Source organism: Hevea brasiliensis, chromosome 3 (genome assembly GCF_030052815.1).
Source record: "Hevea brasiliensis isolate MT/VB/25A 57/8 chromosome 3, ASM3005281v1, whole genome shotgun sequence".
Taxonomy (NCBI): domain Eukaryota; kingdom Viridiplantae; phylum Streptophyta; class Magnoliopsida; order Malpighiales; family Euphorbiaceae; genus Hevea; species Hevea brasiliensis.
This window is the reverse complement of record NC_079495.1, coordinates 49,597,633-49,669,721: the sequence shown is the minus strand read 5'-3', so window position 1 is coordinate 49,669,721 and position 72,089 is coordinate 49,597,633. Positions and strand designations below refer to the sequence as shown.

Below are 72,089 nucleotides of genomic sequence, written 5' to 3'. Positions count from 1 at the left end.
CATCTAAATTTGGCTAAATACGGTATTTTTTGTGGGGAAAATAATCACCACAATTGTTAATTGCACATTAGTGGCACACCATATTCACCACATTAAATAATTTGTAAAAGATTTTAGAAAAATTTTATAGACAAATTTCTCTAGAAAAACCACTTATTGTGCCCATAATGCATTTGGGGCGAAATATTTCCCCACTAAAATATATAGCTTTGTGGGGACATTTTTTCCCCACTGAAGTATAAAACATTATAACAAAATTACCAATATTGAATTAAGAAAAGATGTCTGTGAGAAAGATGCCTGCTCATATATACTATAACAGTTAACATTTATTAATACTCATTTTATAAAATAAAATTAATAACAAAAATATGAGAAATAATATGTGATTTCCATTATAATAAAAGTGGTATAGTACAATAAAATCCTAACAAAATAGACAAATGGATACGTATTTACAATAACAAAAGATTTACAACACATTAATCAAAGATCATAGTTTAAGCAAAAGGCATTTATTATACTGCAAGGCCACAATTCAATAAAGAACTCAAATAAGCCATCATATGCAAGCAAAAATATTAAGCATGATTTACTGTCTTCTTCCTCATCTTCAAGGAATTCTTTATCATCATTCGAGCTTTGGATGTCTTTTCTATTTTTCCTAATACAATTTAAATCCACTATTTCTGGCTTCATGTCATCTCTTACTAAGGGCATTGTTATATCATCTTCCTCAACAACAATGTAATCTAAACTTTTACCACTAAGCTGTGTAGTATCCAAATATAGTTCCAAGTCATCATCATTCTCATGCCTAAGGGGAATATCATAAAAATTTCGAGGCAATGTTTTCACCACTAATCACCAATTTGAGTTCAGTTGGTCAACAACATGATATACCTACTCAACTTGGCTTGCTAAGACAAATGGCTTATCAGTTTTTAAAAATTAGGTGATATTTAAAGTGATAACCCCATTTTAGTCCTTCTTTATACCTCTTTGATCATCATAGACATCATACCAATCACAACGAAATAGCACTATTATACAATGGCTATTATATTCTAATTCAATTATTTCCATTAGCAAGCCAAAGTACTCTTTCTCTCCACTATGTGCATCCCCTCTAACAAACACTCCACTATTTTGTGTTTTTTGTTTTGAGCCATGTTTCTTTGTGTGAAACCTAAACCTATTAACAACATAGCCATTACAAGAAGTAACTCTTTTAATGGGGCCTTGTGCTAAAATTTTGAAGACTGCAACTTTTTTGCCAGCAAATTTCCTCCCCAAATCATCACATATGAAGAAAAACACACCATTATAGTATTGCAATAAACAAAATAAAATTTTGGATAAGTCCAAGTAATGACTTAATTTTATGACTCAAAAGTATTAAAATAAAGTACTTAATGATTACTTAAAATCTTGTTGGAATTAGCCTTATTATCTACAATCCTAAAGCATTATAAAGTTACAAATTGCAAAAAAAAAAAAAGGATCAATTATGCAGTGATAGAACAATATTGTTTTGACATAATCTTAGTTAATGCATAGCACATTTGATTAATAGTTTTTTTTTGCATAATCTTAATTTGAGTTTTTTTTCTGCATTTTTTTAGTTAGTACACTTCTTAATTTAAATAATTTAATATATTTTAAGCTACATTTTTACACCCCACCTGGTCAATGAACTAATAAAAATGGAGGGTTAAGGGTTTAAGATTTAACCGGGGTTGAAATGGAGTTCAATCGATATATTATTAAATAAATATTATATAATTAATAATAGGATTTTATTATAATTAATAATATTATATATGTAACACCCCTCACTCGTCTACAGTGCAGCCGAGTAAGGCGTGCCACACGGCAGTGCTGGAGCACCTAGTCTGTGATTATCTTATTTTCTAAATACTCAATTTGATTTAGGAAATCGCTGTGTGAAATTTATATCATGATTGTTTATTATTTTATGTTTTGATAAAACTGAGTGTTGCAAAATTTTTAACAAAAATCTGGCAAAGTGCCATCTGTAAATTGGACAAACAGTCCTTCTTCACCTGTTAAAAACAGTCTCAATATAGTATTCTCAAAATCACAATTTCATTCACTGTCTTAATTTCTCAGTAAAGTCAATAGACTTTCACAGTCATTAAACAGTTCTATAATATAGTCCATAATAATTCAAATATATCCAGAAAATGTCCATGTTATTTAATATGTATAAAATATTACAAACTTTAGAGCTTTCCTAATCTTACAAAATACAGGGCCGAATTTCAAAATACAACAGAAGTACAAAATGCAATATATCTTAAGTCTACCATGTATGCAATGCAATGCAGATGACTCTGGACTCCTGTGCAGATCTGATGTCTCACCTGGTCGTAGGTCTGCTGGGCTCCCCAGCTGTGTCTCCAATACCTTCGCGTTACAAAAGCAACGCACTAAGCAATTTTGCTTAGTGGTGCCAATTATAAAGAGAAATAAACTAAAATAAAATAAATTAATTGTTTATGATTTTCGATGCCTATAGTCTTTGCAGACTAATTCTTCAGAATCTTTAATAAGATTGTTCATCTAAAGCTTTTCATGTTTTATTGAGCATATTTTATTTATACTTAATTTAGTTGTACTGCATGTCAATACACTTAGTTTAACGGTCTGAATTTAATAACACTTAAATTAACTGCCCGTGTAGCCTATACACTGACCAGACTAGATAAACGGATATACTAGCACTGGGTACCTAGTACCTCGGGCCATCACACCATCGGTCACAAAGTATCTCCCGGTGTGCAAATAGTGTGGCTAAAAAGTCATATAATCAATCAGGCATTAAGTCGAGTATAATAACACAATCCGTATAGCCATAGGCTATTAAAATCATAGTATGGCATAATAAGCCAGAAAATACAGTACGGCGTGAAGCCATTTACAGAATAGCTATCAGAATCCTATTAGCATGCCAACCTATCCAAACTAGTAAACTAGGTAAACTAGGGTATATTACAAATTGATTGTTTAATTCTTTATTTTTAAGGTTTACTAGTTATTATGCAATTCACAAGTCAATGCAAATGTTGACCTTTTTAGACATCATGGATAAGTTGATTCTAGTATCAATATGTCACAATTTACATTTCAATATGCTACCAATATAGTACAATTTAGAATTCTCACAAGTTGGCATTTATTGCTAAATTACTTCAAGCTTCATTGTATGTAAATGTCAAATTTTCAGTTTTAGTGTGCTAGATTATTCTAGCTTAATGTCCAATTTCTCTTGGTTTTTAGCTTCTGGTCAAAGAAGCAAAATTGTAGCTCTTTGTCTTATTGAACTTTTGGCACAAATTTCAGGTCATTCTGAGTTGTATAGACCAAGATATGGTCAATTTACTAAAACTAGACAGATTACATCTTTAGTGCAAAATTTGGTCAATTTTAGGTCAAATTCAGTTCTGGCAGTTTTGATACCCTAACTTGGGCAAGCAATTTGACTTAGTTCTGGCCATTTCTAGGCTTTGATGTCTTCATAAGAATTGTAGTTCTATGTCTAAGCTTTCCATGGTAAAAATTTCAGGTCAGTTGGACCTGTTTTGAGTGAGTTATAGTCATCTTAGTGACTACTGTTCATATGGTCAAAAATCTGGGCTTGCACATTACCAATTCCGGATTAGGTCATTTTTAAGGTCAGTTTTTAGGCAGAATTTTGGCAACATTCTACATAAAAGTTGGCCTATTTTGTGTCTAGTTTTACCTCCCATTGGCCTCATACCAATTGGGATCATAAATTTTCACTTATGGTTCAACACACACAATCTACACATACAAGAACACTTCCAAATGACACTTCTCCTCCTCCCAAAACTACAAATATACATTTATAACACTTCTATACTATTCATCATATCTCAGTCATGTCCATTTGGGCAAAATATACAAGTGCTCCATATACATTATACAACCCTAATTTGCAAAGTTAATTTCAACATAATATATACATGAAAACACTTGATTATTACATATACCTCGTAACTATTACTTCACATACACTACCCACAATTCATCTTTACCATAATTCATCAAGAAAATTCATGAAACCAAACACTAATTCATGAATTTAAAGGCTGTCAAAAGTGGCAGTTTGCTAAGGTATACAAATTACTTTCCAAACCCTTAAATTCAATTACTCAATGTACATATACATAGAAATTAAATTACTACAACTTTAAAATGACTAAATTAACATTATTTCCATCCATTAGAGGTAAGAAAAACTCAACCAACATAGGTTCTCATGGCTGCCAAAATTGAACAATTCCATAACTCAATAAATTCTTCCATTCTCTTCACCATTCAACTCACCTCAACCTAAACATGAAGTTTACTAAAGCAAGGGAGGGGATTTGGACACTTACCTCTTTTGGAGCTTGCTAAAAACTCGCTAAATCCCTTTCTTCTTGCTGCCAATGACTTCCTCAAGTTGAATGTATAAGTTTTAATGAAGACACTGGTGAGAAAGGATGACTAGAACATGATTGCATGGAGGTGGAGCAAGGTACGGCAATAGAGTTCTTCCATGGTGGAATTCGGCTGGTTTGTGGAAGGTTGAAGATGAAGTGGTTTCTGCTATCCCAAGGCTTATATTGGTGTCCCAAGATTCAAGTTAGTGGAGCACTAAGTTCCATTTTAATGTTTGATTATTTAAAGTTTCATAAATTAGATTTTATGCCCCATTTCTTTCACTATTCATATAATGTACTACAATTAAAATTTTTATGACATTTTCAAAGTGTAATATCATTTATTTTTAATGGGCATTGAGGCTAAAAGGCAACTCTAGGTGTCAAATGACCAAAATACCCTTCTTTGGATTGTATTCCAGATTTTTCGGTAATACCGATTTTTGTCTTTTTCTCAATTTTTCGTTTTTCTTTATACTAATTTATTAATTTTTCTTTGATATTTCTAGTGTCAATTACATTTCAATAAACCTTTAATTATGTCTTGAAATTTAATTCTGAGGGTTCCCCGCGGTCCTAGAGTCGGCAATGGCCTTCCCAGTGCGTTCACCCATCGCTACGGTACCAGCTCGTTTAACTTAGTTTCATTTTTTCTCTTTTATTTTTCTTTAATTTTTCTTGTATTTTCTTTTTATTTATTTTATCATTTTATGTATATTCACTATCACCGAAGTGTAGTTCTAAACATCCTGACTTTTCTGGACAGACATTAAGATACCGAAGCAACAGAATGTACAGACTACGTACAGGGAGGATGTTACAATATATTTTACAAATAATTATTAAAATAAATTTAATTAAATTTAATATGTAATTTAAAATTTAAAATAATAATTAAAAATATTTATTACGATAATAAAATTATTCATACCAAAATAAATGTTGATAAGAGAAAATTTTATATATACTTTGTGTGTATATATATTGTTGTAAGTTAGATGAATGACTGAGTTGAAGTTGAAGTGGTTAATGGCATTCAATGGCTAAAGATTGTACCAGAGACTTATAGCCACCATTTCAATTTTTTTTCCCCTTATTGTAAGAACAATGGATTTAAGTTTTTAGGGAAAAAAGTAAATCCTATTATAAATATTTAATAATTTACTGTTCATAAATTTAAATAATGACGTTGTTGTTGTTATTATTATTATTATTATTATTATTATTGTGCGATTATAATATTTGACCATATATTATATGGATATATAAATAAAAAAATTGATCTTAAAATATGTAAAAAATTATTAGTGACAAAACTTAGCTTTGTGACACTTACCCCCCTATAGCTCTAAAGTTTATATATGATTAAGTTATAATTCTGTGCATTGACTATTAGTTTCATAGGAATGGGAAATTCATGTAGCTGGAACTATTGTAAAATATCTTGAACAGAACCCAAATCTTCTCTACTATTGCCATTCTATTTTATTTCATTCTCTTGTGGTATGTGTATCATCATTTGAAGTAGAGCTACCCTTGCTTTATTGGTTTTAATGCTAGCTTATTACTACCTACAGTAAGAGCCACTTGTTATATATAAAAAATATTTAAAAGAAAATGTCAACTAAGCATCCAGAAACATAAATACCAAATGACAAAGAACCCCGTAATTCTGGGTCCTGCAATAAGCATTTACACTACTAACAATTTTTATAACATTTGCACACCTCACCCTAAGTCACAAATCATTACATTTTTATATTATTGATTAGGCATATGAAATAGTTTATTTATCTCCTATTGTAATATTGAAAACATAGACACTCCACCCATAAATTGTTCATGAAGGGTTGATTCTTCTCATTATGAAATAATAGAACATATTCAAATTTTTTAAATATTTCTTACCATGGAAAAAAATTATCAAGCTATTAAAGAACAAAGGACTAAGGAAAAAATAGGACTTGATCCAAATTCCACTTATTGTCCATAATAGAGATAATGGAAAACCTAATCTTGATCAAGAACTCCCACAGCCTAATATTAAAGAAAATGAAAATGATGTCCCAATATTGGGTCACTCCTCTCCATCCCAAAAAACAAAAGACAAATCATTATTACCAATCCCTAGTCTCATAACAAGATAAAGGTGGAGAATTCCATAGAAAAATTATATATTTCACATCAAAAACACTGCACCAACTCATATACTACTAATAAAACCAATATGACACATTAATTATTCTCTTGTAAAGTTAAATTTGCACAGCATATTCACATCAATATTAGATTTTACCAAGTCCATTAGACAAGAATATGCAAAACAGAGAGAGCAGCATAGGGAATCAAATTTTATTCTGCTCATATAGATTAAGATTTCCTGAATTTAAATTTGTTAGCAATATAAATTTGGCTATCTCCATCTCATGAAAACAACACCATTTTGGGTGAAGACTTTAACAGAACATTCTACTCATGACCATTGTATCATCAACTCAACCAAGACTAGGAAGATTGTCAATTATAAGACCTTAGAATTTGCTTCTTTTAACCTGATGTATCAAGCTGGGTAAAAAAAAAAATGGAGGAAAAGGCTTCTATGAAGGCTGAAATAACTTGAAGACTACCACATAAATGTGAAACACAACTTTAATGTAACAAAACACTTATTTGTTCTTACATCATGCCACAAGGATTAAAATTTTGGAAATAAAAAGTTGATACTTTAACCTTGCAATTTCTAATCATATAAGCACGTCATAAGTATTAAGATTTTGGAAATAAAAAGTTGATACCTCAATCTTGCAATTTCTAATCATATAAGCAAAACACTGCACTATCACCACAAACTCACCCTCACTCTTTCTCTGAAAATGCCTAATGAATAATTTAAAGGCCAGTCCATCAATAAACCTAGACTCTTCCTATTTAAGTTTTTTCAACTATATCACTATAATTTTCAGAATCAAAAAATATAAATTCTGCCAAAAATCCAAGCATAGACCCAATTAAAGATCATCAATTAACATGTAAATTAGCCTAATCAACATCAAATTGAAAGATCTAAAACTAAATTAATAATAAAATGGATCTAAACTGAATAAAATGAAACTATATCCACTAATAATACAAATCAATGATCAAAATCCATCAAAACATGACTTAAGAATATTAAATTGGAGTAAAGGAAAAAATAGAGACTGACCATGGTTATAGGAATTGAGGAGCTATGAGATAAAAAAAAGGAGAAAGAATTTGAAGTTTGGGGATATATTTGGAGAGAGATATATATGGATGTCTATATATATGTATTTAAGTCTTTTCATTTAACAGGTACTTGTACAATAGAGAAGCAAGAGGCTACATCATCTTTTTTTATTTATTTATTTTTTCTAGTGATATGAAATTTTAGTAGAATTTGTGGATTAGAGCCAATTAGCAAAATAAAAATTCAATAATAACATGCAATTTCCCTCTCCATGGTTTTGAAAGAATGAACCCACCATGAATAAAATCTTAAACTGAAATAAAATCTACAGGAATTGATGGAATTCTCACCTCCTGCCATCCTTTTTTTTATTTATTTTTTCTGCTGATATGAAATTTTAGTAGAAATTGTAGATTAGAGCTAATTGACAAAATAAAAATTCAACAATAACATGCAATTTCCCTCTCCATGGTTTTGAAATAATGAACCCATCATGAATAAAATATTAACTGAAATAAAATCTGAAGGAATTGATGGAATACTCACGTGCTACAATGAAAATCTGCTCACTGAAGACAAATGAGCAAGCAAAACCACAACCAGATTCTTGCTAGCTTCTTTGGTCGATGAAATCTTTTACAAAATTTGCCTCCCCAACATATCACTTTTTGACAAACCTAACGAATTTCACAGCCCATTTTAGATTGAAGCTAATTTTATTACGTTTTGTTAAAGGAAATCAATGTATCGGGTTAGGGACGAGAGCTAAGGTAAGGGATGAAGGTTAAGGTAGGGATGAGAGATGAGGTACAGGATGAAGGTTAGGGTAAAAAAAGGAACGACAAAGAGAGAGTTTGCTGATTAAAAATTAAAAAATAAAAAACTTTTTATCTCTTTTATTTTTCTTTATAATATGCCTTTTCTTTTTCTTTTGCTTAAATTTTATTGGCGGGCATGGGTGGCACCTTTTTATTTACCCATTTGTGGCAAACTTGCTAATTTCCCCATAAATACAATGAATTAAAGGCGCTTTTTGCATTTGCCATTGAATAAAACTTTTAACAAAATTTTAGTGGCGATTCTATTTTCCCTACTAAAAAATTGCCACAAAAGTCTTTATTTTGTTGTAGTGATAGGTTGATTCTAGTATCAACATGTCACAATTTGCATTTCAATATGTTGCTAATATAGTATATTTTACAATTCTCACAAGTTGACATTTATTGCCAATTTTATTTCTAAGACTTATTGCATGATAATGTAAAGTTTTTAGTTTTAGTATGCTAGATAGATCCAGCTAGATGTCCTATTTCCCTTGGTTTTTAGATTCTGGTCAAAGAAGCAATTTTATAGGTCTATGTCTTACTGAGCTTTTGCCACAGGTTTCATGTCATTCTGAGTTGTATAGACCAAGATATGGTTAATTTACTAAAGCTGGATAGATTGCATTTTCAATGCAAAGTTAGGTCAATTTTTGGTCAAATTCAATTATCGCAGATTTGGTACCCTAACTTGGGCAAGCAAATTGACTTGATTTTGGTCATTTCTGGGTTTTGGTGTCTTCATAAGAGTTGTAGCTCTATGTCTAAGCTTTCCATTGATATAAATTTCAGGTCATTTGAACTTGTTTACAGTGCGTTATGGCCAAATGAGTGACTACCGCTCATATGGTCAAATTTTGGGTTGCAATGGTTCTAGATAGTTTTGATACCTTAATTTGTGCAAGCAATTTGACTTAGTAAATGGCATTTTTGGATTTTGTGATCTTCACCAAAGTTGTAGCCCTATGTCTAAGCTTTCCATCGGTATAAAATTCAGGTCATTTAGACCTGTCTACAGGGAGTTATGGCTAATTACGTGATTACTATTCATATGATCAGATTTTAGGTTTGCAAGGTTGCAATTCCGGATTAGGTCAATTTTTTGGTCACTTTCCAGACAGAATTTTGGTAAATTTTCAACATGAAAGTTGGCACATTTTATGCCTAGTTTCACCTCCAATTAGCCTCATACCAATTGGGATCACACATTTATGGTTATAGGCTCCAATGTATAATGCCCTTAACACATTTCTCAAACACCAATCAAGTACACATTCAACTTGCTCTACTTTAGTTTCCCATACCTAATTTTGAATTTGTACCATACCATATTCATTCATCACTTAACATTATAGTTAATTTGGGCAGAATACAAACATCCTTAATGTACAATTACAATCCTAATTCACAAAGTCCCAAAATCAACATAAAATACATAAATATACCTATCAATTACATGGAATTTCATTTAAAATTTTACCATACACTTCCATCAATCACCAATATCATAATTTACCAATTTAATTCATGAAATCACACACTCTTCTTAGTTCATAAAGGCTGCCAAAGATCACCACTTCCCTTCAAACCCCAAATCACATGCTCAATCACCACTTATACATGAAATTAGTTCACTAACATAACAAATTACTTTAATTAACACTAATTCTCATTAAATACCATCAAATTCATGTAAGAACAATTCACTTACCTTCCCTTTCCATAGCTGCCAAATTTGCTCACATCCAATACTCAATTAATTCCTCAAATTCCTTAACCCAATTACTTACCATAACATCAATTCCAACTTTACCTTAGCAAAAGGAAGAAATTGAACACTTGCACATGAAATCAATTTACGAAACCATTTAATTATCACATTCAATGTCATTACCCATCCATTACATATCAAAATAAATTAAAACCCCTTAATTTCCATGGCTGCCAAATTCATGCTCCATCAAATACTCATCTTTTTCTTCAAATTTCTCAACAATTACACTCATCACAACATTAAATCAAAGATTAATTAAGGAAGGAAAGGAAATTAGCACTAACCTTTGTTTGGAGCTTGCTAAACCTCACCAATCTTGCTTCTTTTTGCTGCCTATATGTTGCCCATAGTATGTAGACTAAGTTTAATGAAGAAACTTAGAAGAAATTGTGGCTTGAAAGTGATGAAATGGGAGATTGCATGGGCGGCTTCCATGGAAGAACAAAGAAAGCTTCAATTCGGCCATTGTTGATGAAATGAAGAAATAAGGTTGTGAGTGGATAAAATCTGCTCCTTAGGTGTCCTTATATACCTCCACTAACCTCCACTAACTCAAGGTTAATTATTTAATTAATCAACTTTTAATTATTCTAATTCATACCCCTTAATTTATCTTAATTTCATTACATATTTAATTTTCTTTTTCATGGAGTTTCCAAAATTTAATACTACTTATTTCTAATGGACATTTAGGTCAAAAATTAACTCTAGGTGTCAATTGACCAAAATGCCCTCTTCGGGTTGTATTTCGGATTTTTCGGTGTTACCGATAGATCCTTGACCCACCGATTTTTTTAATTTTCATTTTTGTCTGTACTGATTTACTAAATTTTCTTTGACATTTCTAATTTCAATTACACCTCAGTAGACCTTTAATTTGGTCTCAAAAATATTTCTCGGAGTTCTCCGGGGTCCAGGGCTAGTCAATGGTCCCCACCGTAACTTCCCGGTGCGGTCACCCAGCGCTACAGTTCTGGCTCGTTTAACCTAGTTGCACTTTGTCTTTTTTATTTTCTCTTAATTTTTTTTTTGTATTTTCTAACCTTGCATCCCATCATTTTATGTCTCTTCACTATCACCAAAATATAGTTCCAGGCATTCTGACAGTCTGTATTTTAACTGTCTGCCAAGATAACCTCAGTCATCAGAATAGTATAACGTACAAACTCCGTAAGTGATAATGTTACAGTAGTATTTTTTTATAAATATTTTGAGAAATTAATACAAATCTTTTAAAAATAATTAATAAAAATATTGAAATTTATATATATTAAAATATTTAGAGTTCGGGGCCAAGGCCACCCCTTAGCCCCCGTTGGCTTGTCTCTGGCCATGTGATAGCGCCATGGGAATACCTTCCTGCTTATATATATACATTTCATTTATTTTAACATAAAAAAATTATATATATATATATATATATATATATATACATTATTTTTTTATATTAAAAATGTTTTTTTTTCATTTTATAAATTTTTTAATATTAAAATGTCATATGATTTTGTCTTTAAAATTATATTTAGAATATGATTTTGATTAATAAATTTCAAATGGAGCTACTTTTTAGTTTTTATTTAAAGATTAGAAAGTGAAGAATTAAAATGTTATTTCATTATGTTTGGAAAGAGGTTTTATAAATTAATGGAAATTTTTGTAAAGCTTTAAAAGCATGTATTTGTATTCGGAGAATTTCATGATTTTTTAAGATAAGGGGTTCTTTTTCAAAGATTTTTAAAATTTAAAATTTTTATTTTTCAATCTATCAAATTAATTGATAAATTAATAAGTTTTTCTAAATAATTTTAAAATTTTTACTTCCTCTTAAACAACAAAAACTTATAAAAGCACAAAACATGAACATTTTACTTAAAAAAATATTATTTTACTCTGCTTTCTCTAAATTGATTGTTAATTATGAATATTTAAAATTTTTTTATTTTTTAATATTGGGAAGAGATTGTCATTATCGTAAATTATCAGAAGCTTTTTTACATATGGCAAAATTTATATTTGGGTCCTTATTTTTCTAAAGAAGAATTAGATGATCCTTAACTTTTTTTTTTTAATTTTTTACACTTTAATTCTGATATTTTTTTTTTACTCGTAAGATTTTATTTAATTTTTTAAAATTTTTAACACTTTGATTCTATGTATATAATTAAAAAGTCATTTAATTCATTTTTTAAAAAAGAAAAGACGCAAGTATATATTTTGTTAAATGTTAAGAATATTTTTATAATTTATTCTATTTAATTACTGAATTTAACTTATATATATCATTTAAATTTTTTTTCAGCTAAATAAAACAATCGAATAATAAATAAGAATTTTAAGAGAAAAATTTAATTATAATGTTAAACGTTTTAAATGTAATTTATTATTACTCATAAAATATTGTACTTAAGGAGTTATTTTGTTAAACAGTTTCATTTTTGTACTTTCGTGAGGAAATTAAAAAAAAAGCTGATTCGAAAAATTTTAAAATAAATTAAAATTCTTAAATAGTTGAGAATAGAATTTTACTGTACAGTCAGACTATGTTATATGATAGTGAGAATATTAGGGAAAAGGTTGAGGATAAGTTGAGAGAAGGGAGATTGAGGTGGTTTGGTCCTGTGAAGCGTAGACATACAAAGGCTCCAGTTATAAATTGACTTAGAGGAAAGTAGTATAATATGACCTAGAAGAATTACACATTTAATCCAAAATCATTTAGAGTGGAGAAAGCGAATTCATATATCAAACCCCAAATTTTTTGGATAAATGTTTAGTTGAGTTAATATGAATTTTATGTTAAATATATAAATAAATATTATGCTTTTGACATTGTTATTAAATCTGTTCTCAAGATAAATCATTTTTTTTAAATAAATTGGTTGGAAAATATCAAAATTAATTTAAAAATAAAATTAATATATTTTAGGAATAAAAATGCTAAAATAATAAATTAAAATTTTAAATTATTTTATAATTACATGTAAAAAAATATTTTTTAAAGATACTTTTCAAAATTAATTTTTTCACAATTATACACAATTTTTATGTTTCTTAAAATTATAAATTTTTTAATTTAAAAATTAAAATTTTTCATTTCAAATATAAAAATTAATAAAAAATAATTAAATTAAATTATTATAAATTATTGGAAATAAATTATTTGCGCAAAAAAATTTAAATGAATTCTTACTCAATTTTATTTATTTCTTTTTGTTTAAAAATAAAATTTTTAATTAAAAAATTAAAAATTTTTTATTTTAAATATAAAATAAAAAAATAAATTCAATTAAATTATAGTAAAAATTTTAAATTAAAAAAAATAAATTTCTAAAAAGAATAAAAAACACAACCCAAAATTTGAGGGCCAATTTGGAGTCTATCAATTAAATACTCATTAAATATAATTTGTCGAAGGAGGCCACAGCCAAGAAGGGAATACAAGTAAAACAAAAGAAGGGGCAATTCCGTAAATAAAGTGAGAAGAAAGGTTTGTTTGGATAGAGGAGGAATTGCAAAGGCCCAGTGAGCAGTGACTGGAAGAACCCAAAGGGGTGGGACCTATAATAAGAAGAAAGTGGGGCCAGCACATGAAAAGATAAGGCTATTTCTTTTTTCACTATTTGACCAGACACGCTCCTCTTTTTACAGAAATTACAATCATGGAGATGGTTGGCACCATAACCATAGCCATAACCAAAAACCCAAAAAGCATTCAACTTGTTGAGAGAGAGGAGACACCTTCACACCCCACACACAAGAAAAAAAGAAGTTGGTACCAGCAGAGGCTTTTTCTTCTTCTTCTCTCTCACTCTGTGTCTTGACTCTTGCTTTTTTAAAAGCATAACCCCCCAAAAACTATCCCTTAGATTCTTCTACTTCTTCTTCTTATTCTTCTCAATTCACATTCTCTCTCTTTCTGTGTCCAAGTAATCTTTGCTTGGAGAATCTTTTGCTACTTGTGCTGGTGCTAGCTTATATATATATTTTTTGTGTGCGCGCGCGCTTTGGTGCACATTCAGTTGTAACATTTGAGTGTTTGTTTCTACTTCCTTTTTGTTTTTTTAGCTGCATTTTGCTGTTTCTTCATCTCGGTTTCTATTGCATTTCAATTTATTAATATTTTTTTCTTCAAGTTTATTTCTTTTACAGTCATTGACATTGTAAGATGTGGGTTCTTTTTTGCCTTTGCTTTTGATATTTTCAATTTGTACAAACACTTTGTGAATTGCTGCATGAATCGGTTGATGTGGAATTTCAATGTGTGTTCATATTTTATAGATTAATTTTTCAAGGAAGGTCTGATGTTTGAAATTGGCTTTTTTATTTGGGTTATGGTGAACAGTGAATCTAATCTGAAAGAATGACGAAGATTAGTCCTGAAATAGAGGAAAAGATGCAACCAGACGTAATTCTTCCAGTTTCAGCTGATGTAAGCTTTGCTTCTAATCGGTTTCCAAAATATAAATTAGGACCTGATCATCAGATTTTGGAAGAGCCAAAAGAGGACAATAAAGGTCCATCCTTGAAGGAGGTTATTGAACAAGAAACTATGCAGCTATCAGATCAGCACAAGCGCCTCTCAGTTCGTGACCTTGCTAGTAAATTTGACAAGAACTTGACTGCTGCTGCTAAGTTGGCTGAGGAGGTTCTCATTCTCTTCATAGATTGTATAATTTGTTTATTTATTTTTTCCTTTATACATCAACAAACATGTCATTCCAATGCTGAACATGATTTTCTCCCTGCCACTTACTGTCAGGGGACAATTTCCCTTTTGCCATTGAATTATCTTCCCTTAGCTTAATAAATGGCTCTTATCCTAATTTATTTTTGTCTGTTAAGAATGTTATTTCCTTGTTGTTAAAAGTTTATGATCTTCTAACATGGATGGATGACTAAATGAATGGTACTCATGGATTCAGGCAAAGCTTAGAGAGGTGGCTTCTTTGGAAGGGCATGTTCTTCTGAAAAAGCTTAGAGATGCATTGGAATCTTTAAGAGGACGTATGGCAGGACGAAACAAGGAGGATGTAGAGAAAGCTATCTCTATGGTTAGTGGTTCTTTCCCCGTTCCCATATCTGTTATCTTTTCCTTATCACTATGTTTTTGAAGTTAAGATGCCTATGATAAATAGTTGCATTTTAGTTTCTAAAAAAGTTTCATCAAACACCATTAATGGATATCTTCTTGCTTATCAATGCTGTACTACAGTGTACTGATCTTGCCAACATTGCCAATTGCTGTAACATGGAGGATAAGCTTTATTCTGTTTTTTTCTCCTTGTGATTTATGCAAATCATAAATATCAGCTGGCGTGTTGCACTAATAATGTTGCTCTTATATTGTGGAAAGGAAGTTTATTTCTTTGGTCATTATTGACTTCTTATTAACGTGCCTAATGTTAAATATATAAAAATTTTCCTTTACCCTCATCTACAATTTTGAACTTTTAGGTTAGATTATTCTTTGACATATTATTAGAGACTTACCAAAACAGTCTAGACTACAGTGTTCGAATCCTGGTCATTCCCATATTGATAATTAAATTTCAACACAAGATAAAAATAGGCCCATGCTAGTACACACTAGAAGTTGAATGGGCTTCCATATGAGAATTTAGATGTGTAGAATCTATTTTTGGATTTGAACCTATAAATTTGAGCCTTTCTATTAAGCAGTTTTTTAACACTTGCATACTGTGTTTGCATTCATGTTGTTTCATGCATAGAAATCCTTTCTCTAAGGTGAATGGCCTTTGCAATGTAAAATTTAGGTGGTTATGTCATGAACAAAGGGTGAATCTGGCTGGTTTGTTAAATTTTGTTTCTGGTCATCTATCACTGAATCTAAAAACAGTAGGATGCGGCTGCAGTACCCTAGCCTTAAGCAAAGCGTCCATGTAAAATAGAGTATTTGATGGGCATTTCACTGATTTTTAAGTTTATGCTACTTTTTCGAGGGTTAAAGAAGAATCTCAGAAATATTCAAATGAGTTGCTTGTTGCTTTATAAACGTGTCTTCTGCACCATTCATATTCATGTCTGAAGTTTGTATTTATGGGGAGCTCAAGGCTAGTGATGTTTTCAGGTTGTAGCCCTAGTGCCCATTTTGTTTTGAAGCAATAGGAATTAGAGAATGCTTGAGGCTTATGCCTTCGAGTTGGCAGACTTAAGCAGACATATGTGTGGTCTCTATTTCTGTAGAGGATGTGTTTGTACAATTTTCTTGGAATGCCAATCTAGAATTTGAAATTTATTGATAGCCATTCTTCTGTGGAGTCAATTTAGATGCTTTGTGCAGCATATATAGGAGCTTGCCCCTTGTTTGATTTGGTTGATGGATACAGAATGACATATCTTGTAGGATGCAAATAGAAGTAGTTGAATATGGGGATGGTTTTCATGGATGCAAATGCTATTGTTATAATACATGGTTGATTTTTTCAACATGCATTTGGCACTTGTATATTAGTTAGGTCTAGCATTTGGCAAATATATATATATATATATTTGGTGCTATTAATCAGCTGCACTTGGTTATTGTGTGTGCATATACTCATATAGGCATGCACAATGAAGCACATATTTGAACTATAATAATGGTTGTCAACTATAATATTTTACGCAGGTGGAGGCACTAGCTGTTAAATTAACTCAGAAAGAAGGAGAATTGATTCAAGAGAAGTTCGAAGTGAAAAAGCTTGCTAACTTTCTTAAGCAGGTCAATTGATGATGCTCTAAATTTTCTTTATCAGCAGAAAAAGAAAGGAAGAAAGAAAGATTGTTGCCAATTACATTCTTCAATCAAATGCTCCTTCACTGTTAGATGTATTATTAGTTTGTTCATAATTTTAGTTTAATTTCTTATAATGTTATGGAATTACACATTGGTTATGTTTTGTCTCATATCAGATTTTATAACGCATAGGTGGTCATTATAATAGACAAATCTTTTGCGTTATTATTTTTTTTTTTTTGCAAAAGTATTGTCACTACTGTGTTTCATTTGTAAGTTTAAATAATTTTTTTCTTTTTACCCAAATAATTATTGCTTTTTTTTTTCACTGCTGAATAATGCTTATGCAATTGCTTTCTTAATTACTGCCGTTTGATTGGCTAAGTTGCTTTAATTTGTGCTCATGAAGAATGTCTTCATTTTTGCATCTCATAGAGACTTTCTTGTCCATCTGTTATTTCCTTTGCAAAATTGAGTGTTTAATTTTTTACCTACAGGCTTCTGAAGATGCTAAAAAGTTGGTCAATCAAGAAAATTCATTTGCTTGTGCTGAAATTGAAAGTGCCAGGACAGTTGTACAGAGGTTTGGGGAGGCTTTGGAGGAAGAAGAAAGGAATGCTCAGAATTCCAAGGACCATGCTCCTGTGAGTTCTTTTATTATTGACTTTTTATTAAATCTTTCCATTATATTGATTAGATTTAGTACGCTTCACACTTTTCTCGTCTTATTGCAAAAAGAGAATAGTGTTCACATGTCTATCGGTACATGTTTTTTTCTATGTGATTTACCTCACCCCATTCACTGCAATGCTTATGAATATGGCTTGGATAAGAGCGTCCATTGCCTACTAAATAAATTAAATGAATTTAACAATGAGGAAATGTAATTATTATCTATGTTGCTGTAAACTAGAAATTAGTAGATAAACACTGCTTAATCAAGAGTCAAGACAGAAAGTGATAACTTGATTTTGAGAAGGAGAAAAACATTTCAAACATTTGCAGATATATTTACTGAAAATTGAAGTTATCAAGTTTATGATCTTTAAATAGAGTGTCAAAACTTCTAGGTACATCAACAATTGCTTTGCTTGAATTTTTGCAAGAAAAAATTACATGTGATTTATGGACACTATTTTGTTTGCAAAATTCAATACATTAGTTTTAATAACGTAATTTCTTCATAGTTCATACTAATACTTGTAAAGATGCATCACATAGAAAAACACTGCAATAAAGATGCATAAATTGGAGGCATGCACTAAATGAAGGCTTAAAATATTTTAATCTTTTACCACAGAACAGAAGCTTCAACCTCTGGTTCTTTTTATTGCAATTTTTCACCATGTCATGTCTTACCAATATAGTATATGTGATGCCTATTAACCATGTGATGAGTTTATCTGTCAATAAACTTGATGCTATTGCAGGATGTGGAGGAACTAGTTGAGGAAGTTCAAGAAGCTAGAAGAATTAAATTGTTGCATCAGCCAAGCAAGGTACATTAACATTGGCTTCTCAGATTTGCAATTAGGTGGGCTATTGTGGTTCTGACTTATTATCCTGTAGAGCAGACACATTGGCATCCATATGACAGAGACTTGCAGTTTCACTGGTGACCAAAGTAGGATACCTTGCATAATTTCACTCATTTAGCTGATAAAGGGGCAGTAAAAAAAGTAGTAGGAAAAAATTTGTTCACTCATTTGAGTGAATTAAATCCTCATTAAGTTTTCATGTGATCGTCTCATGTGAAGTTTGATCTATTTGAATTTAAGTAAGAGGACTCCTTTTCTCCTTTTTACATTTCTCTTGCTTCTGTTCTTGGAAAAAATGTTGCTATTCCAGGCTAATTATCAAGCTTGTGCACAGGTTTTTTTGATGCTTTCCATTTGATTGCTATATTTCCTCTTTTTATTCTTTTTTTTTTTTTTTTTTGGTTTTTGGGTTTTTATTTTATTTGGAGGGTGATGTTAAGGGATGTTGTTTATCTTATTTTGCAAAGCAAAGTGCATACATCAAAGTTTGAGTTGGCCTGATATCATTTTTATTTTATTTATTTATTTATTTTTTTAAGTTTCTTTGGTTAATTGAAACTTTTAATGTTTATAGGTGATGGAAATGGAGCATGAGCTTCGTGCACTGAGAATTCAGATTAGGGAGAAATCTATATTTTCGGTTAAACTTCAAAATGAGGTTAGCTAAGCATTTTGTGTGTACTTATTCCTTCTCCTTTAATCAGATTTATTGCTTTAGGCAAACAACTTTTGTTTGACTGTTTCACCAGTTTGATAGGCATGATATGCCTTTTCTTTTAATAAACTTCTTTTTAGAAGGCTAGAATGAAGCTAATATTGTGCAATTGTTGTATTAATGCATGTTTCTTTTTAATTATCTTGGAACTAAATTTTGTCAATTTTCCTTTTTTCTTATATTTTCGTCAATTCCTACTGCATTGGTAAATATTTCTTTTGCATTATATTCTAGGATATGTGATAGATGGATACCAATGATAGGTTTTGGATCATGACGGGTTTGCACTTATTCAAGGCAATGTAGGGTAGAAGATGATATCAAGCTTAACATAAAAGTTTTACAGCTGTAATAACAGTTGCATCTACGCTTGGTGGCATGAAGTATCCAAAATGCTGACTGATTAAAAACTAAAAATCTCCTTTTTGTCAGTGTAGAATATCCTTTTTGCTGATAAGTTAATTTCCTTGAGAATTATAATAAATTGAATGACTTGAGACAAAAATGCATCTCAGTGAAGATTTGTTACTCTCATATACAGTACTTTGATTGTGGATAAACAACTTGTGTCATTTGTGGAATTAAACTGAATTTCATGAGATTGTACCTGAGATAGCCTACTGGTACATGAAACAATTGTGATTTTTCCATGTTTTTTTACAAGGAAAGATATAGATAGTGATTTTGTAATCCATCTGAGACTGAGTTTGGCTGTCCACCCTGGCCCTACCACATAGCCAAAGTCCCTCTTGAGGCAATTACACTGTAATATATAACTAATGCTTGGTCATTGAGCCAGCTAACCTTCCTAAAGTTGGGAGCACTTTTGAACTGAATATGTGGGCACTTGGTTCTTCCATTTCTTTTTATTTTATGTATTTCTCAGATTGTCACTGGTGAATATTGCTTGTCATTTGATGAGGGCTTCATTAGTAAACTATTACTTAGTGTTAGTAGCTGAAATGTTAGATTATGATAATTATCTTCCACTATTGATACCCTTATCCTTCCAGTTGGCAATGAGCAAGAGAGCTGAGGAGAATAAATCCTCTCCATATGTCATAGATGGTTCTGAAAACTTAGGTTCATGTCTGCAACTCCAGCCTAGATCAAATGCTTCACCACCACCACTTTCAAAGTGTTCAATTCAGTGGTGCCGTATATCACCTGATGGCAGCCAAAAAGAAGTTATTTCAGGTATTTTCTCAGTCTGAGATTTTCAACATGTTGCATGCTCAAAGCGGAGAAAGTCTTGGTTCATAAAATATATATCTCACTTAGCACATAAAGCACCTCTGATTAAACTCAAGTTAGCCTTGACTTCAAACTAGTGGTGGTCATTTATATAGTTCCTTATTCTCTATCTACTCAGTTTCAGTTCACATCATTAGAAAAAGAAATAATTGTTTATGTTTTTGTCTTCTTTATATTGATTAATGTTCAGCATACCCTTCCAGAAGCAGAGTTGGCATATCCTTAATTATAAAGTCAGTTGTTGTTGCTCTGAAATTCAGTATAGCATTAACTTTAGGCTATCAGATTTGCAGTTATAGATATTTCTGGTGATGAATATCAGTAATCATACAAGTATCAACATAAAGAGATGTGCCCAAAAATTTATGCTTTACTTGTATCTAAAGACTTTTGTAGTTCCCGAATGATTCATGCTCTTGTTAAGCTCAGTTGCCATCTTATAGAAACTTGTTTAACTATCATAAAATTGTCATATGAACTGGTTTGGTATGGAACATTGATAATAGAAATGCTCTAGATTATAATTGAAATAGATAACTTTTCACATCTAAAAAATTTAAGAGGAAATTTGACAGAACAAAAGTTCAAAACATAGAAGTTTTAAAAGGTTTCACGGTTTTGGTGCCGAGTCTATTACTGTCTTATGCAAAGGTGTCAGCTTGGTGTTGGTTTTTTGATACTAGATTTCCAAGTATATTTATTGGTAAAACTTGTGAACTCCTATAACATTGTAAATAAAGTTTATAAATGAACTTGACAAGGCCAAGTTGCAATAGAACGTTGAATGCTTTCATATGAAATTGGCATGCATTTGATCACAAGAATGCTGCTAATATTGCCTATAATCTGTTGCAATATCATGCAAAATGGGTTTAATGTCAAAAGGTTTCTAAATCTTTGTTTCGCTTTGCAATTATATTCAATTCTTTAAATTGGCAATAATTAGTTAACCTTTTATATTAGTGTCAATTGTAGCCAAACTAGGGAATATGCTAAAAATCTCAAATTGCTGACATAGTATATATTTATTAAAAATAATTTTCTTATTAGCATTTGATATTAAATACTGAAGTGTAGATTCTGCAAAAATTTATTAATCATATACTAAAATTATTAATTATAATTTAGGAATAGAAAGTAAGAAAGTAAAAAAGGTCTGAATCTTGTCAATGCACCTTCTCTCTTCACTCTTACCCTTAAATGTGCTTATGTGAAACTTTTATAAATAAAATGTGCCATATAAGCAATTTGTAGTTTTATTCCAAGTTTGGTTATAACTAACATTATTATGAAAGGTTGTTGTGTATATAATTGATAGAATTAGAAGAAATGGCTATAATTACAAATTTGACTACAGGCTTGGATTTTATTTATTTATTTATTTATTTTATTTTGGATAGTTAACCCTTGCAAAATTGATTACTCTATGCAAGGATTGCAAGGTCATTCCAGGAGAGGTTTTAACAAGTCAACATCGGTTAGTGGTCTTGGATGTTAAGTTTAGGAATAATTCAAGTAAGGTCAGAAGAAATAGTGTAGCTCGAACAAAGTGGTGGGAGTTCAAAGGAGTAAAAGCAATTGAAGTCCAAAAATGAGCTTCTCAAGTCCGAAGCATGGAAGCGGGATATGGAGGCCAATGATATGTGGATACAGATGGCATCAAAGATTAGAGAAGTAGCTAGAAAAGTACTTAGAGAGTCTAAAGGACATGGACTACCTTCAAAAGAGAGATGGCGGTGGAATGAGGAAGTACAAAAGGCAGTGAAGAGAAAAAGGGAATGGTATAAGAAATTACCTAAATGCGATAATAATGAGGCATATAAACAGTACAATTTAGTAAAGAAAGAAGCAAAAACGGCAGTTAGTCAAGCAAGAGCACAGGCCTTTGAAAAGTTATATGAGAAACTTGGAACTAAAGAAGGGGAGAAAGATATTTATAGATTAGCAAGGAGGAGAGAAAGGAAATGTCAAGATCTAAATCAAGTTAGGTGCATTAAGGATAAAGAAGGAAAAGTGTTGGTGAAAGATGAGGACATCAAAGAAAGATGGATAAATTATTTTAATGATCTCTTTAATAATAATCAAAATGGTAATAGCGTGAATATAGACTATAGAACAATAGAAAAGAATGTGAATTATACTAAAAGGATTAGATCTTTAGAAGTAAAGGAAGCACTTAAGAGAATAAAAGTGGGTAAAGCCTGTGGACCCGATGGAATACTAATTGAAGTGTGGAAGTGTTTGGGAGATATGGGAGTGGCATGGTTAACTAAATTATTTAATAAGATTCTAAACTCAAAGAAAATGCCTGATGAATGGAGGAGGAGTATTTTAGTACCTATTTTTAAAAATAAGGGAGACATACAGAGTTGCTCAAGCTATAGGGGAATTAAACTCATAAGCCATACTATGAAGTTGTGGGAGAGAGTTGTGGAGTATCGACTACGTCATGATACTTCTATCTCTCTTAATCAATTTGGCTTCATGCCCGGTCGTTCAACTATGGAAGCGATCTTTCTCATTAGAAGCTTGATGGAAAAATATAGAGATGTGAAGAAAGATCTATACATGGTTTTTATTGATTTGGAGAAGGCTTATGATAGTGTTCCAAGAGATGTCTTATGGAGTGTGTTTGAACAAAAGAGGGTATCTATTAGGTACATACAAGTGTTGAAAGATATGTATGAAGGAGCAAGTACTATTGTGCGCACAGTGGGAGGGGACATGAGAGATTTTCCAATCTCAATTGGATTACACCAAGGATCAGCTATAAGCCCTTATCTTTTTACATTAGTTTTAGATGAATTGACAAAACATATACAAGAGAGTATTCCTTGGTGCATGATGTTTGCGGATGATATTGTTCTGATAGATGAGACTTGAGGAGTCAATAGAAAGTTAGAGCTTTGGAGAAGTACTCTAGAGTCAAAGAGCTTTAAGTTAAGTAGAACGAAGACAGAATACATGCATTGCAAGTTCAATGAAGGCGAAACTGGTGATAGAGAAGGAGTTAGTTTGGATGGAGTGGTACTGTCCCAAAGTAATCACTTTAAATATCTCGGCTCAGTCCTTCAAGTAGATGGGGGATGTGAGGGGGATGTTAGTCATAGGATTAAAGCCGGATGGTTGAAGTGGAGACGTGCCACGAGAGTTTTATGTGATCGCAAGATTCCCAATAAGTTGAAAGGAAAATTTTATCGTACAGCCATACGACCGGCTATGTTATACGATAGTGAGTGTTGGGCACTGAAGGAGTCACATGCGTCTAAGATAAGAGTTGCAGAGATGAGAATGTTAAGGTGGATGAGTGGCCATACTAGACTAGATAAAGTTCGTAATGAGAGTATTAGAGAAAATGTATGAGTGATGTCAATTGAGGATAAGTTGAGAGAAGGGAGATTGAGGTGGTTTGGTCATGTGAAGCGTAGACATATGGAGGCTCCAGTTAGACAAGTAGAGCACATTAGGTTAGAGGATAGAAAGAAAAAAAGGGGTAGACCTAAATTGACTTGGAGGAGAGAAGTACAACCTAGAAGCATTACACATTTCTGAGGATTTAACCTAAAATCGTTTAGAGTGGAGAAAGCGAATCCATATAGCCGACTCCAAATTTTTGGGATAAAGGCTTAGTTGAGTTGAGTTGAGTTGAGTTGAGTAATAGCTGCCCACACCTACCCCAACACATGCACACATACAAAAGGAGGAAATGCATGCGTTGAAAAAAGGTTTAGAGATCATTGTAGTTTTGGGAAGTACTTTCAAGCACTTCTAGTTATTGCTAAAATTTATTTTCCATTTTTGGCACTGGTTTGTTTTTGTAAGCATAGATACTCAAGTAGGTTTATGAACTAGTTTTAAAGGCTGCTGTTCCTAATCTTATATCACACTCCAATGATTATATGTACAGCATAAATTCCTAAGTAGACAAGTGCCATTTATTATTCTATTATGAATTTCTTCATTTTGCATCTGATTGGATTTATTTTTCATCTTGTGTATTTGACTATGCTCTGTGATTCAATTTTTTTGATTCAACAGGTGCGAACAAATCAAGTTATGCCCCTGAACCAATTGATGTTGGACGAATTTTGCAAGCAGACATCATGTCAGATGGCCAAAAAATCTCAGTGACGACTGCTGGTCCTCTTGAAATTGGTTGGTGTTGATAATGGAATATGATTTGTGGTTGACCATTTCTTTATTTTCCTTGAATTTATTTTAATCTTTTTTTTTTTTTCAAGGAACTATGATTTTCTGATAGTATGGATGAGATTGCAAAATTTGGGCTCCATTACTACTGTGTTTTAACATTGGTTAAATGCATAAAGAACATGAGAAGAGCGCTTAATGAAATTGTTTTCAACAGCTGCAGGATTAGGAAGCTATGTAGAGGTGCTTATGCGGAAATCTAGCTCTGAATTTAACGTATGTAACCTTATCCTTCCTGTTACTTACACTATTAGAATTTGGCATTTCTTGTTGTGCCACAATAATGAGTAACATGCATATACATGCACACAAACACACAAAATATAATATCCAAATCATGATTGTCACAATCATATGACTTAACATTTAAAGTTTTGCACTTTCATGCTTAGATTATTGTAGGTGATCGAGTGGCAATATTCTGATCTATAATCATGATAGTCACACCTTTTATATTTGTTTTGGTACAAGAAGAGAGCACAATGACTTAAAACTGGAATGTTAACCTTCATTTGTTTTTGGCTAGTAATTATTTTTTTTTGGCAGTGACTGGGTAGTTGTCCATCTCTATTCATTATGAAGAATTTATTTCTTCTTAGAATTGGGTTGTTCACGTCTTCTTCTTCCCTCCCCACTTGTTTTCTTTCTCTTTCTTTCTTTCTTTCAACTTTTTAATGATCTGATCTTTTCTTTGGAGTCCAGCAGAAAAACTTGGCTAGTGCAATTTACACTGGAATGAGACTGATTTCTTTTTTGATGATTTTTTTTACCCCATGATGAAATTTGTTACAGATTGGGGTTGTACTAACAAAAGAACAGAGAAAAGAAAGGGAAGAGAATCATAGAGATGAATCAGAGAGAGAGAGAGAGAGAGAATTTTTGCCATTATCTCATTTGATGGTTTAAAACTGTGATGTACAAGTATTTATATCCAAAATGCACAACAGAATAACAGAGGTGTAACAATTTACAGTATAAGTTCCAGCTCATCCATAACTGTTTCTCAACTCCTGCCAATCAATCAACAGCCCAGCCAATCAGAATTCTCAGTTTGTTGCGGATTCAGTTACTTCTGCCTCTGCTTATTTCCTTCAACGCATCGTTTACCCTTACTCTGTAACAATACTCCCCTCCTAAAGATTCCTTGTCCCCAAGGAAAAATAAGGAAATCTCTGCTGAAAATCATCAGCAAACTCCCATGTAGCATCTGCTGGACATGATCCTTGGCAATGAACCAAAAATTGAGCTGCAGCTGCATTCTTCCACTTTACCATTTGATGATCAAGAATTGCTTGTGGAAGAACAGCAGATTGCCGAGCCATAGGAGGAAGCTCAGAAGAAGCGATAACTGAGGCATGAGCTGGCTTTAACGAGGAACATGCAAACTATTATGAACAAGCACATCAGATGGTAAACTCAACTTATATGCAGTTTTGCCCACTCATCAATTATCTGATACGGACCATAGTATTTAGCTTGGAGTTTAGGGGAGCCCTGCACCAACGATTGTTGTGCATACATAACTTCAAATAAACCATGTCAACCACCTGAAACTCACAGTCCATTATATGCTTATCAACCTGCTGGTGCATATGAGACATAGCTCGTTGAGGATGATGCTTTAGCAAGGCAATTGCTGACTCACATCCTCGCAATTGAAAGTCCACTGCCTCAACATTTGAATCGCTCAGCACATATGGAATATACAAAGGAGGCTGAACACCATATAAATCTTCAAATGGTGTCATATTGATGGTAGAATGATGGCTGGTATTGTACTAGAATTTGGCAAGAGGAAGCCAATCAGCCCATTGATTAGGAGAGTGCCCAATAGCACTTCAAAGACACATTTCAAGGCAACGATTAACAACCTCACTCTGCCTGTCCGTTTGTGGATGATAGGCAGTAGAATGCTGCAGACCCACCCCATGAATAGCAAATAATTCTCTCCAAAATCTACTAGGAAAAATCGGGTTTCTATCCGATGTAATAGTATGAGGCATACCATGAAGTTTAAACACTCCATCCATAAACACTTTGGCTACTGCTTGAGCTGTGTAAGGATGTGCTGATGCAAAGAAGTGGGCAAATTTAGTAAGGCAATCCACCACAACAAAAATTACAGATTTGCCATGAGAACGTGGTAATCCATCAGCAAAATCCATTGTAAGATCAATGAAGATGCCCGTAGGTAATACCAATGGCAAAAGAGTGAAACAGGTGCAACAATTTATCTTGAAGGCCAACATCATTTCCCACCAACAACTTCCCATTACAGTGCAATTGATTCAAGTGATATGTGTAATGAGGATGAGACAAAGGGTAATCCTGAATTTCTTTGATCAATTGTTATATTGTTGAATCAACAACCTAAGAATTCCGAATGGCTTCAATCAATTCAGTAGGAATCACCATTGTTTGGAAAGCCTTTAATTCACCAATAGGCGCCCGAGAGAGTGCATCTGCCACAATATTACCTTTGCCTTTTTTTATACCTTAGCTCATAATCAAATTGCAAAAGCTTAGCTAGCCAAGCTTGCTGAGTTAGTGTAGTTAACCGTGGTGCCAACAAGTATTTCAAAGGCTAGTGATCAGTCTGAATAACGATATGGTTTGAAAGAAGATATGCCTCCCACTTCTTGATGGCAAATAGAATAGCCAACATCTCACGATCATATATGGATGTAGAAAGAGATGATTCTCCTTAATTTCAATTAATCTATATATGGGTATATATATACAATTGATTCCTATAATTGTGTTCTACTAATTAGTAAGAAATACTAAATAGGAAATCATAAATAGGAATACAGAATATACAGAGAAATAATATAGTGATTGACTTTCCATAACACTCTCCCTCAAGTTGGAGCATAGATGTTAATCATGCCCAACTTGTTACAAATGTAGTCAATCCTAGCTCCATTCAGAGCTTTTATGAAAATATCCCCTAACTGTTCTCCAGTTTTGATGTGTCCTGTTGAGATGATCTGTTGTTGAATCTTTTCACGAACAAAGTGACAATCAATCTCAATATGTTTGGTCTGTTCATGAAACACCGGATTAGAAGCAATATAGAGAGTAGCTTGATTATTACACCACAATTTCACAGGCAGGGAGGTCTTAAAACTTGTCTCATCTAGTAATTGAGGTATCCACATTACTTCACATATTGATTGTGCCATGGCTCTGTATTCGGATTCAGTACTAGATCGAGAAACTACACTCTGCTTCTTGCTTCTCTAAGACACTAAATTTCCTTCAACAAATACGCAATATCCAGTAGTTGACCTTCTGTCAACCTTAGATCCAGCCCAGTCGGCATTTGAAAAACATTCAACATTCAAATGTCCATGATTACCATATAACAAATCTCTTCCTTGAGTGCCCTTCAGATAACACAAGATTTGTCCCAAGGCTTCCCAATGAGCAACAGTTGGGAAAGACATAAACTGACTTACCACACTAATGGCATAAGTAATGTCAGGACAAGTGACTGTAAGGTAGTTCAACTTTCCTACCAATCTCTTATATCTCTCTAGATATTCAAATAACTCACTATCCCCTGCTAACAGTTGTAAATTTGGAGTCATTGGTGCACTGCAAGGCTTAGCACCTAATTTTTCTGTCTCTGTCAATAGATCGAGGACATATTTTCTTTGAGACAAGAAAATACCCTTCTTCCTTCTCATAACTTCAATACCCAAGAAATACTTTAACAATCCCAATCTTTGGTTTGAAACTGAGTTTGGAGGAAGGTTTTAAGAGATAAAATATTTGCAAAGTCACTCCTAGTGATGACAATGTCATCCACATAGACTACCAAGAGAATTAGACCAGCCTCAGATTACCTATAAAATACTGAGTGATCACACTTACTCTTTTGCATACCAAATTTCTGTATTGCTTCACTGAATCTCCCAAACCAGGCCCTAGGACTTTGTTTCAAGCCATAAAGAGATTTCTGAAGCCTACAAACTTTACCCAACTCCTCTTGAGCAACAAACCCAGGTGGTTGCTCCATATACACCTCCTGAAGATCACCATGAAGGAAAGCATTCTTGATATCCAATTGGTGCAGGGGCCAATCATATGTAGCTGCTAAAGAGATAAACAAGCGAACAGAAGTAAGTTTAGTTACAGGAGAAAAAACGTTAGAGTAATTAACCCCATATGTCTGAGCATATCCTCTTGCCACAAGGCGTGCTTTTAACCTAGCCACAGAACCATCAGGATTTACCTTTACTGTAAGTACCCATTTGCAACCAATAGCTTTCTTACCAGTGGGCAAAGGCAACAGTTCCCATGTACTATTAGTATCTAAAGCCTTTATTTCCTCTTTCATAGCAGCACACCAGCCAGGATGAGACAGTGCCTCACCAATAGTATTAGGGATAGGAACAGAGTCTAAAGAAGTAACAAAATACTAAGAACAAGAAGACAATTGATGGTAAGAAACAAAAGAAGAGATAGGGTAAGTGCATGAACGCTTACCTTTACGAAGAGCAATGGGTAAGTCTAGGTCAGAATCATGATCAATATGAGGTGCAGGATCTCCCAACGAAGTAGCTAGTGGAGGATCTGAGTCAGGAATCTTCAATCTCCTAGAATAAACATGAACAACGGGAGGTCGAGTAGGTCTAGAGACAGAAGAAACAGGCTGTGGGAGAGGACTAAACATTGGTTAGATAGTATATATTAAGAGATCATTCTCCTCCCCCTGACTCTCATACACAGATGATTGAGGAAAGAATGGAGTGGACTCAAAAAGTGTGACATCTGCAGAAATAAGATAACGATTAAGTGTAGGAGAGAAACAGCGGTACCCTTTTTGGGGCCAGGAGTACCCAAGGAAGACACATTTGAGATACTTTGGATCCAATTTAGTAACCTATGGACGAACATCACGCACAAAACAGGTACAACAAAAAATAAGGGGTTCAACAGGGAACAAAGATTTTGTAAAAAATAAAGCAGTATAAGGAATATCCCCATTAAGAACAGAAGACATACGATTGATAAAAAAATATGCCGTAGAAACTGCATCCGCCCAAAAGTGTTTATAAACTTTCATATGAAAAAGAAGAGCACGAGCTACCCTAAGAAGATGCCGATTTTTTCTTTCGGTCACACCATTTTAGGATGGGGTATCAACATAGGAAGACTGATGAAGAATGCCATTTTGTGTCATATAAGACTGAAATTGTACTGAAAAATATTCTTTGGCATTGTCACTTCTTAATATGCGCACATAAATATTAAATTGAGTTTTGATTTCATTACAAAAGGCACAAAAGATAGAAAACAACTCAAAATGATTCTTCATTAAACATAACCATGTAACACGAGAGTAATCATCAACAAAAGTAACAAAATAACGAAATCCAGTTTTAGAAGTAATAGAACGAGGACCCCAAACATCAGAATGAACTAATTCAAAAGGGGATGGAGCCCGTTTATTGACTCTAGACATAGAAGGCAAACGATGATGTTTTGCAAACTGATACGATTCACATTCTAGTACTGTTAAAGACTAAAACTAAGGGCACAGCTTCTTTATGGTAGACAAAGAAGGTGGCCCAATCTACAATGAGCTTCAAGAGGTGTTAAGGTACTGGAGCAAACAAGCGATCGCGGTACATGATTTTTCAGAATGTAGAGATCACCTGACTCACGTCCTCTACCAATAATCTGCTTCGTCGTAAGATTCTGAAATAAATACTGGTCAGGAAAAAAGGAAACAGAACAATTTAAAGTACGAGTAAGTTTACTAACAGAAAGTAGATTAAAAGAGAATTTTGGTAGACACAAAACAGATGACAAAGAAATTGACGAAGTCGGGTTCGCAGTTTCAGAACCCATGACACAATAAGTAGAACCATTAGCTAAAGTAACAGTAGAGGAAGTGAGATTAGACTGAAAAACAGATAGAAAACTAGAATTACCTGTCATGTGATCTGTTACACCAGAATCAATAACTCATTTGGATGAGGAAGACACAAGGCATGTAGTGGATTTACCTGACTCAGCGATCGCAGTGACAGGGCAATTGGTAGGCTTTAGAGATGCCTGATACTAGAAAAACTGTGCAAAATCCTTTGCAGATACCAAAACAGTTTTCTCAGAGGAAGATACTGTAGAATCCTCTGCTGCCATATTTGTTATCTGTGATCGCTGATTTTTCCTCTGAAGTTGCGGACAATTATATTTTGTATGGCCAGGCTCATGGTAATAATAACAAATGACTCATTTTGAGTCCTGATTAGAACTAGCCTCCCCATTACGCTGATTACCTCTATTGCCTGTAAGTCCTCCTCTGCTTTCTCTTTTATTACCCTGTCGTCCATTTGGATTACGGCTAATGAGAGCACTACTGGCAGGCTGTGAAGATTGAGTACTCTCTGTACGAAGGACCCGTGTGAATGTTTCATGCAAAGAGGAAATCTCAGAACTGGAAAGAATCTGAGATTTAGCAGTCTCATACTTTGAAGGAATGCTTGCAAGAAAACTCATAACAGCTAGTTGCTCCCTTTGGGCCTGCTGAACTTTCACATCAGAATTAAAAGGCAATAATACATTAAGTTCCTCATATACCCGTTTAAAATCCATAAAATAGGCCGTGAGAGACTTATCCTCTTTCTTAGCACAGTAGAATGCCTTACAAACATCATAAATACGGGAGATATTCCCTTTATCAGAATACAGAAAAGCTAAGTAATCCATCAATTCCTTAACAAATTCACAGTAATTAATTAAACAAATTAACTCACTGTTAATCGAGTTCCGAAGCTACAAAAATAACCGAGCATCCTCCTTTAGCCAAGTTTGCCGTGTATCATCAGTAGGTGGGTCTTTAGTAAGGTGATCATCCTTATCAATGCTACGCAAATAGACCCTAACACTCTTACTCCATTCCAGATAATTCGAACCATTAAGTTTGTGTTCCGTGATCTTAGTCATTACCAGAATCACATCAGAAATAACATTCTTATTGTCTGCCATTTGTTAAGACAAAGAAAACTAACAAAAACGCTAATCCAAAGTGCTTACAGCCGCAAAATAACAAAAAATCATAAATCAAGCAAACACCGAAATAGGATCTGAGAGCCAAACCTCAGAAGTCCTTTAATGGTGTATTGGATCAGGCAACAGCACACAGTGGTGGAATGAGAGGGTTGAGGTGACGCTGGGGGTGCTGATTGGAGTCGAAACGGTCTGCGGACGCGCCTCCATGGGCGGGCGAGTGAAGAAACGGCGAAAACCTGAGTTGGATCGTGAGCCTCACGCGCTTGGATTCCGGCGACCGGGTCAGAGGGGACGGTCGGTCGGCGGCTAAGGTCTCTCCTGAGCTGGGTGGTGAGAACAAATAGTCACCCAAGATAGATGACCTAGGGTAACAGTGGGTTTCAGTCCAGAAATAGACGGGAAAGAAATTCCAGATTTAGATTCCTTAATGAACCTGCTCTGATACCATGTAGAAAGAGATGATTCTCCTTAATTTTAATTAATCTGTATATGGGTATATATATACAATTGATTCCTATAATTGTATTCTACTAATTAGGAAGAAATCCTAAATAGGAATACAAAACACAGAACACAGAACACAAAATATACAGAGAAATAATATAGTGATTGGCTTTCTATAACAATGGATAATTATTGATTTTTAGGAGACAAGGCCTTACTAATATAGGCAATTGGATGCTCATCTTGAATGAGCAAAGTGCCCATGCCACCCTGAGATGCATCGGTTTCCATGACAAACATCTTATCATAGCTAGGTAATGCCAAAACAAGGGCAGATGTCAGCATTTTTAGCCTCCTCAAAAGCATGTTGAGCTAAAGATGACCAATTAAAAGAGTCTTTCTTTAAAAGATCTGTCAAAACGCGTGCAGTTTGGCCATAATTTTTTATGAACCTGTTACATACCAGAGAAAGAGGTTTAGGAAAAAAAAATAGAGTAGAGGAATTATTAAATGTAATGCAAAGTGTAAACAAATGTTGGAGCTGAGTTAGTTGATTTTGGAGGGAAATATCAAATTGTAGGCAAGAACGGGAACAATTATTAGAAAGTAGCAGAGTAGTATAAATACTGTTGCATAAGAAATAAAGATCATCATCAAAGTAATAACAAGATTCAGTTTCTATTTCTCAAATCTCTTAGTTTCTTTTCTCTCTCTCAATCTATATTCTTTCTTCTATTACCGAGTCTACTCCTTAATTCCCTTCCCTATTTCCAATTTATTTTTTTGTAACTGACAGTTAGGATTCAGATCCTAACAAATTGGTATCAGAGCTCAAAGATCCCTGAACTCTGTTGGGTTTTCCTTTCTTGGGGGTTGCAATTATGACTAGATTTGTGGTAATTAGTGCTGAAGCTATGAGGCTTGCAAAGTTGGAGGAGAAGCTTAACAATTACCAGTTGGAATCCAAGAAGGCTATCAAAGATCTGAGGGGAGAGATCAAGCAATATGTTGAGTCAGTTTTAGGTGACCTGAAGATTTTTGTGGCTACTCTTGTCAATGATAAAGGTAAGGGAATTTGTGGTGAAGGAAGCGGGGTTGGAAATGATCAACCACCTGTAATCAATCTTGAGGGGAAGGGCATTTTGCCAAACCCTAAGGAGAACTTGAACCCTCAATCAAAAGAAGCAGGAAGTTCTTTTACCACAGTTGTAATGGACTGGGAAGCCAGATCCAAACTGTTACCTAAGGTGGAGTTAGATACTTTTGATGGCCAAGATCCTAGATCTTGGATAAGAAAATGTGTGAAATTTTTTTAGGTGTATAGGGTTCCTAGAGAGCAGATGGTAGAGATGGCAAGTTTGTTTTTGATAGGAAGAGCTGATGCTTGGTTTCACAATTGGAGTAAGGAAGGGTGTAGAAAGAGATGATTCTCCTTAATATCAATTAATCTGTACATGGGTATATATATACAATTGATTCCTATAATTGTGTTCTACTAATTAGGAAGAAATCCTAAATAGGAATACAGAATACAGAATATACAGAGAAATACTATAGTGATTGACTTTCCATAACACTCCCCCTCAAGTTGGAGCATAGATGTTAATCATGCCCAACTTGTTAAAAATGTAGTCAATCCTAGCTCCATTCAGAGCTTTTGTGAAAATATCTCCTAACTGCTCTCCAGTTTTGATGTGTCCTGTTGAGATGATCTGTTGTTGAATCTTTTCACGAATAAAGTGACAATCAATCTCAATATGTTTGGTCCGCTCATGAAACGCCGGATTAGAAGCAATATGGAGAGCAGCTTGATTATCACACCACAATTTCGTAGGTAGGGAGGTCTTAACACCTGTCTCATCTAGTAATTGAAGTATCCACATTACTTCACATATTGATTGTGCCATGGCTCTGTATTCGGATTCAGCACTAGATCGAGAAACTACACTCTGCTTCTTGCTTCTCCAAGGCACCAAATTTTTTCCAACAAAAACGCAATATCGAGTAGTTGACCTCCTGTCAACCTTAGATCCAGCCCAGTTGGCATTTGAAAAATATTCAATATTCAAATGCCCGTGATTACCATATAGCAAACCTCTTCCTGGAGTGCCCTTCAGATAACACAAGATTTGTTCCAAGGCTTCCCAATGAGCAATAGTTGGTGAAGACATAAACTGACTGACCACACTAACGGCATAAGCAATGTCAGGACGAGTGACTGTAAGGTAGTTCAATTTTCCTACCAATCTCCTGTATCTCTCTGGATCTTCAAACAACTCACTATCCCCTGCTAACAGTTGTAAAGTTGGAGTCATTGGTGCACTACAAGGCTTAGCACCTAATTTTCCTGTCTCTGTCAATAGATCGAGGACATATTTTCTTTGAGACAAGAAAATACCCTTCTTACTTCTCATAACTTCGATACCCAAGAAATACTTTAACAATCCCAAGTCTTTGGTCTGAAACTGGGTTTGGAGGAAGGTTTTAAGAGATGAAATACCTGCAGAGTCACTCCCAGTGATGACAATGTCATCCACATAGACTACCAGGAGAATTAGACCAGCCTCAGATTGCCTATAAAATACAGAGTGATCACACTTACTCTTTTGCATACCCAATTCCTGTACTGCTTCACTGACCCAAACCATGCCCTAGGACTTTGTTTCAAGCCATAAAGAGACTTCCGAAGCCTACAAACTTTACCCAACTCCCCTTAAGCAACAAATCCAGGTGGTTGCTCCATATACACCTCCTCCTGAAGATCACCATGAAGGAAAGCAGTCTTGATATCCAATTGATGGAGAGACCAATTAATGTAGCTGCTAAAGAGATAAACAAGCGAATAGAAGTAAGTTTAGCTACAGGAGAAAAAGTGTAAGAGTAATCAACCCCATATGTCTGAGCATATCCTTTTGCTACAAGACGTGCTTTTAACCTAGCCACAGAACCATTAGGATTTTCCTTTACTGTAAATACCCATTTGTAACCAATAGCTTTCTTATCAGTGGGCAAAGGCAACAGTTCCCATGTACCATTAGCATCTAAAGCCTCCATTTCCTCTTTCATGGCATCACACTAGTCAGGATGAGACAGTGCCTCATCAACAGTATTAGGGATAGGAACAGTCTAAAGAAGTAACAAAACACCGAGAGCAAGAAGACAATTGATTATAAGAAACAAAAGAAGAGATAGGGTAAGTACATGAACGTTTACCTTTACGAAGAGCAATGGGTAAGTCTAGATCAGAATCATGATCAGTATGAGGTACAGGATCTCCCAACGAAGTAGCTGGTGGAGGATCCGAGTCAGGAATCTCCAATTTCCTGGAATAAACATGAACAACGGGAGGTCGAGTAGGTCTAGAGACAGAAGGAATAGGCTGTGGGAGAGGACTAGACATTGGTTAGACAGTATATATTAAGAGATCATCCTCCTTCCCCTGGCTCTCATACACAGATGATTGAGGAAAAAATGGAGTGGACTTAAAAAATGTGACATCTGCAGAAACAAGATAACGATTAAGAGTAGGAGAGAAACAACGGTACCCTTTTTGCAGCCGAAAGTCCCCAAGGAAGACACATTTGAGAGACTTTAGATCTAATTTAGTAACCTGTGGATGAACATCACGTACCAAGCAGGTACAACAAAAAATACGGAGTTCAACAGGGAACAAAGATTTTGTAGGAAACAAAGCAGTATAAGGAATATCCTCATTAAGGACAGAAGACGGCATACGATTGATTAAAAAACATGCCGTAGAAACTGCATCTGTCCAAAAGTTTTTAGGAACTTTCATCTGAAAAAGAAGAGCACGAGTTACCTCAAGAAGATGCCGATTTTTTCTTTCGGCCACGCCATTTTGGGATGGTGTATCCACATAGGAAGACTGATGAAGAATGCCATTTTATGTCACATAAGACTGAAATTGTGCTGAAAAGAATTTTTTGGCATTGTCACTTCTTAATGTGAGCACAGAAATAGTAAATTGAGTTTTGATTTCATTACAAAATGCACAAAAGATAGAAAACAACTCAGAACGATTCTTCATTAAATATAATCAGGTAACACGAGAGTAATCATCAACAAAAGTAACAAATAACGAAATCCAGTTTTAGAAATAACAGAACAAGGACCCCAAACATCATAATGAACTAACTCAAAAGGGGATGAAGCCCGTTTATTGACTCTAGACACAGAAGGCAAACGATGATGTTTTGCAAACTGACACGACTCACATTCTAGTATTGATAAAGACTGAAACTGAGGACATAGCTTCTTCATGGTAGACAAAGAAGGATGACCCAATCTACAATGAGCTTCAAGAGGTGTTAAGGTACTGGAGCAAACAAGCGACCGCGGTACATGATTTTTCAGAATGTAGAGACCACCTGACTCACGTCCTTTACCAATAATCTGCTTCGTCGTAAGATCCTAAAACAAACATTGGTCAGGAAAAAAGGAAACAGAACAATTTAAGGTACGAGTAAGTTTACTAACAGAAAGTAGATTAAAAGAGAATTTTGGTAGACACAAAACAGTTGATAAAGAAATTGACGAAGTCGGGTTCGCAGTTCCAGAACCCATGACACAAGAAGTAGAACCATCAGCTAAAGTAATAGTAGAGGAATTGAGATTAGACTGAAAAGCAGATAGAAGACTAGAATTACCTGTTATGTGATCTGTCGCATTAGAATCAATAACCCATTTGGATGAGGAAGACACAAGACATGTAGTGGATTTACTTGACTCAGCGATTGCAGTGACAGGGGAACTGGTAGGCTTTAGAGATGCTTGATACTGGGAAAACTGTGCAAAATCCTCTGCAGATACCAAAATAGTTTTCTCAGAGGAAGATACTGTAGAATCCTCTGCTGCCATATTTGCCATCTGTGATCGCTGATTTTTTCTTTGAAGTTGCGGACAATTATATTTTGTATGGCCAGGCTCATGGCAATAATAACAAATGACTCCTCTTGAGTCCTTATTAGAACTAGCCTCTCCATTACGCTGATTACTTCTGTTGCCTGTAATTCCTCCTCTACTTCCTCTTCTATTACCCTGTTGTCCATATGAATTACGGCTAATAAGAGCACTACTGGCAGGCTGTGAAGATTGGGTGCTCTCTGTACGAAGGACCCGTGTAAACGTTTCATGCAAAGAGGAAATCTCAGAATTGGAGAGAATCTGAGATTTAGCAGTTTCATACTCTGAAGGAAGGCCTGCAAGAAAACTCATAACAGCCAGTTACTCCCGTTGGGCCTGCTGAACTTTTACATCAGGATTAAAAGGCAACAATACATTAAGTTCCTCATATACCCGTTTAAAATCCATAAAATAAGCCGTGAGAGACTTATCCTCTTTCTCAGCACGGTATAATGCCTTACAACATCATAAATACGGGAGATATTCCCTTTACCAGAATACAAAAAATCTAAGTAATCCATCAATTCCTTAAGAAATTCACAGTGATTAATTAAACTAATTACCTCACTGTGAATCGAGTCCCGAAGCTGCAAAAACAACCGAGCATCCTCCCTTAGCCAAGTTTGTCGTGTATCATCCGTAGGTGGATCTTTAGTAAGGTGATCATCCTTGTCAATGCTACGCAAATAGACCCTAACAGTCTTACTCCACTCCAGGTAATTCGAACCATTAAGTTTGTGTTCCGTGATCTTAGTCATCACCGGAATCACATCAGAAATAACATTCTTATTGTTTGCCATTTGTTGAGACAAAGAAAACTAACCGAAACGCTAATCCAAATTGCTTACAGCAGCAAAATAACCAAAAATCACAAATCAAGCAAATATCGAAATAGGATCTGAGAGTCAAACCTCAGAAGTCTTTTAATGGTATACTGGATCAGGCAACAGCACACAATGGTGGAATGAGGGGGGTTGAGGCGACGCTGGCGATGTTGATCGGAGTCGAAATGACCGGTCGGCGGCTAAGATCTCTCCTGAGCTGGGTGGTGAGAACAAATAGTCACCCTAGATAGATGACTTGCTCTGATACCATGTAGAAAGAGATGATTCTCCTTAATATCAATTAATCTGTACATGAGTATATATATACAATTGATTCCTATAATTGTGTTCTACTAATTAGGAAGAAATCCTAAATAATAAATCCTAAATAAGAATACAGAATACAGAATATACAGAGAAATAATATAGTGATTGACTTTCCATAACAAAGGGAAAAAGAGTTCTTGGGAGGAGTTTGAACAGAATTTGTGTAAGAGGTTTGGAGAGCAGGGATTGAAGGATATAGTGGAGGAATTTATGAAAATAAGGCAAGAAAGAAGTGTGGATGAGTACCAAGATAAATTTGAAGACTTAAGGGTGAGAATGGAGCAGGTAATGCCTGATTTGGGGGAATCTTATTTTCTTTCTGGATTTATTGGGGGATTAAGGGATGATATAAGGTTGATGGTAAGGATGCTTAAACCAGTGACATTAGCTAATGCTTTTGAAGCAGCTAAGTTGCAAGAACAATTGTTAGAAGTCCAAAGAAACACGACACCATCATTTAGAACCTATAACAGTACCCAAAGACCTTCTCAATTCAGTTCTTGTTCTTCTGCTACCACCAAACCATCTCAATACAATTCCAGTTATCCATATGCTCCTAAGCCACCAATAATTGATTCCAGCATTAGCCACAAATCTAATTCTGTGAGAGTTAAACCTAATCAGTCTACGAGTGCTTCTTCTTTTAACCAAACCACCACAAAACCTAATAGCCAACAGTTAACTAATGATAAAAGGCCTCTTAAGCCCTGTTTCAGGTGCGGAGAAAAATATTTTCCAGGTCATCAATGTAAGCAGAAGACTTTGATGGCTTTGCATGATGAGGTAGAAGGAGATCAAGGGGAGGAGGTTTGGCATGAGGATTGTGAAGGTTATAATGGGTTGGATCATGGAATTCAAGAGGAATTTGCACTGTCTGTGAATTTAGTGGAGGGTTCTCGAGGGGTGGATACAATCAAGGTATTGGGGTATTGTGGGAATAGACCATTAGTCATTCTTATTGATAGTGGAAGTACTAGTAGTTTTATTGATGCTAAAGTAGTAAGAGAACTGAAGCTGCCTTGTGTGCCAATTACAACAACTGCAATTATAGCAGCAGATGGGAGAAAAATTATGAGTTCTTCTATTTGTAATAATTTCACTTGGAAGATGCACAACTACAAGTTTTCTTTTACTGTTAGAACTTTGGAATTGGGCAATTTTGACATGATACTAGGGGTTGATTAGATGAGAAGTTTCAACCCTATCGTGTTTGACTTTGAAGCTAGATTGGTGAGATTTCGAAAGGATGGGAAAAGTGTCGAATTGCAAGGGGTTAGTGATGCAACAACTCCAATGAAGCTGTTACCTTGTAGTAGTTACCACAAGCTATTGCAGAAGCAGGGGTTAGACTTCCAAACTCCTTTATTCAGTATTCAGTTTTCTGAACAGCAATAGGTAAATTCTGAATCTTCTGGATGTTTTTCTTCATCCACTTATCCACCTGGAATTCAATCTCTATTGGACAAGTATTCCTTCTTATTTGCGGAGCCAAAGTCACTTCCACCATTTCGATCTCATAATCATTCCATCCCTCTATTACCTACTGCAGAACCTATCAATGTCAGGCCCTATAGATATCCTTATTTCCAGAAAATTGAAATTGAGAAGTTAAGTGTCTGAAATGCTTGACAGTGGAGTAATTCAGCATAGCACTAGTCCTTATGCCTCCCCTGTTTTATTAGTTAAGAAGAAGGACGGTTCTTGGAGGTTTTGTCTGGATTATAGGAAGTTAAATGATGCTACTGTTAAGAATAAATTTCCGATTCCTATTATTGAGGATTTATTAGTTGAATTGCATGGTGCAACAATCTTTTCTAAGATAGACCTTAGAGCTGGATACCATCAGATTCGAATGGACACTCCAGATGTTCCAAAGACTGCATTTAAAACACATAATGGGCACTTTGAGTTTACAGTCATGCCTTTTGGCCTTACAAATGCACCAGCAACATTTCAAGCCCTTATGAATGATATATTCCAGCCATTCCTTAGGAAAAGTGTGTTGGTTTTCTTCGATGATATTCTCATTTAGAGTCCTGATTTGGAGTCTCATATTTCCCATTTGGAAGATGTTTTTAAGGTTTTAGCAGAAACAATATCTTTATGCTAAGCTTTCTAGGGGTTCTTTTGCTCAAAGTCAAGTGGAGTATTTGGGGCATACAATATCTGCAAAAGGGGTAGCTGCAAATCCTGACAAGATAAGGGCTATGGTTGAGTGGCCTGCGCCTAAGGCAGTCAAAGAATTGAGGAGCTTTTTGGGCCTGACCGGATATTACAGAAAATTCATTAGGAATTATGCCCTTATTAGTAAACCCTTGACTGATTTACTAAAAAGAGATGCATTCCAGTGGTCTTCAATAGCACAACATGCCTTTGAGAGGTTGAGTAATGCTATGTCTTCTACCCCTGTGTTGGCTATGCCAGATTTTACTCAACCATTCATTTGTTGAAACTGATGCTAGTAGTCTAGGTATGGGAGCTGTATTGCAACAACAAGGGCACCCTATTGCCTTTATTTCTAAGGCATTTGGAGTAAGAAGTATTGGGCTTTCAGTTTATGAGAAGGAATTGATGGCAATTACTTTTGCTATTTCTAAATGGAGGCATTATTTAGAACAAGGGCAATTTTTCATTAAGACAGACCATGAAAGCATTAAATACTTGTTAGAACAGTGACTTCATATTAACTTGCAGCATAGGGAAATTTCTAAGTTGTTGGGGCTGGATTATAAGATTTTGTATAGAAAGGGCATTGAAAATAGGGTGGCTGATGTCTTATCTAGAAGAAGCTTTGAGGAGCAGCTTGAGGTTAATTGTTTTGCTTTGCAATCTGCTGCAGTTCCTACCTGGATGTCTAATGTTGCAGCTACTTATGAAGGAGATGTGAGGGCTGAGGAATTGATTCAACAGCTTTCAGTGGCAGCGGGTAGTGTTCCAGGATTTACTCTCAAATCTAGATTGTTGTATTATAAGGGCAGATTATATGTTGGCTGTAATACTTCTTTGAGAAGTCATCTCATTACTTTGTATCACAATTCACCCTTGGGAGGGCATTCAGGGGTATTGAGAACTTGTCATAGGTTGAAGAAACATTTCTATTGGCCAGGATTGAAAGAGGATGTGCTAGATTGGGTAAAGAAGTGTGATGACTGTGCAAGGTGTAAGGGGGAAACTTGTGCTACTCCTGGTTTGCTACAGCCTCTACCACTTCCTAACCAGGCTTGGCAGCATATCTCTATGGATTTTGTGGAACAATTGCCCAAGTCAGCTGGCAAAGATACCATCTTGGTTGTTGTTTGTAGATTCACCAAGTTTGCCCACTTTTTGCCTCTCCCTCATCCCTATTCTGCTTCTTCAGTTGCTCAACTATTTTTGGACCATGTTTATAAGTTGCATGGTGCCCCTCAAACTATTGTTTCAGATAGGGATAAGGTTTTTACAAGCCTTTTTTGACGAGAATTGTTCAAGAAGCTGGGTACTTCTCTTTGTTTTAGCGCCTCTTATCACCCTCAATCTGATGGCCAAACTGAGAGGGTAAATCAGTGTTTGGAAGGGTATTTGAGTAGCATGGCTCGTTTAAAACCTATCACTTGGGGTAGGTGGATTTCCTTAGCAGAATGGTGGTATAATTCTACCTACCATAGTGCTATTAGGATGACTCCATTTGAAGCTCTTTATGGTTACTATCCTCCAATGCTACCAGCTTTGCCTACTGAAATGTCAGCAGTTGCTGCAGTGGAAGAATTCCTTAAGGACAGGACAACTATTACTTCCTTACTCAGAGAATTTACAGCTGGCCAGGAGTAGAATGAAGCAGCGAGTGGATAAAAAGAGTGAAAGGGACTTTCAAGTTGGGGATTGGGTGTATTTGAAATTACAACCATATAGGCAGGCCACTATTGCTGTGAGGAAGCATCTCAAGTTATCTGCCAAATATTATGGTCCTTTTCAAGTTGTGGAAAAAGTGGGAGCAGTTGCTTACAAGTTGAAGTTGCCAGAATCTTCTACTGTCCATCTAGTTTTCCATGTTTCATTACTTAAGAAGAAGATTGGGGATAACAAGATACCTATTTTGGAGCTTCCTAAATTGGTAGAAGATCAGGTGGAAGTTAAGCCAGTTCAGGTGTTACAGAATGGAGTAATTGTCAGGCAGAATATGCAGGTGCCACAATCTCTTATTCAATGGAATGGGCTACCACAAGAGGATGCCACTTGGGAGGATGATTCCTTTCTCAGATCTCAATTTCCAGCCTTTTATAACTCCCTGGGACAAGTAGGTGTTCAAGGAAGGGGTATTGTTACATACCAGAGATGATTCTCCTTAATTTCAATTAATCTGTGCATGGGTATATATATACAATTGATTCTTATAATTTTGTTCTATTAAATTAGGAAGAAATCCTAAATAGGAATACAAAATACAGAATATACAGAGAAATAATAAAGTGATTGACTTTCCATAACACTCCCCCTCAAGTTGGAGCATAGATGTTAATCATGCACAACTTGTTACAAATGTAGTCAATCCTAGCTCCATTCAGAGCTTTTGTGAAAATAACTCCTAACTGCTCTCCAGTTTTGATGTGTCCTGTTGAGATGATCTGTTGTTGAATCTTTTCACGAACAAAGTGACAATCAATCTCAAAATGTTTGGTCCGCTCATGAAACACCGTATTAGAAGCAATATGGAGAGCAGCTTGATTATCACACCAATATTTCGCAGGCAGGGAGGTCTTAAAACCTGTCTCATCTAGTAATTGAAGTATCCACATTACCTCACATACTGATTGTGCCATGGCTCTGTATTCGGATTCAGCACTAGATCGAGAAACTACACTATGCTCCTTGCTTCTCCAAGACACCAAATTCCCTCCAACAAAAATGCAATATCCAGTAGTTGACCTCCTGTCAACCTTAGATCCAGCCCAGTTGGCATCTGAAAAACATTCAACATTCAAATGCCCATGATTATCATATGACAAACCTCTTCCTGGAGCGCCTTTCAGATAACACAAGATTTGTCTCAAGGCTTCCCAATGAGCAACAGTTGGGGAAGACATAAACTGACTTACCACGCTAACGGCATAAGCAATGTCAGGATGAGTGACTGTAAGGTAGTTCAATTTTCCTACCAATCTCTTGTATCTCTCTGGATCTTCAAACAGCTCATTATCCCCTGCTAACAGTTGTAAATTTGGAGTCATTGGTGCACTACAAGGCTTAGCATTTAATTTTCCTGTCTCTGTCAATAGATCGAGGACACATTTTCTTTGAGACAAGAAAATACCCTTCTTACTTCTCATAACTTCAATACCCAAGAAATACTTTAACAATCCCAAGTCTTTGGTCTGAAACTGGGTTTGGAGGAAGGTTTTAAGAGATGAAATACCTGCAGAGTCACTCCCAGTGATGACAATGTCATCCACATAGACTACTAAGAGAATTAGACTAGCCTCAGATCGCCTATAAAATACAGAGTGATCACACTTACTCTTTTGCATGCCAAATTTCTGTACTGCTTCACTGAATCTCCCAAACCAGGCCCTAGGACTTTGTTTCAAGCCATAAAGAGACTTCTGAAGCCTACAAATTTTACCCAACTCCCCCTGAGCAACAAACCCAGGTGGTTGCTTCATATACACCTCCTCTTGAAGATCACCATGAAGGAAAGCATTCTTGATATCCAATTGGTGCAGGGGCCAATCATATGTAGCTGCTAAAGAGATAAACAAACGAACAGAAGTAAGTTTAGCTACAGGAGAAAAAGTGTCAGAGTAATCAACCCTATATGTTTGAGCATATCCTTTTGCTACAATGTGTGCTTTTAACCTAGCCACAGAACAATCAGGATTTACCTTTACTGTAAATACCCATTTGCAACCAATAGCTTTCTTATCATTGGGCAAAGGCAACAGTTTCCATGTACCATTAGCATCTAAAGTCTCCATTTCCTCTTTCATAGCAGCACACTAGCCAGGAAAAGACAGTGCCTCACCAACAGTATTAGGGATAGGAACAGAGTCTAAAGAAGTAACAAAACACCGAGAACAAGAAGACAATTGATTATAAGAAACAAAAGAAGAGATAGGGTAAGTACATGAACGTTTACCTTTACGAAGAGCAATGGGTAAGTCTAGATCAGAATCATTATCAGTATGTGATACAGGATCTCCCAAAGAAGTAGCTGGTGTAGGATCTGAGTCAGGAATATCCAATATCCTGGAATAAACACGAATAACGGGAGGTCGAGTAGGTCTAGAGACAGAAGGAACAGACTGTGAGAGAGGACTAGACATTGGTTGGACAGTATATATTAAGAGATCCTCCTCTCCCTGACTCTCATGCACAGAAGATTGAGGAAAAAATGGAGTGAGACTAAAAAAATGTGACATCTGCAGAAACAAGATAACGATTAAGAGTAGGAGAGAAACAGCGGTACCCTTTTTGGAGCCGAGAGTACCCAAGGAAGACACATTTGAGAGACTTTGGATCCAATTTAGTAACCTGTGGACGAACATCACGCACAAAATAGGTACAACAAAAAATACGGGCCCCATTAAGGACAGAAGACGGCATACGATTGATAAAATAACATGCCGTAGAAACTGCATCCGCTCAAAAGTGTTTAAGAACTTTCATCTGAAAAAGAAGAGCACGAGTTACCTCAAGAAGATGTCGATTTTTTCTTTCGGCCACGCTATTTTGGGATGGTGTATCCACACAGGAAGACTGATGAAGAATGCCATTTTGTGTCACATAAGACTGAAATTGTGCTGAAAAGTATTCTTTGGCATTGTCACTTCTTAATATGCGCACAGTAATATTAAATTGAGTTTTGATTTCATTACAAAAGACACAAAAGATAGAAAATAATTCAGAACGATTCTTCATTAAATATAACTAGGTTGCACGAGAGTAATCATCAACAAAAGTAACAAAATAACGAAATCCAGTTTTAGAAGTAATAGAACAAGGACCCCAAACATCAGAATGAACTAACTCAAAAGGGAATGAAACCCGTTTATTGACTCTAGACACAGAAGGCAAACGATGATGTTTTGCAAACTGATATGACTAACATTCTAGTTCTGATAAAGACTGAAACTGAGGACAACTTCTTCATGGTAGACAAGGAAGGATGAGCCAATCTACAATGAGTTTTAAGAGGTGTTAAAGTATTGGAGCAAACCAGCGACTGCGGTACATAATTTTCCAGAATTTAAAGACCACTTGACTCACGTCCTCTACCAATAATCTGCTTCGTCGTAAGATCCTTAAACAACCACTAGTCAGGAAAAAAAGAAACATAACAATTTAACGTACGAGTAAGTTTACTAACAGAAAGTAGATTAAAAAAGAATTTTGGTAGACACAAAACAGTTGACAAAGAAATTGACGAAGTCGGGTTCGCAGTTCCAGAACCCATGACACAAGAAGTAGAACCATCAGCTAAAGTAACAGTAGAGGAAGTGAGATTAGATTGAAAAGCAGATAGAAGACTAGAATTACCTATCATGTGATTTGTCACACCAGAATCAATAACCCATTTGGATGAGGAAGACACAAGGCATGTAGTGGATTTACCTGACTCAGCGATCACAGTGACAAGGAAACTGGTAGCTTTAGAGATGCTTGATACTGGAAAACTGTGCAAAATTCTCTGCAGATACCAAAACAGTTTTCTCAGAGGAAGATACTATAAAATCCTTTGCTGCCATATTTGCCATCTGTGATCGCTGATTTTTCCTCTGAAGTTGCGGACAATTATATTTGTATGGCCAGGCTCATGGCAATAATAACAAATGACTCATCTTGAGTCCTGATTAGAACTAGCCTCTCCATTACGCTGATTATTTCTGTTGCTTGTAATTCCTTCTCTACTTCCTTTTCTTTTGCCCTGTTGTCCATTTGAATTACGGCTAATAAGAGCACTACTGGCAGGCTGTGAAGATTGGGTACTCTCTGTACGAAGGACCCGTGTGAACGTTTCATGCAAATCGAAAATCTTAGAACTGGAGAGAATCTGAGATTTAGCAGTCTCATACTCTGAAGGAAGGTCTGCAAGAAAACTCATAACAGCCAGTTGCTCCCGTTGGGCCTGCTGAACTTTCACATCAGGACTAAAAGGCCATAATACATTAAGTTCCTCATATACCCGTTTAAAATCCATAAAATAAGCCGTGAGAGACTTATCCTCTTTCTCAGCAAGGTAGAATGCTTTACAAACATCATAAATACGGGAGATATTCCCTTTACTAGAATACAGAAAAGCTAAGTAATCCATTAATTCCTTAACAAATTCATAGTGATTAATTAAACTAATTACCTCACTGTGAATCGAGTTCCAAAGCTGCAAAAACAACCGAGCATCCTCCCTTAGTCAAGTTTGTTGTGTATCATCAGTAGGTGGATATTTAGTAAGGTGATCATCCTTATCAATTATACGCAAATAGATCCTAACAGTCTTACTTCACTCCAGGTAATTCGAACCATTAAGTTTGTTTTCCGTGATCTTAGTCATCACCGGAATCACATCAGAAATAACATTCTTATTGTCTGCCATTTGTTGAGACAAGGAAAACTAACCGAAATGCTAATCCAAAGTGCTTACAGCAGCAAAATAACTCAAAATCACAAATCAAGCAAATATCGAAATATTATCTGTGAGCCAAACCTCAGAAGTCCTTTAATAGTGTACTGGATTAGGCAACAGCACACTGTGGTGCAATGAGGGGGTTGAGGCGACGCCGGCGATGTTGATCGGAGTCGACGGCCGGTCGGTGGCCAAGGTCTCTTCTGAGCTGGGTGGTGAGAACAAATAGTCACTCTAGATAGATGACCTGCTCTGATACCATGTAGAAAGAGATGATTCTCCTTAATTTCAATTAATCTATATATATATATATATATATATATATATATATATATATATATATATATATAATTGATTCCTATAATTGTGTTCTACTAATTAGGAAGAAATCCTAAATAAGAAATCATAAATAGGAGTACAGAATGCAGAATATACAGAGAAATAATATAGTGATTGGCTTTCCATAGCAAGGTCTAGGAAAAAAAAATAGAGTAGAGGAATTATTAAATGTAATGCAAAGTGTAAAAAAATGTTGGAGCTGAGTTAGTTGATTTTGGAGGGAAATATCAAATTGTAGGCAAGGGCGGGAACAGTTATTAGAAAGTAGCAGAGTAGTATAAATATTGTTGCATAAGAAACAAAGATCATCATAAAAGTAATAACAACATTTAGTTTCTACTTCTCAAATCTCTTAGTTTCTTTTCTCTCTCTCAATCTATCTTCTTTCTTTTATTACCGAGTCTACTCCTTAATTCTCTTCCCTATTTCCAATTTATTTTTTTGTAATTGACAGTTAGGGTTCAGATCCTAGCAGAACCTACGATGGTACCCCATAAGACTAAGAAAATCCATGAAGTTGTTTCAACGTTTGAGGGACAAGCCATTCTTGTACAGCTTCTGCCTTAGCAGGGTTAGTTTGCACACCATACTTGGAGATAAAATGACCCAAATACTCGACCTTATCACAACCGAAAGAACATTTACTATGCTTTGTTGACGATTGATTTACCTGCAACAATTTAAGTACCATCAGAGATGAGAAATATGCTCCTTATGAGATCTACTATACACTAAAATATCGTCGAAGAAAACAAAAACAAACTTCCGTAGATATGGGCAAAACACATTGTTAAGCAACGCCTGAAAAGTAGATGGTACATTTGTTAAACCAAACGACATCATAATAAATTCATAATGGCGCTTATGTGCACAAAAAGCTGTCTTATGTAAGTTATCATCCTCCATTCGTATTTGGTAATAACTTGAACACAAGTCCAACTTGGAGAAAAATTCAACCCCTCCTAATTCACCCAACAACTCCAGCACAAGAATGGGAAACTTATCTTTGATAGTGAAGGAATTAAGCTTACGATAATCAATACACATTCGCCTTTCCATCTTTTTTTTTTTTTTTCAACAAGAACAATTGGACTCGAATAGGGACTGGGGTTTTTTTTTTCAACAAGAACAATTGGACTCGAATAGGGACTGGTGCTATGCTGAATTACTCCCGCTTCTAACATTTCATTCACCATTTGTTCGATTGCATCTTTTTGAAATGCAAGCATAATAAGGTCGAATGTTCACTGGAGACACTCCCTCTATAGTAGGAATCTTGTGATCATGGGTGTGTTTAGGTGGTAACCCTTTCGGTTCAGCAAAAACATTCTTGTATTCCAACAAAAGTTGATGTAGCTTAGGCCATTCATCAAAAGAAATAACATTTGTAGCATATAAAGTAGGTTGAGACATTATCATTTGCATTGAAGCAAGTTGGTGTGGTTTGTGCGTCAAAATATTGAGCTTCTTATCATCAATTAATTGAAGTCTACCAAAATGTTCACCCTATAAAATACAAGCCTCACCACCATATTGAATCTTCATTTCCAGAGTTATAAAAATTCCATGTCATCTCACCAAGAGTCTTCAACCACTATGGCCCCAAAATTAAATCATAATTGTCAAGAGGCAATAGGAAAACATCCGCTTCAAAATAGTGATCCTGAATTTGCCACTTAAAAGAACTACCCTTAGCTTGACACTGCGTATTTTGACCATTAGCTACGTCAACCAAAACCCCAGTAATAGGTTCTTTCTCACACGATAATTTCTTGGCAATATGGGCTCCCAAAAAATTATGGTTGTTACCTGTATCAATGAGTAGCTGTAATTGTAACTTCCCACTACAACCCTGAATACACATAGTTTGAGCACCATGAGTCCCTTTTAAAGTAGTAGGAGACAACTGCAATTCTTGTCGAAATTCTTCTTCTCCCATCTCTTCACTATCCTCCCCTTCATCCACAATAACTTGCATTACAAATGCCTGCCACTTTTTACATTTGTGACCTAGAGAAAATTTCTCATCACACCAAAAACACATCCTTTTTCCCTCATCTCATTAAATTGTTTACTTGTCAGATTAGCAGATAATCTAAGATTCCCAATAGGCAACTTAGGAACATTACTAAAGGCAAAATACCATCTTGTTCTTTAGAAGTATTACCTTTAACTGTTGAGAAAGTAGAGGAACTTGTAAGCATCGCAACATATTGCACTTTTTCCATAGACTTTGGTTTATTTTGTAATGCAACCATTGTCGTCTCTTGAAGTCGTGCAAGAGAATAGACTTCCGAAAGCGTCTATGGCATAGTTGTCAAAGGCGTGCTTGAGGTGAGAGGCGTAGTAGGCTTAAGGGGTGGCTCCTCAACCCATGGAGGGCGGGCAACCTCACCCAGGCGCGGCAAGGCGCACGGACGAGCACGGCAAGGACAAGCGCATCTCTACCTGATTCAGCGACACGTGGCATTTTTTTTTTCTAAAAAAGCTCAACCTCACTTACCCCACAGTCTATAGCCACATATTGTGTTGTCTAGAAGAAGAAGAAGAGGAAAAAGAAGAAGGGAAGGAGCACTTACCAGACATAGCCTGCGGCCCTCCATTCTCTAGGTATGCAGTATGCTCCTTTTCTTTTATTTTTTTTTTCTTGCTTCTTCTCTTCTTCTTTTGGTCTCTTTCTGTTAATGGCATGTTCTTTCCTTGCCGTTATGCTGTGGAAATCTTTTTTTTTTCTTCCATGCTTCTTTTCTTCCTTCAATCTTTTCCACATTCTTCTCTTCTTGAATCATGTGAAGTTGTGAACCCTAGAGGCCTAGACCATGGGTTGGAGTTTATGTTAGTGTCTTCAAATGGCCATGATGAGGCTAATCCCTTCTTGAGTATACCTTAACTATGAATATGAAAGATGATTTGCTTGAATGTTAGATGAGTTATATTCCTCTCTAGGACGTCCTTGAGTTGAGTAGCCTGCTTCAATAATTTACAACAGATTCTTGATACCAGTTTCATATTTTTAGTTAGTTCCATGAGCAAGCAAATATTAAATATTATATATTCAAAATGTTAAATATTATGCTGCTTTTTAATCTTGACTAAATTTGTTAATTGAATTTTGCAGTTTTTAATTCTTAGAGATTAAGATATTATGTTAAATTGTTAATAATGCTTAATTAGTTGAATACGTTAAATTATGATTATTATTATTTGTGTTTGTCTTGACTTTCATTTTGAGACATTAAAAGACTAGTCAAGTACTTAAGTTTCAATATATATATATATATATATATATATATATATATATATATATATATATATATATATATATATATTAGTGTTCTAAACTATGACTATGTGTAGTTTATTTTAATTTTAATTGGATTGCAAACTTAATTTTTACTTGGATGCTAGTTATTATTGTGTTTAACTTTATGTTATTTGAAGTTGTCTCATTTATTTTATTTTTTATGATTTTTTTTAAAATTTTTGTGCTTCGCGTCGCTCAGGCCCTCGCCTTGCGCTTAAGCACTAGGACCCTTTGCACCTTGGGCCTTTAATAACTATGGTTTGTGGCTTGAACAGATGAACGTGCATTTGCAATTCATCCACCAACTCTGAAAGGAAGAAACTTAAGGCTTGATCCTCCTTAATACCTACTTTCGGATATAGAGCATCAAATGCATCCAAATAGTCTTGCAATGTTCCTAGCTGCTTCAAATTCTTCAAATCCGCCAATTGGGTCATTAAAAACTTGAATCCCAAACCTCTCCTTCAACCCACGAACATACTCATCCCATCTACCATAAGCTTTTGTACCTCTGATCCTAACTTACCCCTGATGCCATTGCACTGCCTTCTCATCCAAATACATTTTCCATCGGAGTATTTGTGACTTCAAAATAATACTAAGCTTTTATTAACCAAGATTCAAGATGATCACCACAAAAATGAGGAAAATCCAATTTAGGAAATTTGGACCAAGATTGTTTATAACCACCATTATAATGCTTCCCTTTGTAGCTAGTTCATTGTGTTGAAGACTTTTACTTGCCATAAGAGTCTTGAGTTCTTCATTTGCCCGATGAGTGCTTGACTCAGCTTTTTTCCGAAACTCAGTTTGCCACTGTTCAATACGATCTTCCGTTTCCCGCATCATTGAAAGTAACTCACATCGCCATTCCTAACCTTGCATACCATCTGCCATTGTTGCACCAAGATCGAAGCTCTGATACCAATGTTACAGATTGGGGCTTTACTAAAAAAGAACAGAGAAAAGAAAGGGAAGTGAATCATAGAGAAGGATCAGAGAGGGAGAGAATTTTTGTCATTATCTCATTCAATGGTTTACAACTGTGATGTACAAGTATTTGTATCCAAAATGCACAACAGAATAATAGAGATGTAACAATTTAAAGTAACAGTTCCAGCTCATCCATAGCTGTTTCTCAACTCTTGCTAATCAGTAAACAACCCAGCCAATCAGAATTCTCAGTTTGTTGCAGATTCAGTTACTTCTCGCCTCTGCTTATCTCCTTCAGTGCACCATTTACTCTTAGTCTGCAACAAAATTGCACCTACCTTCGAGAATACATACTCCATTTCCCATCCCACTGTTCTCTTTATTTCTCCATCAATATGTCAATGGTCTTAGTAGCAAATTATGATATTTTTAACTTTATCATGATAGAAGATCCTCCCTCAACCCTTGCAAAGTGGGGATTTTCGTGCACTAGGGACCAGGGTGTTAATATCAATCATTATGTATCATATCAGTCGATATGTAACAGATTTTTGAAGAGCCAGTTCAATATCAAATATGCCCACTGTGATTAGGAAGTCATTGTGATACGCCAGCATATTGGATGTAGTGGCAACTACAATTTGTATTGATAATGGTGTAAAGGCCAAAATGGTAGGCCATAGTAGGAGAAAAAGAGAGAGGTGTGGAGTTAGAGTGGGGTACCTAGATAGAGAGGATTGATGATGCTTGAATTTCCAAGGCTTTTACTTTTGCCTTTGCTTCTTTATTTATTTACTTATTTATTTTTTTTTTCCTTGAGCAGATGAACAAGAACTAAATTGTTTAATAAGATTCTAAATTCAAAGAAAATGCCTGATGAATGGAGGAGAAGTATTTTAGTACCTGTTTTCAAAAATAAGGGAGACATACAGAGTTGCTCAAACTATAGGGGAATTAAACTCATGAGCCATACTATAAAGTTGTGGGAGAGAGTTGTGGAACATCGACTTTGTCATGATACTTCTATCTCTCTCAATCAATTTGGCTTCATGCGTGGTCGTTCAATTATGGAAGCGATTTTTCTCATCAGAAGCTTGATGGAGAAATATAGAGATGTGAGGAAAGATTTACACATGGTTTTTATCGATTTGGAGAAGGCTTATGATAGTGTTCCAAGAGATGTCTTATGGAGAGTGTTAGAACAAAAGGGGGTATCTATTAGGTATATACAAGTATTGAAAGACATGTATGAAGGAGCAACTACTATTGTACGCACACTTAGAGGGACACGAGATTTTCCTATCTCAGTTGGATTACACCAAGGTTCAGCTGTAAGTCCTTACCTTTTTACATTAGTTTTAGATGAATTAACAAAACATATACAAGAGAGTATCCTCTGGTGCATGATGTTTGTGGATGATATAGTTCTGATAGATGAGACGCAAGAAGGAGTTAATAGAAAACTAGAGCTTTGGAGAAGTACTCTAGAGTCAAAGGGCTTTAAGTTAAGTAGAACGAAGACAGAATACATGCATGGCAAGTTCAGTGAAGGCCGAACTGGTGATAAGAAAGGAGTTAGTTTGGATGGAGTGATACTGTTTCAAAGTAATCACTTTAAATATCTTGGCTCTGTCCTTCAAGTAGATGGGGGATGTGAGGAGGATGTTAGTCATAGGATTAAAGCCGGATGGTTGAAGTGGAGACGTGCCACAAGAGTTTTATGTGATCGTAAGATTCCCAATAAGTTGAAAGGAAAATTTTACCGTACAGCCACACGACCGGCCATGTTATATAGTAGTGAGTGTTGGGCACTGAAGGAGTCATATGTGTCTAAGATAAGAGTTGCGGAGATAAGAATGTTAAGGTGGATGAGTGGCTATACTAGACTAGATAAAGTTCGTAATGAGAGTATTAGAGAAAAGGTAGGAGTAGTACTAATTGAGGATAGGTTGAGAGGGTAAATTTCAATAACTATCCTTGAACTTATATGGTTATAACACTACAGTTCTTAAACTTTAAAATGTAACATAAAACCCCCTAAACTTTCAAAATTTGTACAGTAAAATCTCTCCAACTTTCAATTACTGATTTTTCAGTTGAAAATTGATGTGAACAGCTCCCGCATAGCTCTTAGTCAACATTTCTCTCTCCTCTCTTATTCAAATTGTAAAATTATTCTCTCTGCACCTGAAAAATCATTCTGTATACAGTGAGAAAAATGATTCAATTTATACATAACTTAAAAGAGAAAAGAGAAATATTGATTAAGCTCCACGCTAGAACTGTTCAGGTCAGCGTCTAACTGAAAAACCGACAATTAGAGGTTAAAGCGATTTTACTGTGCAAAATTTGAAAGTTGAAGGGATTTTATGTTACAGTTTTAAGTTGAAGGACTATAATGTTATACTAGATAAGTTCAGGGATGGTTGTCAAAATTTATCCTAAGTTGAGTGAAGGAAGATTGAGGTGGTTTGGTCATGTGAATGATAGACATACGGAGGTTCCAGTTAGACAAGTAGAGCACATTAGGGTAGAGGATAGAAAGAAAAGAAGGGGTAGATCTAAACTGACTTGGAGGAGAGTAGTACAACATGACTTAGAAGCATTATATATTTCCGAAGATTTAACCCAAAATCGTTTAGAGTGGAGAAAGAGAATCCATATAGCCGACTCCAAATTTTTGGGATAAAGACTTAGTTGAGTTGGGTTGAGTTGAGTTGAGTAGATGAACAAGGAGGAAGAGGGTCGGCACAATTTTTTTTTTTTTAAATTACCTTTTGAAGAACCCAATGTATATTTTGGGCTGGCTTTTTATTTTTATTTTTATTTTTTAAACCCAATATGTAATGGGCTTTCATTTATGTTTATGTTTAGATTGTCACTTTCAACCCTAGGATCACAATATACATAGAAAATTTATTTGAAATTTTACTCAACTCAACTCAACTCAACTAAGTTTTTATTTCAAAAATTTGGGGTCGGCTATATGGATTCTCTTTCTCCACTCTAAACGATTTTGGGTTAAATCATCGGAAATGTGTAATGCTTCTAGGTCATGTTGTACTACTCTCCTCCAAGTCAGTTTAGATTTACCTCTTCTTTTCTTTCTATCCCCTAACCTAATGTGCTCTACTTGTCTAAATGGAGCTTCCGTATGTCTACGCTTCACATGACCAAACCACCTCAATCTCCTTTCCCTCAACTTATCCTCAGTTGGCACTACTCCTACCTTTTCTCTAATACTCTAATTACGGACTTTATCTAGTCTAGTATGGCCACTCATCCACCTTAACATTCTCATCTCCGAACTCTTATCTTAGACACATACAACTCTTTCAGTACCCAACACTCACTACCATATAACATGGCCGGTTGTATGGCTGTATGATAAAATTTTTCTTTCAACTTATTGGGAATCTTGTGATCATATAAAACTATCGTGGCACGTCTCCATTTCAACCATCCGGCTTTAATCCTATGAATAACATCTTCCTCACATGATCACATCCCCCATCTGCTTGAAGGACTGAGTCAAGATATTTAAAGTGATTACTTTGGGACAGTACCACTCCATCTAAACTAACTCCTTTCCTATCACCAGTTTAGATCATATGTTACTTTTTAATATCAATTTTTTAGCACTATAGTTCTATAACCCGTGCATATGATAAATGTAATTCTTAAAATGAATTATTTCTTAGTCTCTTTTCTATACTACAAAATAGTGGGTATACTAGATTATAATGATATTTAGTTAAATTCTTCATTTAATATTGATTTGAGCCGTTTTGCAAATTTTGTAAAAAAATTCACGATAGTAGTGGACAATTTATTCCAATTCAATCCGACTCTGAAATTGTTTAAGATTCTGTATTTAAAATTGTAGGTGACGCTGTTGATTATGTGCTTTTCCAATGTAATTGATTTAGTCTTAATGGCATCTTATCTCTTAAAAATTTTGCTAAGATCTGTATTCAGTAACTGAGTTGGTGCTGAAGGATGTGATTTCAAATGTATAGGTTGGTATGTAGAAAGGTTATGGCCTTCAGTAGCCTGATGCTGACACCAACACTAAATCCATCTTTTTCACAACGAGCACCACCTTCATCCCTGATAGCAGCAAACGTTGCTTCTGCCATACTGAAATGTTTCCCACCACCATTACTGGCAATTTTTTTTTTTTTGCATTACAAATGCTGTCATTGCTGACATGCTATCTCATTTCATTACTACCACCACTTCATCTGGTGGCTTGCTACTACCATTGGGCACTAGGAGAGTTGTTGCCATGTTGTCCCTTTTAAAATCTTATTTCCTTTTAAGCTTTTCGTGACTGTGATTATGGTTTGTATCTCAGAATTCAAGTATCAAATTTGGTTCTGAGACCGATCAATTTTCTTGTCATCAAAGCTTTAAATTTTGAACCATTTCATGAACATGAAATTTATTTTTTTTATACACAACTCTGTAAATTTATTCTTTAGCGGTGTTGCTGTGGTTGAAGGGGAGGCTTCTGAGACTAAAACTGTTGAATTTTAATTTGAGGCAGCATTGATGTTTGGCCATATGTTTTGCCATGTTCTCTGTTGTGAATAGTTTCTCTGCCAATTGGAACTGAAACTTATTGTTGATTGGATCTGGAATTTGATAAGCGTTCATTGAAACCTTATCCGGACTTTCATGTCTGATAACGTTCAGTCGTTGCAAGTTTTTTTTGTTAATTACTTGGCAAAAAGAAAAAAAAGGGAAACATTTAAATGAAGTTTAAGTTTGTAACTATAATAAGCATTAAACAGTTTTTGAAGGACAATCCGATGTTGCCACTGTTTGCATGTTAGCAATTGTCGTGGATAATTTTAGGTTCATGTAAAAAAATTTTAAACTATTTCACCTCATGCTTCATAGATGTTAGTAATTATTTTGACCAGATTCAAGCTGCTAGAAGCCATGTCTTATTCTGAAATTATAAAAACTGTGCCTGGATGGGAGACTTTCGTCATGACAGCTTTAGCTTGAAAGTCAGTTAGCATCTATACACAAGTGGCCTTTAATAATATATTCAGCTTGAACTTGCAATGTAATTAACAGCCGAGTATCAGTAGAATGGTTCATGACTGAGGCATGTTGGCTTCTTGAAGCACACTAATGAGGATCTCAAAAATCCCATTTCTGATTTTTGTAGTTGAACGCTCTTGGGAATTTTGTGGTTTAAGTCACTAATTTTCAATAGTAATCAAGGGATGCAAAAACAAGACAATGTAATGGCTGAATAGAAACTTCTTGACCAGTAATTTGAAGCTGATGTATTATTTTAGTGCTCATAAGCATCAGAAAATGTCAGACAGAAAGAGAAGGAAAAAAAAAGGATGGTGATTATAAATAATCAGGTAATAGCGCACTACTGAAGATGTCAAAAATTCTGTATCTGATTATAGTTGACATTACTGGGAATTTTGTGGTCTAAGTCGCTGCTTTTGAATACTGATTAGGAATATGAAAATAAGATATTGCAGTGGCCTTTAGAAACTTTTTGACCAATGGTTTGAGACTTTTCTTTTTATTTTTTTCCTTTCATTTGCTTCTTGTTACTTATTTTGATTTTTGATGCAACACCTGTAGGTAGTTATTTCCCAGATGAATGGACAAGATCATCCATCACATTCTGTTCATGCATTCAATGTGGGAAAAATGAGGATAAAGCTCTGTAGAGGGTGGATTACAAAGGCTAGAGAAATATATTCTGCATCAATGCAGGTAACCTTTCTGTTTGGGTTGTACTTGTATAAAATGAAGGTGACCACCAGCAAAATCTTTATGGGTTCACTGAGCATTTAATAAAGCAGTGAGTTGAATATCTGGCTTAATTGGGATGTCTTTTCCAATCCTATTCGTCTTTCACACCTTTCTATTTAAACTTTCGTTTAAGCACTCTGCACGAGGACAGTTATGTGGTTTGATTTTTTTTTATTTTTTATAATCCAACTTGTAGGTCCCACGCTCAAATCCCATTAGGATGGTTTTAGGGGTTTATGGGATTGGAGTGAGCTACTTCCATTGTTTAGTTGAATACCTAATGGGCCTCCTAATCGAACAAAGAGGAGAAAGAAAGTGGGAAATAATTTTCTTTCCTGTAGTTTTTCTCTTGTACTAGTGCAACTTGTCTAATCCGCATGCTTTGCATTCGCTCTTTCCTGACCTCTAGTTATGTGGAGCTCGAGCTGATGGTAACGCTGCAGCAAAGGCATTGTTTTGGCAACCAAGGAAGGGCCTTTCATTTGTATTGACATTTGAATCAGAACAAGAAAGGAACGCTGCCATAATGCTCGCCAGGAAATATGCTCTTGATTGCAATGTGAGTATATTTTTCTTTGTTTTTATGTTAAATTTATTATGCATCATGAGTTTTGCCTTTTTATTAATGCATCATCAGTAAAATTTCACTCATGAACACTGAATATGTTGGTAAAGAGCTCTCTTTAAATTGTCATATGTTCATGCCATTTCATACATCTCATATATTCAAATGGATTTTCTTTTTCTGCACAAAAGTATTATAGCTACATTTTATGAAATATACTCAATAGTCTTTTGTTTGATGGAAAAGATGTTTTTATCCGTAATCTGCCTTCTCTTTAATCACAACTTCCTCTGTCATTTTTTTATTTGTTATTTTTTAAAAGTTATTTTGTCCAAAATTATCTGTTATTTTGAGAAGATTAAGTATTAATTAATTTTTCTAATTTTACCCTTGTCTCCACTAAGAACAATAATTATTTTTACAATTTTCTAAAACCCAGCTTATTACCTCTCTCTTAATTATGTGAGATAAAGGGTAATTTAATCAAATTAAGGGCTATTTTATTATGATTTAAGTAAATTTATTACTTTCTTAATCACCATGTAAAAACCTTAAACGACATATAAAAGTAGACGGAGGAGTATATTTTAATTGTGTTTTACAATGTTGGAATGACAGGTCACACTTGTAGGACCGGAAGATTAAGAATGGGACAAAATGTAACCAAGTAATTTTCCCTAACAAATGCGAGTATAATCAGGTTTTTGATAGCGCGAACGATGAGTATGTTTGTGTTTGCCATGGTGAAGAAGAATGCAACTTATTGTATTGGTATTCTGCTAATCTGGTTGTGTTGTCTTAGGCATCATTTTTTATTTGCCAAATCTATTGTAACAAAATCTTCATTTTTAATTGATTGGTTCATTTGTTGCTGATTTGCATACCCAATTAAGTTTGAGTTACTTTCAATCTCAACCTCAACTGGTAAACCAGAGAGGGAAGGTAACATAATCAATATCAACCCTACTAGCCATTACTAATGAGGGAAGCAATTAAAGTCTGTAATGCCAACTGTGGTTTTAAAATAATTCTAAAATAATTTCCATTCAAACAATAGACATTTCAAAACAATAGACATTTCAAATCATTACAATCATCATATGTGGTTGGCAACACATTAATTCCACAAGCACTTTTAAATTACATACATCTGGCCACCCCCTTGCTACAATAAAATCAATGGCCAAACGTCTGCCTTTTCAACACAGTTATAAATTCTTTTTAACATTAAAAATATTCTCAAAGTAATATAAACAATTCTTTAATACAAAGGAAATTCGCATTTGAAATTTTAAAACACAAGAAAACTAGAGTTGTGCACAAACCTTATTTTAGTCTCCTTTCTTTGACTTAATTCTCCCTTTACTTTCAAGTCCTCTTCTCCACTGAAATACGCAATTTCAAAAGTTTCAATACTTATTCTAACTTTCACTAATAGCTAACCAATTAAATTCCTAGTGAAATTCCTAAATTACTACACATTCTAACTATTCCAGATACAAGGCAGAATTTGAACATATCTTTAGAACTCAATTTCAGTCTAGTTCTAGTCATAATAGGTCAAATTGGTCTCCATTAAAGTTGTTCCTTTAGGTATTAGCTTTAATTATCATTTTGAATCACTCAATTTGGAGGTCTAGATCATTAGCTATAGCCAAAATACCAAGTATTGTTCTGGGGTGCCTTATCCTGCAATTTCAGGTTTTCTAAATTTTCACTTCAAACTTGCATTCAATATCGAGCACTTTATACTCAGAATTCGTAACATCCTCACTGTAGGCAGTTCCGTACGTTCTACTGTTTCGATGAGTAAAGTCTATTCGGACAGCTAGAATGTCTGGAACTATACTTAAACTAGACTGAGGAGTCATAAATAAATAATAAAGATCAATTAAGATTGAAGAAAAATAAAAAAAGTGGAGTACAAATCGGTTAAATGAGCACAATGCCCGATGATGGGTAACTCACTAGAAAAAGATGAACATAAATCCGGTAAGAGAAAAATTTGGTCAATCAAATTTAAGAGCTCAAAATTGACCAAAAGTGAGATTAAATAAGTTAATGAAGGTAGATTAGTTAAATTGATCAAGATTAATAAAATTAAATATAATTAAAAAAAGTCAAATTATAATGATTTGGAATTTTAATTTATTCACAACTTTGCCATTCCCCTTAATTACAAAATTTCCATTATAATTTAATTAATATAAATAATAAATAAGAGATAAAAATCAATAAAAAAAGTCATCTTCTTCCTTTGTGAGCCAGCACACCTTTCTCTCTTATTCTTTCTCAAAATTTCTTCCATTGAGGCTTATTACCAAAGCTTGAAACCTTGATTTTTCTCCATGATTTCTTTACGAAATCAATAGAAAACCCTAAATTGAAGCTTGATTTGAAGAAAGCACATCAAAATTTCAAGGAATTTGGAAGATTGGGTGAAGGGGAAAATTGACCAAATCAAGGTAAGTTGGATTTCATGCTTCTTTAGCTATTAGCCCATTGATTTCAAGTTGAATACGAAGTTTTCTATGGAAAATTGATTGAAATCTTTGGTATGTTGAAGAAGGGAATTTCAACCAAGGGTGTATTCAAGTTGGAAAGTCAAGTTTGGTTGGATTGGGAGGTTGATTTGAGTTGGTTAAAGCTTAAGCACAAAGGTTAGTGCTATAAATTATGATGAATTTTAAAGTTATAGCAATTTGAAATTAGGGTTTCTTAAATGGGTTTTCAATTCTTATGCCCTATTTGATGTGTTTATGCCTAAATTAAGACCATTTGGTGTGTAATTGTTGTGAAATGTTGATGAAATGCCAAAATAAATGAGTGAATGTAGAGTGGTGGATTCGGATTGCTCTTGGACAGCCTGAGTCTAGTGAGTTCAAATGCTTATAACTTGAGCTAGATAACTCCAATTGATGTGAAACGAAAGCCAAATTAAACATAAGGCAAAATACTAAATTTTTCATGAAGAACACTTGACCTAAAACTGACTGGAAGTCACTTGAATTCTAAGTTGCATCCAGAAATGAAAATCTAGAATTCTGGAAAAATGGCCAAATGAACAGTACACACCAAAATGAGTATAACTTGTACTAGGAAACTCCAAATGAGGTGATTTTTGTTTTGTTGGAAAGCTAAGATATAAAAGAACAACTTTCATGGAGAACAAACTGCTCAGTTATAATTGTAAATTGTTAAATTCCTAGAGTAATTTTGTATGGCTGAAATTAGAATTCCCTGTAATTCCAGCAAATTTCCTTGTGACCTCCTTGTAGTAAATAGGACATAACTTTCATTGTATAAATTCAATTGAGGTGATTCAAAATGGTCTAGAAACCTAAGATATAGGCCTACAACCTTATTTTAGAGACTTTGTCCAAATTCTGGGTGTAAGATGCATGAATATTGAGTGCAATATTGACTAGAAAACCTAGAAACCTGGAAATCACAGGATACTGCATCTGTGAACCAGGGTTGGAAATTTAGCCATAACTCACTCTACAAAACCCCAAATTGAGTGATTCTTGAACTTGTGTAATCCTAAGAAATAGGGGGTCAATTCATATGGAGAATATGAAGTCAAATTGTAACTGCAACCTATTCAAAATGGCTTGACAATGTAATTCCAGAATCTGCTTGAATTCTGGAATACCCTGAAAACTGGAAATTGGTCACTGGACCAATTTTGGTAAATTAGCCATAAATTAGGCTACACAAATACAAATTGAGTAATTCTAAAGCCAAAATAAACATAAGACATAGATCTACAAATCTCATGGAGGAGGTATAGCCTAATTCTTACTATATCTTGGTCAAAATTATTAAGGAAGTTGAGGCATTAAATCTAAAATTTATGTAATGTCAACAAAATGGTTCAAAATATGAAAGGTAATGAATGCCAATGGCATGAAAAACATGAAGGACATGTGAAATTGTATTTTGGGACTTATGCTCCCATGATGAATGAATGTTGAAATAATGAGAATGTTGACTTTCTAATAATGATAATTAGCCCGAGCATGCCTAGACAGTAGTGTAAGGGTTGGATAGATTGGCATGCCAAGAAGGGATGAGATTAACAGTACTGTATTTGGCTTTTATACCTGGATACCATTGGTAGGTGCCAAGTTTCTGATGTGGTTATCCTTTATTCATGTTACTTTGATGGCTTTTATGCCTAACTATATAGCATACCCAGTAGGCACCGATGTGTCCGACGGTATGACAGCCCGAGGCATCGAGGGTCTAGTGCCAGTATAACCCGTATATCTAGTCCAAATAGTCTGATTATAGGTTACTTGGGCACTGAAATAAATTAAAGAAGCTAAATATCAAGATAAAGAAAAAGAAAAATGAAAAGAAATAATTGTTCCCAAAAATACACAAATTTGACATTACAAGTTCTATTTTCTTTTAAATAATTCCTGATTAAATTAAATGTGTGTTCTCTTATATTACTTCAAATATGAATTATTATTTTTATTTGTATACTGTACTTCTATTTTACTATTGCACCATTAAGCAGAATTGCTTAGCGCGATAGTTTTTTCTCGCACAGGTCCTATAGATAAGAACAAGTAGATATCAGTCGGGGATTTTGAGACAGATCTGCAGTAAGGATTGTTGTCATCTCAGCATACCACTTTGGTAGGGCTTAAGGTTCCAAAGCAATGTATATTTTGCATATTGTAATTAAATGTAAAGTTTGTAATTAAATTTTGAGTTTGTATAAAAATCATGTAAACTATGTACATTGGGTAAATTAAGGGAATGAGAAAAATTCATGTATGGAATGGATGTGAATGACATGAAAACATGATTTATGATATTGAGTAGTTATGAAATTGAGATTATATTATTGAAATATTTGAACAGGTAAATACTTTAACAGGGAAAAACGTTAATAAAACAAGGGAAACTCTTGTAGTTTTCACTTAAAATTTCCATAATTAAATTATAAAAAACCTAAAGTGACAATAAATTAAAGGAAGATAAGATTAGGTGCTTCGGCACAGGTTGTGACATTCCTTTGCTTGGCTACACAGTTGATTGGGTAAGGGGGTGTTACAGAATTTGTACTAGTCTCTAAAGCAATGTTTTAGGCCTTTGTCTTAAGTTTCCAAATCATTTTGTAGCACCTCAATTGAAGATGTAGAAGGGAAGTTATGCTCTGTTTGCTACCTGAAGGTCACAGGGCAGAATTGCTGAGTTGCAGGAAATTTCAGTTTCAAAATTCTGATTTAGTCTAAAATTTCAACCACTTTGCCCTTACATCTGGGTCTAAGTCAAAACATGAAAGTTGTAGTTATAAGTCTTATGTTTATTTTGGCTTTGGAATCCTATAATTTGCATTTGTGTAGCTTGAGTTATGGTCATTTTGCCAAAACTGTTCAGGTGATTATTTCTCAGGTTTCAGGTCAATTCCAGAATCTAGGTAGATTTCTAGACTCACATTGTCAAGCAATTTTGGATAGGTTACAACCATAATTTTGCATCATGGTCTTCATATGAATTATTCCCTGTGTCTCAGGATTACACAGGTTCAAGAATCACTCAATTTGAAGTTTTGTAGAGTGAGTTATGCTCAATTTAGTATGTATTATTCATTTGGTCAGTTTGCAATGTTCCAATTTTGCATTGCCGAATTCTAGCCCTAATTTAGGTATCTTCCGGTCATTTTCAAGGCAAGTATTCTCATAAAAGTTTTACCCTATTGTCTTGGCTTTCATTTTCCATTGGTTTCACATCAATTGGAGTTATGTAGCTCAAGTTATGAGCATTTAACCTCACTCGACTCAAGTTGTCCAGATTCAACACTTAAGGCACAACATCAATTCCTTCAATTCCCTTTCCAAATCATTATTGTTTCTCACTAAATGCACATCACTAAATGCACATCAATTAATCATAATCTAACCATGATAGCATTAAATAAGCTTCATACCATAAAAACCGTAATTGCATAAAAACCCTAATTCCCATCTTCTAACTTCAATCAATTTCAAGTGCATAAAACATGTTTACAACTTCATTCGAGCCTAGAATTCAAGTTAATTGCATGAAAACACAAAACCCCTAACTTCTATCTCTTTGACCGAAATTCCCTTCTTCATAACGTACATGATTTTCATCAATTTTCATAGTAATTTCTACACTTAAACTTGAAATACATAAATTCATAACTAATTAAACTTAAATCACCTCTTACCTTAATTTGGCTAACTTTCTATCTTCCCAAATCTTCCAAATTCCTTGTCTTCCTTGCTTCCTTTCTTAAATTTAGGTCTTAATTTAAGAGTTTCTCTTGATTTCCAAAGGAAATTATGGAGGAATTTAAGGTTGTAGAGCTTAGAGAATGGGGCTTCAATGGAGGTTGAGAGAGAGCATGGAACGACAATCTCGAGGAAGAAAGAAGATGATGAAAATGTAAAATTTTTGTCTCTTCCATTGATATTTATATTAATTAATTTTCTTAATGGCAATCTTGTAATTATAGGGAATGGTAAACTTGTAATTATTTGGACATTGATAATCATTAGGTTTGACTAATAAATTTAATTATCTTAATCATAATTAATTAAGCTAATCTCACTTTATTAACTTAATTAATTTCATTTTTGGTCAATTTTGAACCTTTAAATTTAATTGACCAAATTTTGATCTTATTGGGTTTTTATTTGTAACGCTCTCACTTTATATAGTCCGTACATTTGACTACTCCGGTGACCTAAAGTCTGTCCGGGCAAGTCAGGACGTCTGAAACTACACTCCGGTGATAGTAAATAGATATACAATTATGAAAGAAGTAAAAGAAAAATACAAGAAAAATTAAAGAAAAATAAAAGAGAGAAAGTGAAACTAAGTTAAACGAGCCGATACCGAAGCGATGGGTGACCACACCGGGAAGTTATGGCGTAGGTAATAGCTGACCCCGGGACCGCAGGGAAACCTCAGAATTAAGTTTCGAGACATAATTAAAGACTTATTGAAGTATAATTGACATTAGAAATGGCCAAAAAAGAATTAATGAATTAGTACAAAGAAAAAATGAAAAAATCGATAAATCGACAAAAATCAGTGTTAGTGAAAAATTGGGAATACAACCCGAAGAGGGGCATTTTGGTCATTTGACACCTAGAGTTGGCTTTTGACCTAAATGTCTATTAAAAATAAGTAGTGTTGAATTTTGAAAATGCCATGAAAAATTGAAATTAGAAAGAAGTGGAATTAGAGAGAAATTAAAGGGTGGACTTATAATTAATCAAAGTTAATTATTTAAATAATTAAATACACATAAGTGGAGCACTAAGGGATATTTAAATACTCAAATGGCCATGTGTATTAACCATTCAGCATCTTCTTCTTCATTTCCATAACATTGCCGAACCCATTTCTTCTCCCAAATTCACCATAGATGGCCATTCATGCAAAGCTCCCTTCCTAGTGATCAAGCCATGCTTTCACCCATCTTCCTTCACTAAAGTTAAACTATACACTTTGGGCAGTATATTGGGAGCAAGAAGGAAGGGATTTAGTGAGTTTTTAGCAAGCTCCAAAAGAGGTAAGTGTCAAATTACTCCTCCTTTCTTTAGGCAAAATGATGTTTAAGGTGAGGGATGGTATTTGATGAAGAAAAATAGATGAATTGTTAGGTAATTGGACTTGGCTAATTTCAGAAGCCATGGAAACTTAATGTGCTTGAGCTTTCTCTACCTTTAAAGGATGGAAAATTGGGTTAATTAAGTCACTATGAAGTTATAGTAAATTAATATCCATGTATGTGTATGTTAGTACATGAAATTAGGGGTTTGAAAGGGAAATTTGATACTTTAGTAAACTACCATGTTTGGCAGCCTTTAACCTCATGAAATTGTGTGTGAATTTATGAAATTTATTGATAAATTATGATGGTGTTGAATTGGGGGCAGTATGTGTAATTGCCATGGAAGTGTATGGTGTAAATTAAGTGTTGAGGTATATTGAATTTGGGTTAAATTAATTGTTGAACAATAATGGTGTATTGTGTGCCTTGAACTCTTAAGTGTTATACCCAAAGTTGCTTACTGGAATTGTGTTGAATAGATATATAGAAGTGCTATGAATGAATGTTGAAGTATTGGGAGGAGGAGAATGACCAAATTGGGAGTGTAAATTCTCTTATGCAGGTTGTGTATTATTAGCAGTGTATAAATTAGGTTATAAGTACATAATTGTGACCCCAATTGGTATGAGGCCAATTGGAGGTAAAACTAGGCATAAAATAGGTAAACTTTCATGTAGAAATATTACCGAAATTCTGTCTAGAAACTGACATTAAGAGTGACTAAATCCGGATTGCCTAAAATGTGAACCCAAAATTTGATCATATGAACAGTAGTCAGTCATTTGGCAATAACTCACTCAAAACAAATCCAAATGTCCTGAAATTTATACCATGGAAAGCTTAGACATAGAGCTACTACTCTTATGAAGACACCAAAGCCCAGAAATGACTAGAACCAAGTCAAATTGTTTGCCCAATTTAGGGTACCAAAACTGCCAGAATTGGAAATGACCTAAAAAATGACCTAAACTTTGCAATATAAGTGCAACTTGACCAGCAATAGTAAAATGACCATAACTTGGTCCATAGAACTCCAAATGACATGAAATCAGTCCCAAAATTTCAATAAGACATAGATCTACAATATTGGTAATTTGACCAAAATTTCAAAGCCATTGACCTAATTGAGGACTATGCCAATATAGGACCTTTGAGTCCAAGTTAACAATTTGTCTATAAAGAATTCTATAGGACTTGAAAAATGGTAAGCAAAATTTCTGGTTGTCCCTAAGACATAGAGCACCAATACTTATGAAGAATGCTAAGCCTCAATATGATTACAAATAGTCTAAATAAATTAGTAAATTCAGAACTGAAAATGCCTAAAAAGGAAACTAAAATTTAGATTTGACCTAGTTATGGTCAATTGACCATAACTTGAGCTATGCAACTCCAAATGGAGTGATTCAAAAAGGAAATTAAAGAAGACACAATGAGAAACAATTTAATGAAGAGAAATCTGCTAAATTTACACTGTAGCTTGGTCCAATAGATAGTAAACATTGGCTATAAAATCTAAATAATTGCAATAAAATGCAATAAGCTTTAAAATGAAATTGGCAACATATGTCAACATGTGAGGAATGTAAAATGGAACATATTAGTGACATTAAAACTAATTCACCTAGTGTGCATTAAAGGTCAACATTATAGGTTGACTAATGAAAGGTATAGTATCAATAAAATTTAATTATTGAACCTTATTACTAGAAATAATTTAAATGAGTACTGAAACACTTTAAATTGTGTGTTTTAGTTAGAAGAGACACTGGGAAGGGAAAAGACCCACTGAGTCAAGGCCAAGAGGTGACTCATCAGAGGTTTGTGCACAACTAGTTTTTAATTTCTTTTGTTCAGAATATTTCATATGACTAAATGACGTATTTTCCTTATGTTTTATGTTTATCAAGTATTGGATTTAATTCAATGATTATTGAAATTGTTATAGTATATATGTAACACCCCTATATTCGGTAGCACGTTCTACTGTTCCGGTGACCAGTGTCTGTCCGGACAGCTAGATTGCCTAGAATTACACTTAAATATTAGTGAGGAGACATGAAATAATGAAATACAATAGAGAAAAATACAAGAAAAACAAAGGAAAAATAAGAGCAATGAAATGTGACTAAGTTAAACGAGCCAAACCTGTAGTGATGGGTGACCATACCAGGAAGTTACAGCAGAGACCATTGACTAGCCCTGGACCGCAGGGAACTCGGGGAAACATTTTCGAGACCAAATTAAAGGTCTACAGAGGTGTAATTGACATTGAAAATGTCAAAGAAAATTTAGTAAGTTAATATAAACAAAAACGAAAATTAAAGAAATCGGCGAGTCAAGAAGTTAATCGGTAGCACCGAAAAATTTGAAATGCAACCCGAAGGGGGGCATTTTGGTTATTTGACACCTGGAGTTGACTTTTGACCTCAATGTCCATTAATAATAAGTGGTATTAAATTTTAAAAATGCCATGAAAATAAGAAAATGGACACTTACCTCTTGTTGGAGCTTGCTAAATCTTCACCAAAACTCTCCTTTCTTGCTCCCAATAGCTTCCCCAAGTTGAGTAGGCAAAGATTAATGAAGGAAATTAGTGTGAAAGGTGGCTAGAAATGGAGTGCATGAAGGTTGATGAAGCTTTGGCCATGGAGGTTTAATGGTGGATGTATTCGGCTAGGTATATGAAAGGTTGAAGATGGATTGAAATTCTGTCCACTTTGCTTAATATAGGTCCCATAATTCATGGTTAGTGGAGCACTAATTGATAATTAAATGATTAAATTAATCCAAGTCCCTTTAATTGCAATTTGCCACCAATCTTTTACTATTTATATTATATATCCAATTTCTTATTTTCATGGCATTTTAAAATTTAATACCACTTATTATTAATGGACATTGAGGTCAAAAGTCAACTCTAGGTGTCAAATGATTAAAATGCCTCCCTTCGGGTTGCATTTCAAATTTTTCGGTGCTACCGATTAACTTCTTGACCCGTCGATTTCTTTAATTTTTGTTTTTGTTTATATTAACTTACTAAATTTTCTTTGACATTTTCAATGTCAATTACACCTTTGTAGACCTTTAATTTGGTTTCGAAAATGTTTCCCCGAGTTCCCTGCGGTCCAGGGCTAGTCAACGGTCCCTGCCGTAACTTCCCGGTGTTGTCACCCATCACTACGGGTTTGGCTCGTTTAACTTAGTCACATTTCATTGCTCTTATTTTTCCTTTGTTTTTCTTGTATTTTCCTCTATTGTATTTCATTATTTCATGTCTCCTCACTAACATTTAAGTGTAATTCTAGGCATTCTAGCTGTCCGGACAGACACTGGTCACCGAAACAGTAGAATGCATTACCGAATATAGGGGTGTTACAATTCTTCCCCCCTTAAAATAAATTTTTTCCGTGAAATTTTACCCAATAGCCGTCTTACAATAGTCATACGTTTATTTTCTCCTTTCTATATGATTGTATAATCTTCTTTCCTTTGAATTTGTATAAGACTTTTAACAATCTAATACAACATTTAATTTATTTGTATAACACCAATCTTCTCTTACTATTGTTCTGTCTAATATTTCGGTTCATGTTTCCTTATTGAACGACCATTGAGGTCATGCTAAAATTATTTATCTAATCATTGGTCCTCTGACCATTCTAGTTAATAATCTTACTCATATTCGTAACATTTCTTTGTTACATCTGAACCAACTGTTCAAATTTTTTTACTTCCACAACTCTTTTTATCTATTAATATTCTATAACCTACTTCCTTTTGTACTAAACTATAACCTTTCGATATTCTAACTTTTGAGTTTTAAATCCCTAAGTAGGATTTCAAAACTCATTTCCAATAATAAAATTTTGTCCTGGCATAACTATACCAAAACAGATGCCTTTGGCAACTATTCTCATCTTGGTGTACTATCGAGTAGTACGTAGCTCTACACAATAATCTCAAGTCAGTACTGTAATCTGCAGCTTACAGTACAAACATCAAGAACATTGTATAGTTACTACGATACATTCTAATAGATCAAACTTTCTTATATTTTATCCTTCTTGAATTCACTAATATTCGAAACTTATTTTGATTACAATATCCATTGACAATTACTAACTGTAACATCTTTGCCCTCATCTAGAGTAATTCCATTACTGTAACTTACTTTTAGGTAACTGACAATTTTTTTTAAATTAATGTCAATCATACTTATTATCGTAGTTTTGATCCTAAAGGACTAGTCACTAACATATCAAAATTTATTTATTTATTTATTTTTTTTATACGAGGGACAGCAGGAAGGTAAACAATGCTGGCACTAACGTAAAAGTATGTAGATCCTGGGTCAAACAATACATATATATATCTTAGTTAAAAATTGAGAAAGTATCAGCAACAATGTCAGAAGTCTTAGCCTCTTCCCTCTGCCATATAGTGTATATTCTAGCTGAAGCATCACTTGTTCTAGCTTATTCATAGTGCTCTGATTCCAGGTGTACTACCCCTACCTCTACCTCTGCATCTACTAACTGATGGTGAACTCTTTGGGGTAGAAACATGGGCTGATCCCTCTGGTGTAGTAAATAATCCAGAACGGCGTGCATTTATACAATCCTTAGCAAAATGACCAGTCTCTCCATAATTAAAACATGCTCCTATGGCTCTATAACATACCCCACTAAGTGGTTTACCACAAGTTTCACAAAGTCGATCCGACAACGCATTTCTGGGTTTCTGCTGAGTTTGCTGATCCGATCGGGGTGGTTTTTGTCCAAAAGATCTATCTCTACTCGATTCGCATGAGCTAGATCCTCAAAAGTGCTTTCTCTTTTTTGATCCACTATTAGGAACTTGATCAGTAGTCTTTCTAATTTTCTCTTTTTCTTCTGTACCCTTTTCAACTGTTTCTTCATTTTCAATTCTTTCCAGTTCCAGGGCTTGCGATATTAGCTCTGAGAAATTCTAGTGTCGAAACCCCACAACTTACATTCTTAGACTAGGCCTTAACCTGGCCTCAAAACGTTTACATCTGTCTCTAGGAGTGGTAAGCAAGCTTCCTGCATAATGACTCAATCGAGAGAACTTTCTCTCATATTCTGCCACTGTTCTGTTCCTTCGCTTCAGGCTTAAGAATTCCTGTAGCTTCTGGTCCACATAGGCATCTGGGACATATTTTTGTCTAAACTCTCTTAGAAAGTCATCCCATGTCAGCACTGGGGGTTCCACCAAACTGTGGGAAATGGTTTTCCACCAGTCATATGCATCTCCCTGTAGAAGTAAGACTGAGTATTCAAACTTCAGCTCATAAGTGCAGTGCAACTTCCTAAAAACTCTTTCCATCCTTTCCAACCATTGTTCTGCCTCTAGCGGATCCACTGTCCCCTTGAACTCAGTGGCCCCATACTTAATCAGCTTGTCGTACTGCCTAGCTGAAGGCTGTGGTTGTACTACTAGTGTCTGTAGTGGGGCTTAAGTAGGCATGTTACCAGCCATTTGTTGGAACATTGCAGCCATCTGCTGAGCAAATTGAGCAGGGAACTGCGGTACTAAGGGGGCTGGTGTAGCTGATCCACTCACATTGTGAAGAGTTGGGGCTTCATAAGTGTCCATTTTCTTCCCTTGCCTAATTAAAACTTGTGTTGAGGTTGTGGGTAGTATTTTGGTTGAAAAATTAAAAGAATTACTTGAGTAATTATTGGTTGTAACTTTTGGTAGCCATGGATATTGAAGGAGCTTGATTTCTTTTTACATGTAATTGGTAGGTAATGAAGTTAATTAGGTTATGATGTTATGTGTAAGTGGGGAATTGATGTTTAGAGTTAGAATTTTGAAGTAGATTTTGAAGGATTGTGCAATGTTGAATTTAGCAGCTTGTTAACTTCTTGAAGAATGCTGGAATTCATGAAGTTGTTTGATGCATTGTGGTCTTAAAGATTGCTAAATGTGTATGTAAATTAGTGGTGAAGTTGTATGTTATGGTTAGAAGTGATTATGTGTATATATTATTAGAATTGGATTTGGTGAATTGGAATTGTAATTGGTGTATTCTCAATTGGTTATATACTGCCCAAACTAACTATAATGTGAAGTGAGGAATGGATTTGGTACCATACCAAATCAGAATTGGTATGAGAAGTTTAAATTTGGCAAGTTGAATGTATATGTGATTTGTGTTTGAGGAAAGTGTAAAGGGCAGTATACAATTTAGCTTATAACCATAAATGTGTGACCCCAATTGGTATGAGGCCAATTGGAGGTAAAACTAGGCACAAAATGTGCCAACTTTCATGTTGGAAGCATGCCTAAATTCTGTCCAGAAAGTGACATGAAGATTGACCAAATCTGGACTGGTGACTTTGCAAACCTGAAAATTGACCATTTGAACAATAGTCAGTATTTTGTCCATAACTCACTCAAAACAGGTCCAAATGACCTGAAATTTATACCATGGAAAGCTTAGATATAGAGCTACAACTCTTATGAAGACATCAAAGCCCATAAATGACCATAGGTAAGTCAAATTTCTTGCACAATTTCAGGTATAAAAACTGCCAGAATCAGAAATGACCTAAAAATGACCTAAGTTTGCCATTTTAGTGTAATTTGTCCAACAATAGTAAAATGACCATAACTTGGTCTAGTAAACTCCAAATGACCTAAAATTTGTGGCTAAAGT

General features: G+C 34.7%; 1 protein-coding gene across 2 annotated transcripts; it reads left to right on the top strand.

The window, feature by feature from the left end:
• Window positions 1-13,900: 13,900 nt before the first annotated feature.
• On the top strand, window positions 13,901-58,673 carry LOC110660044 (stomatal closure-related actin-binding protein 2). Of its 2 annotated transcripts, none has more exons than XM_021818191.2 (13): window positions 13,901-14,043; window positions 14,618-14,920; window positions 15,198-15,326; window positions 16,904-16,996; window positions 17,509-17,655; window positions 18,442-18,510; window positions 19,124-19,207; window positions 20,278-20,461; window positions 24,557-24,673; window positions 24,885-24,943; window positions 57,060-57,194; window positions 57,643-57,792; window positions 58,417-58,673. In XM_021818191.2, the coding sequence occupies exons 2-13, from the start codon at window positions 14,636-14,638 to the stop codon at window positions 58,441-58,443; spliced, it is 1,479 nt and encodes a 492-aa protein (XP_021673883.2). In that variant the 5' UTR covers window positions 13,901-14,043; window positions 14,618-14,635; the 3' UTR covers window positions 58,444-58,673. The 2 variants fall into 2 exon arrangements, with proteins under 2 accessions (XP_021673883.2, XP_021673881.2); XM_021818189.2 differs by having other exon boundaries at window positions 13,926-14,309.
• The last annotated feature ends 13,416 nt before the right edge of the window (window positions 58,674-72,089 follow it).

Bases quoted from the DNA above. Each gene is read 5' to 3' on its own strand.
- LOC110660044 (XM_021818191.2), top strand. From the start codon at position 14,636: ATGACGAAGATTAGTCCTGAAATAGAGGAAAAGATGCAACCAGACGTA. The intron at 24,944-57,059 runs GTATGTAACCTT...CAACACCTGTAG, and splicing joins AATCTAGCTCTGAATTTAAC to GTAGTTATTTCCCAGATGAA. The intron at 57,793-58,416 runs GTGAGTATATTT...TTGGAATGACAG, and splicing joins AATATGCTCTTGATTGCAAT to GTCACACTTGTAGGACCGGA.